The 71,657-nt window shown below is 44.2% G+C and overlaps 1 protein-coding gene and 1 pseudogene across 1 annotated transcript; both read left to right on the top strand.

Annotated features, from left to right (window-relative positions):
* The first annotated feature begins 10,498 nt into the window (after window positions 1–10,498).
* On the top strand, window positions 10,499–10,929 carry LOC130857436 (phosphatidylinositol N-acetylglucosaminyltransferase subunit P-like; annotated as a pseudogene).
* Window positions 10,930–31,682: 20,753 nt separating this feature from the next.
* Window positions 31,683–61,062, top strand: B3GNT2 (UDP-GlcNAc:betaGal beta-1,3-N-acetylglucosaminyltransferase 2). Its single transcript, XM_057742668.1, has 2 exons — window positions 31,683–31,951; window positions 58,547–61,062. Exon 2 carries the CDS (start codon window positions 58,556–58,558, stop codon window positions 59,747–59,749), a length of 1,194 nt encoding a protein of 397 aa, XP_057598651.1. The 5' UTR covers window positions 31,683–31,951; window positions 58,547–58,555; the 3' UTR covers window positions 59,750–61,062.
* The last annotated feature ends 10,595 nt before the right edge of the window (window positions 61,063–71,657 follow it).

The raw sequence follows: 71,657 nt of genomic DNA, 5'->3' as shown, positions 1-71,657 counted from the left end.
GAATCAGCTGTATTTATACACATATCCCCATATCCTCTCCCTCCCGCGACTCCCCCCCAACCCTCCCTGTCCTGGCCCTCTAAGGCATCACGCATCATCGAGTTGATCTCCCTTTGTTATACAGCAACTTCCCACTGGCTATCTATTTTACAGTTGGTAGTATATATATGTCTTTGCTACTCTCTCACTTCATCCCAGCTTCCCCTTCGCCCCCCCACCCCCTCAACCCCGTGTCCTCCAGTCCATTCTCTGCATCTGCATCCTTATTCTTGTCCTGTCACTGGGTTCATCAGTACCTTTTTTTTTTCTCTTTTAGATTTCGTATATATGAGTTAGCATACAATATTTGTTTTTCTCTTTCTGGCTTACTTCACTCTGTATGACACACTCTAGGTCGATCCACCTCATTACATATAGCTCCATTTCATTCATTTTTATGGCTGAGTAATATTCCATTGTATATATGTGCCACATCTTCTTTATCCATTCATCTGTTGATGGGCATTTACATTGCTTCCATGTCCTGGCTATTGTAAATAGTGCTGCAGTGAACATTATGGTACATGTTTCTTTTTGGATTATGGTTTTCTCTGGGTATATGCCCAGTAGTGGGATTACTGGATCATATGGTAATTCTATTTGTAGTTTTTTAAGGAACCTCCAAACTGTTTTCCATAGTGGCTGTACCAACTTACATTCCCACCAACAGTGCAGCAGAGTTCCCTTTTCTCCACACCCTCTCCAACATTTATTGTTTCTAGATGTTTTGATGATGGCCATTCTGATCAGTGTGAGGTGATACCTCATTGTGGCTTTGACTTGTATTTCTCTGATGATTAGTGATGTCGAGCATCTTTTCATGTGTTTGTTGGCCATCTGTATGTCTTCTTTGGAAATGTCTATTTAGGTCTTCTGCCCATTTGTGGATTGGGTTATTTGCTTTTTTGGTATTAAGCTGTATGAGCTGCTTGTATATTTTGGAGATTAATCCTTTGTCTGTTGTTTCATTGGCAAGTATTTTCTCCCATTTTGAGGGTTGTCTTCTTGCCTTGTTTATGGTTTCTTTCGCTGTGCAAAAACTTTTAAGTTTCATGAGGTCCCATTTGTTTATTCTTAATTTTATTTCCATGATTCTAGGAGGTGGGTCAAAAAGGATCTTGCTTTGATGTATGTCATAGAGTGTTCTGCCTATGTTTTCCTCTAGGAGTTTTATCATGTCTGGCCTTCCATTTAGGTCTCTAATCCATTTTGAGTTTATTTTTGTGTATGGTGTTAGGAAGTGTTCTAATTTCATTCTTTTACATGTAGCTGTCCAATTTTCCCAGCACCACGTATTGAAGCGGCTGTCTTTTTTCCATTGTATATTCTTGCCTCCTTTGTCAAAGATAAGGTGCCCATATGTGCGTGGGTTTACCTGAGTTCTCTATTCTGTTCCATTGATCTTCCTTTCTATTTTTGTGCCAGTAGCATACTGTCTTGATCAGTGTGGCCTTGTAGTATACTGTGTTTGCTCTTCTTTCTCTAGTTTCTTTAGGTGTAAGGTTAGATTGTTTATTTGGGATTTTTCTTGTTTCTTGAGGTAGGATTGTATTGCTATAAACTTCCCTCTTAGAACTGCCTTTGCTGCATCCCATAGGTTTTGGATCATTGTGTTTTCATTGTCATTTGTCTCTAGATATTTTTTGATTTCCTCTTTGTTTTCTTCATTGATCTGTTGGTTATTTAGTAGCGTATTGTTTAGCCTCCATGTGTTTGTGTTTTTTACACTTTTTTTTCCTGTAATTGATTTCTAATCTCATAGCGTTGTGGTCAGAAAAGATGCTTGGTACGATTTCAATTTTCTTGAATTTACCAAGGCTTGATTTATGACCCAAAATGTGATCTATCCTGGAGAATATCCCATGTGCACTTGAGAGAATGTGTAATCTGCTGTTTTTGGATGTAATGTCCTATAGATATCTATTAAATCATGCTGATTTATTGTGTCATTTAAAGCTTGTGTTTCCTTATTAATTTTCTGTGTGGATGATCTGTCCATTGGTGTAAGTAGGATGTTAAAGTCCCCCACTATGATTGTGTTACTGTCGATTTCCTCTTTCATAGTTGTTAGCATTTGCCTTATGTATTGAGGTGCTCCTATATTGGGTGCATATATATTTATAATTGTTATCTCTTCTTCTTGGATTGATCCCTTGATCTTTATGTAGTGTCCTTTCTTGTCTCTTGTAACATTTTTTATTTTAAAGTCTATTTTATCTGATATGAGTATCGCTACTCCAGCTTTCTTTTGATTTCCATTTGCAAGGAATATCTTTTTCCATGCCCTCACTTTCCATATGTATGTGTCCCTAGGTCTGAAGTGGGTCTCTTGTAGATAGCATGTATATGGGTCTTGTTTGTGTATCCATTCAGCCAGTCTGTGTCTTCTGGTTGGTTCATTTAGTCCATTTACATTCAAGGTAATTATCGATATGCATGTTCCCATTACCATTTTCTTAACTGTTTTGTTTTTGTTTCCGGAGGTCCTTTTCTTCTCTTATGTTTCCTGCTTAGAGAAGTTCCTTTAGCATTTGTTGTAGGGCTGGTTTGGTGGTGCTGAATTCTCTTAGCTGTTGCTTGTCTGGAAAGCTTTTGATTTCTCCGTCAAATCTGAATGAGATCCTTGCTGGGTGGAGTATTCTTGGTTGTAGGTTCTTCCCTGTCATCACTTTAAATATATCGTGCCACTCCCTTCTGCTGAGAAATCAGCTGTTAACCTTATGGGAGTTCCCTTGTATGTTATTTGTTGTTTTTCCCTTGTTGCTTTTAATAACTTTTCTCTGTCTTTAATTTTGGTCAATTTGACTACTCTATGTCTTGGCATGTTTCTCCTTGGGTTTATCCTGCCTGGGGCTCTCTGCACTTCCTGGACTTGGGTAGCTATTTCCTTTCCCATGTTAGGGAAGTTTTCGACTATAATCTCTTCCAATATTTTCTCGGGTCCTTTCTCTCTCTCATCTCCTTCTGGGACGCCTATAATGTCAATGTTGGTGTGTTTAAGGTTGTCCCAGAGGTCTGTTAGGCTGTCTTCAGTTCTTTTCATTCTTTTTTCTTTATTCTTTTCTGCATCAGTGATTATCACCATTCTGTCTTCCAGGTCACTTATTCGCCCTTCTGCCTCAGTTAATCTGCTATTGGTTCCTTCTAGTGTATTTTTCATTTCACTTATTGTGTTGCATATCTCTGTTTGTTTGGTCTTTAATTCTTCTAGGTCTTTGGTAAACTTTTCTTGCAACTTTTCGATCTTTGCATCCAGTCTTTTTTCAAAGTCCTGGATCATCTTCACCATCATTATTCTGAATTCTTTTTCTGGAAGAGTGCCCGTCTCCTCTTCATTTAGTTGTTTTTCTGGTGTTTTATCTTGTCCCTTCATCTGGTACAAAGTCTTTTTCCTTTTCATTTTCTCTGTCTTTTTGTGGCTGTGATTTTCAGTTCCACAAGATGAAATAGTGCTGATACTGCTTGATTCTGCTGTCTGCCCTTTTGTGGAGGAAGCTATCTAGGAGGCTCCTGGGTGCTTCCTGATGGGAGGGACTGACGGTGGATTGGGCTGGGTGGGTGGAGCTCAGTAAAACTTTAATCCGATTTGGTGGGTGGAGCTCAGTGACACTTTAATCTTCTTGTCTGCCAATGGGTGGGGCTGTGTTCCCACCCTGCTGGTCGTGTGGCCTGAGGCGACCCAGCACTGGAGCTTAGGGGCTCTTTGGTGGAGATAATGGACTCTGGAAGGGCTCATGCCAGTGAGCACTTCTCAGAACCCCTGCTGCCAGTGCCCCTGTCTCCTCAGTGAGCCACAGCTGCCCCCACCTTGACAGGCAACCCTCCAACACCAGCAGGTAGGTCTGGTTCAGTCTCCTATGGGGTCACGGCTCCTTCCCCCTGGGTCCTGGTGAGCACACTTTTTTGTGTGCCCTCCAAGAGTGGAGTCTGTTTCCCCCAGTCCTGTGGAGGTCCTGCAGTCAAATCCCGCTGGCTTTCAAAGTGTGATTCTCTGGGGATTCCTCCTCCCGTTGCTGGACCCCCAGGTTAGGAAGCCTGAAGTGGGGCTCAGAACCCTCAGGACTTCTGCGGTATAACTGTTCTCCAGCTTGTGAGTTACCCACCCAGCATTAATGGGATTTGATTGTAACGTGATTGCGCCCCTCCTACCATCTCATTGCGGCTTCTCCTTTGTCTCTCTGTAGTATAGTTTGAAGTCAGGAAGCCTAATTCCACCAACTCCATCTTTCCTTCTCAAGATTGCTTTCGCTATTCGGGGTCTTTTGCGTTTCCTTGCAAATTGTAAGATTTCTTGTTCTAGTTCTGTGAAAAATGCCGTTGGTAATTTCATAGGGACTGCGTTAAGAGCATTCTTTAAAGTGAAACATAATCATTGTGGGTGATAAATACTAATTTGGCCACATCTATTTTTCTTTTTAACTAATTTTAGTTCTGTTTTCCTTTTTGTTATTCTGTTTTACATAAAATATCTTAATTTTAAAATTTCTTCAAAGCTTTTTTGGTGTAGGGTGGGGTATAAATAAATACTTTTTTGAAAAATGAGGCCAGAATGTGGACAATAGATGTCCTCTGGGATGAAGGTCAGGAAAGGGGGGGTGGAGACAGGTATGCCAGGAAGGACGGAAAGTCCCCTGATATCAGTATGCCTCTATGAGGTCCTGAGCACAGTGTTCTGTGTTGTTCCAGACAAAACTGACCTTTGTCTAAAGAGTTATTTTTTTAAAGCCAAATTTTTGGGTACATCAAGGTCCTCTATTCCTTAGATAACTGAGATCCAGTAACTGTACGGTAACATGGCCTTAACCAAGTTCGCAAACTTGATACAATGCCTAGAAGTTGAGGAAAGTGAGAGACTTGAACTTGGATGATAACCTGGGAATCTTCCTTAACAGAATCCACTAGAAAAGGATAGAGTACTCTCTCTGGTTGAAAATCAGTCCCATTTTGTCACAGGTGGGACTTTGTTATCTTTGTCCTATTTCTTTGCAGAGCAGAGGCAGAATCTGAACCCCTTTTTGGAGATCCAGAGAGTAAATGCCATTTCTTTTACCTGGAGTTTCAAATGGCCAGCTTTGAGCCTCTGCTGGATCCAGACAGTGATTTCCTTCTTTAACCCTTCCACAGAGTTATGGAGTTGTTTTTCCCTCTGAGCACCACAGAGTTTTCCCTAACACAGGTTCCTGTGTTCACACGTAATTACTGGTGAGCCCATTACTTGAGGCTCTTAGGGATGACTTTGAAGGAATTGGCTTCCTCTCATGCTCTGAGTTTGCCTCTACAGTTCCTCATATGCAGGAGCTGAGTCTCCTCCACACTCAAAGCCTAACTTGGAGCCAGGCATACAGACATGGCGAGTTAGTATTGGCTCAATTGTTTTAAGATGTTTATGGCTCTCCAGAAGAAAGTATGTACACTTCTATTAGAATGGCTTAAAGCAAAATTAGAGATAACACCAAATGCTAGCAAGGATGCAGAAAAACTGAATCACTCATACATTGCTGATAAGAATGTTAAATGGTACAGCCACTCTGGAAAACAGTTTGACAGTATCTTATAAACCTAACATACACTTACCATGTGACCCAGCAATTTCATTCCTTGGATATTTATCCTAGAGTAATAAAATCCTATGCGCACACAAAAACCAATTCACAAATGTTTATAGCAGTTTTATTCATAATAGCCCCAAAGCAGAAATAACCTAGACATCCTTCAACAGCAGGTGAATGTTTAAACAAACTGTGGTACTTCTATTTATTTACTTACTTATTTGTTTATTTATCGACTGCACCTTGCAGCATGAAGGATCTTAGTTCCTAGACTGGGGATGGAACCCATGCCCCCTGCAGTGGAAGCCCGGAGTCCTGACCACTGGACCACTAGGGAATTCTCCAAACTTTGGTACTTATATACCATAGAATACTATATAGCAATAAAAAGGAATGAACTATTGATTTTTTTAAAAGCCCATCCCAAAAGATACACATTGTATGATTCCATTTATAGAACATTCATAAAATAAAATTTTAGAAATGGAGAACAAATTAGTGGTTGCCTGGGATTGGGGTTGTAGGGAGAAGGAGCAGGATGAAGATGGGTGTGGTTATAAAAGACAACAAAAGAGATCCTGTGGTTATGTAATTGTTCTGTATTCTGACTGGGGTAGTGGATATACAAATCTAATCATGTGATTAAATTGTATAAACACATACATGAGTACAAGTTAAATTAAAGAAATCTAAATAAGATTGGTGGATTATACTAATGCCAATATTCTGGTTGTAATAGTGTTTTGAGAGCTATTAGCATTGGGGGCAAACTGGATAAATGGTACACAGATCTCTCTGTATTCTTTCTTAAAACTGCATGTGAATCCACACTTAATAGAATTTCAACAGCCATTCATGAAAAAAAAAAAAAACTCAGCAAACTAGGAATAGAGGGGAACTTCCTCAGTGTGACAAAGAGCACCCACAAAAATCCTTGTCCTTCCCAGCAGTCGGTATTTAGTTTTGGGGTTTGTTTTTTTTTCAAGCCATTCTCATAGGTATGTAGGGGTATCACGTTGTAATTTGCAGTTCCCTAAAGACAAATGATACAGAACATCTTTTCATATGCTTAATGACCATTTGTAGATCTTCTTTGGTGAGGTATTTGTTCAGATCTTCTGTTCATTTTTTAATTGGGTTGTTTATTATCTTATTGTTGAGTTCTAAGAGTTTTTGTAATTTATATACAAGTCCTGTATCAGATATGTGTTTTGCAAATATTTTCTCCAGGTCTTTGGCTTGTCTTTTCATTATTTTAATGGTGTCTTTTGCAAAGAAGTTTAATTTTAATAAGGTCAAACTTATTAACGTTTCTTTCCTAGATCATGCTATTTATTGGTGTTCCATTTAAAAGCGCGTTATCAGACCCAAGGTCATGCAGATTTCCTCCTATGTTTTCTTCAAGAAGTTTTGTAGTTTTGCATTTTACATTTAGGTTAGGGTCCATTTTGAGTTACTTTTTATCAGTATATAAGGTCTGTGTCTAGGTTCATTTTTTTGCATATGGACATCTATCACCATTTGTTCAATCACCAGTTATTGGCAAGACTACCCTTTCTCCACTGAGTCACCTCTGCCCCTTTGCCAAAGATCAGTTAGTTATACTTGTGTGGGTCTATTTTTGGACTCTCTCTTCTGCTTCATTGATCTACATGTCTGTTCCTTCACAAGTATCATGTTGTCTTGATTACTGAAGACATACTGTAGTAAGTCTTGAAATTAGGTAGTGTGTGTCTTGCAGCTTTGTTATTTTTCTTCAGTATTGTGTTGGCTATTCTAGGTCCTTTGCCTTTACATATAAACTTTAGAATCAGTTTGTCATTGTCTACAAAATAGCTTGCTGAAATTTTCATCTTGACTATATTGAATATACAGATTAAGTTGGGAAGAATTGACATCTTAACAATATTGAGTGTTCTAATCCATGAAGATTAAATATTTTTATTTATTTAAATCTTCTTTGAATCAATGTTTTCTAATTTTCCCCATATAGTCCTACATATATTTTATTAACCTTATTCCTAAGTTTTTCATTTATTGAGTGCTATTTTAAGTGGAATCACTTTTTTAAAATTTCAAATTCTGATAGTTCGTTGCTGTTATATAGGAGAGTAATTGACTTTTGTGTATTTACATTGTATCCTGAGATTTTGCTGTACTCACTTTTTAGTTCCAGGAGGGTTGTTTGTCAGTTCTTTGGGATTTTCATGTCATCTGCGAATAGAGTTGTGTTTCTTCCTTTTTAATCTATATAGCTTTTATTTCCTCTTCTTGCCTTAAAGCACTAGCTAGGAATTCCAGTACAATGTTGAATAAGAGTGGTATAAAAGGAGATCGTTGCCCTGTTCCTAATAATAGGGGAAAACATCCAGTATCTCACAACTAAGTATGATGTTAGATCTGAACAGATACCTCACCAAAGAAGATCTATAAATAAATAATAATAAGCATATGAAAAGATGCTCAGTATCCTTTGTCATTAGGGAATTGCAGATTACAACAATGTGATGATACATACTATATACCTGTGAGAATGGCCTTAAAAAAAAAAAAGCTAAACTAAACTAAATACTGACTGCTGGGGAGGACAAAGAGCAGCAAGAACTCTCATTCATTGCTGTTGGAAATCCAAAGTGGTAGAGTTCCAAACTACTAAACTGTTTGGAAACAGTTTAGTAGTTTCTTGCAAAACTAAACATATTCTTAGCATATGATCCAGCAGTTTTCCGATTTGAAAACTGATGTCCCAGCTGGCCACACAAAAACCTGCATGTGAATGTGTATAACAGCTTGATTCATAATCTCCATCAATAGGTGAATGACTAAACAAACTATACATCCATACAGTGGGATGTTATACGCAATAAAAAGAAACAAGCTGTTCAAGACATGGATGAATCTTAAATGCATACCGCTAAGTGAAAAAAGCCAGTCTGGAAAACAAACAAACAAACCATATGTATGAGTCCAATTACATGACATTCTGGAAAAGGCAAAACTATAGAGATGGTAAGCAGATCAGTGACTGCCAGGGGTTCAGGGTTGGAGAGGTTTGAAAAGATGAAACAAGGGATTTTTTTAGGGCAATGAGACTCTTCTGTGTGATACTGTAACGGTGCATACAGCATTAAGCATTTTTCATGTATGCAAATTAAAAAAAAAAATCTTAAAGGTCAGAGATCCCATGATGGAATGCAGGATGTGACTAAAGAATATAAATATATTCCAAATGTGTGAAACAACCTCACTGAAATAGGTAGGGAAATAACTTGCTGACCTAAGTACTCTGGAAATGAGAGGAGTCTATATGACTAAAAGCAAGAGGAATTGTGTATAAGTACCATTTTCCGTGGGGGTGTGGGTTAGGAATTCTGAAACTACTACACATGTATATTGGAATTGAAGAATTAAATAAATAAATGGTGGGTGATGGGAGCAAGGTTGTTAGAGTTATAGATAAGCAAATGGAAGAAGCTAGAATAATCCATGTCCTAATGGATTAGAGTTAGAAATATCAGTACAAACTCATGTTTAGCTTAACATAGGTACAAATGGTTACAAACAGAAATATTTAAGATATTTGCATATATATGGGTTATGTACACAACTATGTTTATTTGTTCTGTCAACTGAGATCACCTAAAAGATATGACACCCGGTAGCAATGAATATGCCTAGAGCCCAGATCTTGGTTTCTAATACCATTCTCCAACATCAGGAACCAGGGTTCCTTGGAGAAAAGGCTAACTCTAGGAATGGAGCAGGAAAGCCACAATTTGAGCCTAAAACATTTTGTAGTGCCAGAAAGTAAAAAAAAAAAGCTCACAAAAACAAAAATCAAAAACCCCCCACAGTGATGGTCATTTGTCAAAGGGATATCAGAGCCAAAGGAATAGAGCTCTTAATGGCCACAGCTGGAACAATTTGAGCAACAAAATTAATAAAGTAGTATTATATTATAACTCTAAGAATAAAATAAGTATTCATGATTCCATACTGGTATAAATAAGTAAGTAAATGGGGAGACTAGATATATCTCTCATGCAAATAATTGATGTAGATATTCTGCCCCCTTAAGAGGATGGAACATAATTTTCCACTCCTTAAATGTAAGTTGTATGTGGTGACTTTTTTCCAGCGAGTACAGTATGGAAAGAGAGAGAGAAAAAAAGTAACTGTACAGTAGAGAAACCTGACAAACACTATCTCGGCCAGGTGATCAGAGGTAACGTCAGCAATGATGTCATATTATTAGCATGTTCCCTTGATATGATGTGATGAGGCTGGCACTATATATCTGTGGTCTTCCTCCCCAAAACACATTACCCCAGTCTAACCATGAGGAAGACATCAGATAAATCACAACTGACAGATATTCTACAAAATGTTAGACCAGGACCCCTCAAAACTCTTAAGGGTCATCAAAAAACAAACAAACAAACAAACAAAAAACCACCAAGAAAAGTCCAAGAAACAGCCACAGCCAAGAGGAGCCTAAGGAGATATAACTGCGAATGCAGTATTGTATCCTGGGTAGGATCTTGATACAGAAAAAGGACATTAAGGGAAAACTAAGGAAACCTCCAGTATGAACTTTAGTTAATAAGAATGTATCAAGATTGGCCCATTACTTGTGAAATGCTAATGACAGGGGAAACAGGATGTGGAGTACATGAGATCTCTCTGTGCTATTGTTACAACAATTACGTAAATCTAAAATTGTTCTAAAAATAAAACTTTATTTTGAAATAAAAGGAGTAGGCGTGGTCCCTGTGCCACCTGGAGAGGGCCCCAGTGTACCTGTGCCCGGGTTGGGGGCACCACCACGCCTTGGTCTTTCCTTCAATTTTTCCCTTCTACCCCTCTCCCTCTGCAATACTTGTGCAGAGGACTCAGTTCTGAGATTATCTAAAGCCCCTGGGAAAATGGTGGAAAATTCACCATCATCGTTGCCAGAAAAAGCAATTTATGGTTTTGTTCTTAAGCTCCCAGTTTGGCTTCACACTCTATCTCTTGTGGGCTTTTATTCCTGAATCTTGGCTAAACTCCTCAGGCATAAGCTTGTGGCCTCAAAAATATTGGACAGTTGCATTATCTGTCCACCTCCTATTTCTTTTCTTTTCTTTTTTTTTTTCTGTCCATCTCCTACTTCTACAGTAAGTGGCTACAATAACCAGCTATGCACTCTTATGTGGAGCTCATACGTCACAGATAACTATGCTAAAAATCAACAACAGAAGAAATATTTAAAGAAGTCGTCCCAGCATTAAGAGATGTTCCTCTTAGTGAAGTAAACCAAGTGTTCTTTCTTGCAGCCAAAGAACTTTATACCCCTAACTGAGTTATATGTAGACATACTAACACCAAGCATTTGTTTTTGAAATAGTAATTTTGACCACAATTATTTTCACTCTCTCTTATTAATACCCACTATTGAGAGGTTAAAAAAAAAAGTAAGTTGAACTTCTCTTAGATTAAGTTCTATTAATATTGTAAATATTCTTAAATATTAGTTATTATGAACAGAATAACTAAAATGCTACATTACCAGAAAATTTAAAAATGAGTGAAAGGAATGAACTATCAATACACACAACAACTTGGATGGATCTCAAATTATGTTGAGTGAAAAAAGTCAAACTCAAAAAATCAATATTACATTTTTGTAACATTTGGTAGCTTTGAGTTAGTTTCAGTAGCCTTTGTCTTTCCAGGAATTTGTCTATTTCATCTATGTTATCTAATTTGTTGGCATACAATTATTCATAGTTTTCCCTTATAATCCTTTTTATTTTTGTAAGGGTGATTGTCATGTTCTCTCTTTGACTGCTGATTTTAGTCATTTGAGTCTTCTCTCCTTTTATCTTTTTCAGTCTAGCTAAAAGTTTGTCAGTTTTGTTGATCTTTTCATAGAACCAACTTTTGGTTTTATTAATTTTCTCTACTGTTTTTCTAGTCTATATTTTATTTTTTTTCTAATCTTTTTTTCTCCATTCTTTCACTTGCTTTGGATCTAGTTTGCTCTTCTTTTTCTAGTTACTTCAGGTGAAAAGTTAGGTTATTGATTTAAGATTTTCTTTCTTTTTAGATATAGGCATTTATAACTTTGTATGTTCTTTTGCAACTTCATGTGAATCTATAATTATTTCAAGTTTTTATTTTAAATAAAACATAAAAAAAAAGTATGTCCTTATGCTATGCAAGGGGAGCTGTGTGTGGTGATGGCTCAGTCATTGCATGTACCCTCAAGGACCTTAGTCCAGTAGAGGAAGAAACATATAGAGTGATTTGAAAGATGAGGAGATGGCTGCAGAGCTGAAAAAACACTGAAGGATGTCCAGGGAACCATGAAGGCACAATTGAGGGCTTATATGAATTGAAGAGTGATACTTTCATCATGGGAGTTCCATACTCAGAGAGACCAGTCCCTAAGGAGGCTGTCACTTATTTCTCCTCAGATCTTTAGAGACACAGCTAAAGCCATTTGGGACAGGGATGGAACTACACTCTGATTAAGGCTAATGTTCCTAGCTGAGGTCTTTTCTCTTCAGCTCAAAATGCGCAAAGATATCCTCATCTCCTACCAAGTCACTTCACTCAAAATGTTCAACATGTGCAGACTGACTGCCTTTAAAGGATAGCAAGAATGGTGTTTAAACAGGAAGGAGAGGCTAGAAAATTTGTTGGGGTTGCTAATATTTTTTTAATTTCTTTTAAATTTAATTTTGAAATAATTCCAGACTCACCGAAAAAGTTGCAAAAATAGTACAAAGAACTCCAAATACCCTTCACCCAGCTTTCCCAACTCTCCCAAACGTTAGCAACTTGCATTGGATTGCTAACACTTTTTAATATTTATTAAAAAAAAATTTTTTTGGACTAGGTAACACATTCTTTTAGTTTATAAAGCAAAACAATATAAAGAGGTACACAGGTGAAAAATCTTGTTTTCGCCTCTGCCCTTCTACCCCACCATTCTCAGCCCTCACAAACACTCGTAATAATCTGTACTTTTTTTTTTTTTTTTATCTGCACCACACAGCTTGTGGGATCTTAGTTCCCCGACCAGGGATTGAACCCAGGCCCCTGGCAGTGAAAGTGTGGATTTCTAACCACTGGACCACCAGGAAATTCCCATGCACATTTTTCTTTATGCAAAAATAATCAAAATATTTTCATACCTCCCTTCCTCTCTTTCCCACCCAAAAAACAGTATCCTATGCATACTGTTCTGGACCTTATATTTATCATTTAACAATATAGCTTAGAAAGATTTCCAAATCACAACGTAGTAAGGCTTTTTTTTTTTTAATTTAAAAAAGACTTCAGTATTTATCCCATTAGTATTTACCCCATCTCTGCCCCACTGTCCTCCAGCATTGCTTTACACATAGCTCATGCTTTCTCAGTCTCTTTCCTGTCTAACCTCTGTTGTTTAAATCCCAAATTCCCCAAGCATAGTTCATTCTTTGTGCTGACAAGCTCAGGGCTTTTACAGACCCCAGCCAGTATGACTGGAGCAAAGCCACCAACCCCCTGTGCCATCAGGACCACAGGGACACATTCAGAAGGGACAGCAACAGGATGATGACTGCCTTAGCATGAACGTCGCCCAAAGAGATCACTCTGGGCCAAGAAGAAGAGATGATCTGGAACAAGGCCTTGTTGCCAAGCAACCCCAGAGGGGATGAAATTAACGCAGTCTGTTTTTCATGTAACTGCATCTCAGATGAAAGCTGAGGCGAGTTGATCCTATGCAAAATTAATAATTACCGCGTGATTCTTTCTTTTAAATGGCTGCTGCCAAAAGACTGAGAACCGAAGAAACCAGTATATCCTTTTTTAAAAGGTTTTTTAAAAGGGGTGAGAGGGAGGGGAAAAAAAACAGAACAAGTAAATTTAGATGCTGTGTTTTTCCATTTGAGTCTTAGTAGGAAATCAGGCATTTCTATCTTAGACTGCTGTTGAATCTGCCTGGTGGGAAACCTGCTTTAATAGTAGATTCCAAGTAGACAAGATAATATGCACCAGAGAGCTGTGGAAAGATATGTTTTTAGAGGTGAAAGAAAGCTTCAGATCACTTGAGACCCTTTTAATCTCCTTTTTAGAAAATTTAAAATGCACTTTTACCTTTTAGTATGTTCAGAGAGGGTAAATTATCATAAAAATATAATATCCCTACTGTTTCCACCCACACTCCCTAACTCTACACTAAAGGCTGAAAGAGGAGCACAGCTTGATATGCTCAGGAACCCTTGCTTTTTGAGAGCTTATCAATATTAAAAAGGCATAAATGACATAGAAAAGAAGATTCCACCCCCACTCAGCTTCTGCTGCATTAATTCGGGTAAATTAAATAATGTGTGGTTAGAGCAGAGCAATGGCCTTCTCACCAAAAGAACCTTCTTGATTATTATTTTGTGGTTGTACAATAAAATATAACTCAAAACAAAGCACTTATAGCCAAAGAAACATTTTATCAGAGAAGGAAAACTTTTTCCTGAATGGAACGTCTGACCCTAACTTCATGCTGGGAAGGTAGGAACCAAGTTAGGTGTCTTCCTCACTAAGTGTTTATGCAGTATATTTAGTGTTGAGGCAGGACACTCTGGTGCTTCCCTTCTGCCACCCAACCCCTCACCTCATACTGGGCCGGTTTGAGCAAGTACCCTCCCAACCAGCTTGCCTCTGTGGAGCAATGAGTGTTTGCTGATAGAGCTGAGCAGAATGTACTAGAACGTAGAGAAAATCAGAGAGCAAAAAGCGTACACTTGATTTTTGGAACCTCTATCATTTGCAGTCTCAGCAGGAAACAGATGCTACATTCAAACTGGGTGCTTTGAGGAGCATTCAATAAAGGTGTTATTTACAAGGGTTGGTGGGGAAATCATAAAGGATCGGTGTTTTCTTGGGCTGGTAACATTGGATTGGGAGTCATTATATGTCTAAGGCCTGAAGAAGCGAGATAATTGGGAGGCAGAGGGGTGGCATGGAGGGGGCTTCTTTATAAGAATGTAGCCTTGGGCTTCCTAAGTGATGCAGTGGTTAAGAATCCGCTTGCCAATGCAGGGGACATGGGTTCGAACCCTGGTCCTGGAAGATCTCACATGCATCAGAGCAACTAAGCCCATGTGCCACAGCTATTAAGCCCATGTGCTGCAACTACTGAAGCCCATGCACCTAGAGCCCATGCTCCGCAACAAGAAAAGCCACAGCAGTGGGGAGCCCACGCATATAACAAAGAGGAGCCCCCGCTCACCTCAACTAGAGAAAGCCCATGTGCAGCAATGAAGATTAAAAAAAAGAAATTATTAAAAATGAATAAATTAAAAAAAAAAAAGATTGTAGACTTCATGGGGGCATGTATACCCTGGTATCACTTGCCTCCTGTCTCCGATCTCTGGTTAGGGTTCCCCATTTGGCTGAACCCCACCAGAAGTCAGGGGATGAGGAAGCTTTTGAATGTAGTCAGTATAGGTGAGCCTCGCAGGCATGGGACGTTGGAGAGAGAGACTATGACACAGGAAAGACAGCCAATGCTAAACCTCAGTTAATCTCTCTGGTTCCCGGTCTATTCAATCATTCATTCAGCCAGCATTACTGATCACCAACTATGTGCAGGCACTGAGTCAGGAGATACAGCAGAAAACAAGGCAGCCCTTACAATCCCTGTGGCTATGTCAGGCCTGGGCAAGCCTCAAACTACATCTCGACTAAAGGCTTAAGATCACACAAACCCTCCGACTCCTACCATGGTGATCACATGACTTGTCTTACTCCTCCTTCCCCTCGGTCAGGAATAGAAATTCTCTTGTTACTATAAGTAGTAGTGGTAATGGGGGTGTATGTGTAGGTGTGTGTGCTAAGGTGTGGGTATTGAAAGATACATATACAGAGGAGCTTAGAAACAGGATAACAGTTGGGCATCAGGAAAGGCAGGAACCATGGTAAAGACAGGTCAAAGGCCCTTTACTCCAGGGCGTGGCCTTTGAGGACGCAGCTTCTACCTGTGCATATGTGCTCTGCTTCCTCCACGTACACCCATCTCCCATAGGTTTTGCAATCTTTCTGTGCCAGTCCATTCCAGGCCAATGCCTGGCCTATCAGGGGTGGCCTTTGGGCTAGGCCCCTGGTCCTGGACAATCAGTGGCCATTCCTGGACATAGAACAGCTTGGTGCTATTTCTCTGAGCACGGGGCTCTGGCTAGGGGAGGCTCCCCCTCTGTAGGAGACATTGGGTGTGGCAGAGCCCACAGCTGACTTGCTCAAGGCCCCTTACTACTATATGATAAGCTCCTAGATATCAGAGGTCAGGTACCTGGGTCTTACATTGGTTTTCCAGTAGCACAAGGCATTGTTTCTTTTAAGTCAGCCACTTAGTCAATATTTACTGAAACAGAGTGGGCAAATAACCCCTAAGTTACAATTGGATACGTCAACCACATCCATTCTTGGGGATCTTTTTTTTTTTTCATTTGCTTTTTTTTTTCCCCCAGAGATACAGTTAACATACAATAAACTGCATATATTTAGAGCGTACAATTTGGTATCCCAATCTCCCAATTCATTCCCCGCCCCCCCATCCTCCCCGCTTCCCCTACTTGGTGTCCATATGTTTGTTCTCTACATCTGGGTCTCTATTTCCGCCTTGCAAACCAGTTGATCTGTACCATTTTTCTATAATCCACATATATGTGTTAATATACAATATTTGTTTTTCTCTTTCTGACTCACTTCACTCTGTATGACAGTCTCTACGTCCATCCATGTCTCTAAAAATGTCCCAGTTTCATTGCTTTTTTACAGCTGAGTAATATTCCATTGTATATATGTACCACATCTTTTTTATCCATTCATCTGTTGATGGACATTTAGGTTGCTTCCATGTCCTGGCTATTGTAAATAGTGCTGCCATGAACATTGGGGTGCATGTGTCTTTTTGAATTATGGTGTTCTCTGGGTATACGCCCAGCAGTGGGATTTCTGGGTCATATGGTAACTCTATTTTTAGTTTTGCAAGGAACCTCCATACTGTTCTCCATAGTGGCTGCATTAATTTACAGTCCCCCCAGCAGTGCAAAAGCGCTCTCTTGGGGATCTTTTAACACACAAAGACATTTGACATTTGTTGAGAAGGACTTTGTTGATCCACAGGCAGCAAAGCTGGCCTGTGTTGGGCTGATGAAGAAGCACGCTGGCAAAGTGTACATCCTGCTGGGGACAATGGCTCCCTTTTCCCTGAAACGCCTCCCAGCTGTGTGTGCCTCAGCCAGGCTAGGCTCAGCTCCTTGCACTAAGGAGTGTCTCCTAGTAGCAAGAGACCAAGTGAGGCACTGCCTTCCTGCTATGGTGACCCTCTTATTTCATTTCAGTGAGACAACTTATTGACGTTGTGCAGAGAGACTGACACCATTAACTCTTCCCAGAGCCAAGCTGGCCTTTCTGATGATGAGCATGGGACTCAGTGCTATGCACCATGGACACATTTTCTACCTGGGTGGATTTGAGGGGTAGAGTTCCTTTGGCTGAAAAATGGGGCTATGAACCATAGGAAAAACTGCTAGCAGATATGTCTTTGGGCTCTCCTTTCATTTCTGGCCTTGAACCTCTAAGGCAGAAAACAACTGTTTTCCCTGCAGGAACAGCTGGTACTTTCTCCAGGACACAGCTTTCCAGACCAATTTCTCAAGTCCTTGGGAGACTTGCTCTTCCGGAGACTAAGCTAGACAACAACTTGAAGGTTATCCACAAACAGCAGGATTTGACCCTTGGGGCAGAGGAAGGTTTTAATTAACTTCATCTGAGAAGTTTCCAAGGACTTTCCAGATGTTTTGGAATGTTGTGTTCCAGGCTTTAGAGGTTAAAACTTCCCTTTTCTGGCATCCAAAAGTGACTTTTGGAAGCAAAATAAGAACAGTTTTTGGACCCCAATATCACAGCACATCAGCCAGCCTGGATCTTACGACTAAATGGGGAGAAACTGTCTCTGTGGTCTCCTTAGGGCCAGAATGGCATGTTTGACCTTAGACATGAAGACTTGGCAGTTTTGGAGCAGACTCTGCTAGAGTCTGGGTCTTTTCCCAACGTCTGCAACTCTGAGGGGCAGCTGGCAAAATTAATAGCCAGCTAGGAGTGTTGAATTCCAAGAGAGGGGAAGTGTTGGCCCTTTGGTACCCTGAGGCCCGGTTTTCCTAACATCTTGAAGTAGAGGGTACCTACCTGTTGGGACTAGTGAATCCAAAAAAATCAAGGAAGAGGGTATAGGATTTTTTTTTTCCACCTAAAAGGATGTCCTGCATCTTTTCATGAGTGGACATCTGATTCTTTCATTCAGGGGAGGTTAATTGAACCTCTTTTGCCCATCAGGTACCATCAGTGCTAGCGATTGAAGGATAGAACAGCAAACAGTCACACGTTTTAAGGGCAAAGACCATGTTTCATCCTCCTCGGTCTTGCTTATAACAGACATTCACGTAATATTTCACTGAAATGGTTCCCCCAAAGTCACAGTTTCTCCCATCCTCCAGTGTCCATTTTATTTCCCTTTCCCTGCTTTAACTGATCTCCTGTCTTGCCAAGTCAAGAAAATATATTCAAGTTTTCCCTACGCAAGTTGCTGACTTGCACAGTAGTTCACCTATAAAGCAAACCAAAAGAGAATAAGAGGGAAGGGAAATTAGAATTGGTTTCCTTTGAGCCCTGCCTGGTTTTCATCTGGCACAACCTGATTCTAAGAGGCTGCTGGTCACGCTGGCAAAAAGCCTGTTTCACCTTAACTGTTTCAACCCCAACTGCCTACTGAGGTTTTTTTTTATTGAGTGTTTTCTGATTATGAAAATAATAAATACCATTTGGAAAAGAGAATAAACCCTTCTCCACATCCAGCACATTTAAAAAATGATTTTCCAGGGTGAATTGCTGAAGCCATGCTTGACTTTCCTTCCCAGGGTTTTCCGTAAGAGGCAGATGAGTAAATCCCTCCATCTCTGACCCCTGAATCCATCACTGTACCTGTTGCCCATTGAAAGTGCTTTAGCCCCAGTGCCTGGGATTTTATGCAGATGATCATAGCTGCCCAGATGTTCATTTAAACCAGATTTTACAAATAGAAGTGTGAGGAGACAAGCAGGAAATGGAGAGAGGGGCCCGAGGTGAGATTTTACGTTTATGGTAGAAATAGCACTGGACTGGGGCTGAGCCCTCAGTTTGTGTCCAGGCTTTGCCGGTAACTAGCTATTTCCTTAAGAGAGTCTCTCAGCCTCTCTGAGTGTTTATCTTATCATTTGTGAAATAATAGTTGATTTGGTTATCTCTAAGGTTCTATAAATTCCCCTGACCCACAGTTTAAGAATAAATGTTTATTTGGTTAATCTACTTTCTCTCTCCACCATGGTTCTTACTCTTTTCATTTCAAAGACCTACCAATTTTACTCTTTCTTGTCGCTCAGCCCTACCACTCTTCCATGTAATAAGGAGTGAAATGTTCTCCTTTCCAACGCTTCATGCCAGTGGGCAAGCTCATCTCACTTCTTAGTCATTTCCATGCTTTTCCTCTATACTCTTTCTGTTGTGTTCCCAGCCTTTTATCCCAAATGAGACCTCACAAAAGCACATTTGCCCCTCTGATCAGTGGCTTTAATTGACATATTCAATTAAATAACAAGTCTTTAATGTGCACCTACAATGAATAAAGCAGAGTTCAGCGCTGTTCAAAACATAAAATAGGTTTATGATGTGTTCTCAGCCTTCTAGGAGACAAGACCTCTGAGGCTGCAGATCCCTTTGCTGCCTTTTCGTCCACCACTGACTTCCATGCAGCCAACACTGAAAACCACCTGTCATGCTGAAACCTTCTCTTCCTGGGCTGCTGCATCTCCACACCCTGTTTTCTCTGCCTTCTGTTACTGAACTCACGTTCGGCTGCCGGCTGCTGGAAAGTCAATACTCAAGAGTGTTGGTTGGAAAGGGAAAGGTTGTTTATTCAGGAGGCTGGCAACCTAAGGAGAAGGTGGACTCACAACCTAGAACCAACTCTGAAGATTCTGCTTGGCCAAGGAAGTTTGTAAGGGGGCAAAAGGGAAGCTGGTCTCAGCTAATCATTTGAGGAGGGGGTTGCTGTCTTCGTCCTCTTTCACTGTGTGCAGTCTGGCTGACTCTTTGTGATTTTTCTACAGATGCTATCTTGCTCACACAATCTGCTCATGGGATTACTGAAGGGGAAGCTGGGGAAAAGATCTAGTCGTCCGTTAATTACTTATTCTTCATTTCTACTTCTTTAATTTAAGAAAAGAATCTATATGTTAGAAAAGGCATCGTGTGAACAAGGACTTGGAAAAGCTATCTGATTAGTGAAGCGGCACACGCTACAGAGGTTAGGTTAAATATTGCCTGGTAACCTCATATCTAAGGTTTTAAAGTTTGAGGGAAACAGAAATGGATAGAAAAGGGGCAAAAGAGCTGCTTCCACTTCCTCTCTCATTTCTTTCTGGCTTCCTGATCCTCCCTCAGGCCCATTCACTAAATTTGGTCCTTGGCCCTCTTCTCTGCTCCGCCTATTTTCATTCCCTGGACCATTTCAACCATTCCCATGACTTCAGATACCATCTATATGCTGATAATTCCCTGAAATATATATCTTCATTCAGATATATTGACATGCCTGAAGCAGCATCTGTGATCAAACACCTTAACATATTTGGAGTGAAATACGGGATAAATGAAAACGATAAATCACCACCCCCATAAATTCCAGTCAGGTTTTACTGCCAAACCAACCAAGTTAGTCATAGTGCCGCTATGAAAAAAATCTTCGTTTTCCAGAGCTTTATGGACTTCAGAATTGCAGAGAAGATTATGCACCTGTATGAAGAGGGGTGGCCTTTGTTAGTCCAGAGGGGGAAGGAGGGTAAAGAAAACGGCTCTGCAGGTCCCTTTCCGCAAAACAATGAGTATCCACAAGACTTGAGGTCTCTCCTTCTGGAATGAGAGTGACCAGATACTTATAAACAGTTCTTCTTGTGAAAAGTAGTAATAGGATAATAAAGTTCTATCCTATCTGGCTCCCGGCTACAATAGTGGCATTATCAGATTCAAGTCCCTCACTCTACCTAGAATTTCTCACTCAGCTGAAATGTTTGGGGTTTCTGTAACACAGTCTCAGTACTTCCTAAATATGCATACAAACACTCCTGTGTATGGCTTTAATTCTTGGGCATTTAACTAGATACATAACAATTAACAAGGTGAATTCCCCAGCTCCTTTCAATGACAACTATTTTCATACCCTAGCTTAACATTCTCTGTGACTTGGCCCTACGGCCAGATCAGTAAGGGACCTAGCGAATGTTCAAGATGCTAGGAGTTGGGGGTGGGGGGTTAGAGCAGCATGGAGAGCCTGGATAAAATGTTATTTTAGCATTTTCAGTGAGACAGAGAAAAAAATTCATGCAAGTATCTTTACTCCCACCCCACACCCCTTTATGTTTTATAAACCCTTTGTTTGTCCAAATCTCAATTTTTGGATTAGACCCTTGTTGACTATGTCTGCTTAAGTCCTAGATAAAGGCTTATTTGTTTGACCTGTCGTATCTGTAATTGGTCTAACTGCTCGTTTTGATTTTCCCATTGTGTAGACTGTGCTAGGAAGCTTGGCAGGAAGCACAGTATGGAAATGTGGAACTGAACAGCTTAATGTGTGTAATTTGGGAAGTTCAGCAGATGCCAGGGCTTAGCAGGCTCCCAGTTTGTTCAAGACTGTTCCCATGGATTTTCATTCTTGTGGGCATCACGCTCCTTAAGTCTGAGGGCCTGGGTCCCACCCAAACTCAGTCCACATAGCCATCTCCTAGCTGTCCCACTTTTAAAAGCCAGGATGGTAGCTGACAGTTGGAGGCTCTCCTGTCACTTCCTCCTAAGGAAGTGGAAGGGTAACGAGGTAATTGGGTTCCAGAGACGGTTCTGGTAAAAGCAGACACACAACGCTTTCTCTACACATGAGTGTGGACTTCTAGTTGGTTTCTAGGAAACCTGAGGAGTTGCCCATGCAACGTCCATCACTCCTATAGTGGATGACATGTTTAGCCACCCAGATCCCTCTCCAAGACTGAAGCACTCATTTCCCTATCTCCTGGGAGGGTTGACAGTAGCAATTATCAGCTGAGTCCCTCTCTGAGATTTTTTCTTGGCTGAAAAGAGTCACCATGCCCAAGGTAATGCTCCCTTCCCAGGGGCAGCCCACATAGAATGTCTGATTGATGAGGGAATAAAAAGACCTAGCTTTCTCACCTCAGTGTGGGACAACTCTCAGCCATCCCAGCACCAGAGCTCCCTGAAAGATCAACTGAGGTTTTTTTTTTGTTTCTTGTTTTTTTTTTTTAAATTTATGGCTGTTTTGGGTCTTCAATGCTGCACACAGGCTTTCTCTAGTTGCAGCAAGTGGGGACTGCTCTTCCTTGTGGTACGCAGCCTCCTCATTGAAGTGGCTTCTCTTGTTGCGGAGCACGGTCTCTAGGTGTGAGGGCTTCAGTAGTTGCAGCACACAGGCTCGATAGTTGGGGCGCTATTGGTTTAGTTGCTCTGTGACATGTGGGATCTTCCTGGAGCAGAGCTCGGACCGGTGTCCCCTGCATTGGCAGGCGATTCTTAACCACTGTGCCACCTAGGAAGTCCTCAACTAAGGTTTTTATTGTGATTTCACTGCAGCTCAACTTCTCCCTTTGTCCATTCCTGCTTACTTCACTTCTTTCAGATGTAACACCCCCTGAAACACCCCCTTTGTCGTGGTTGGTAGCACTGACTGTGTTTTGGGGTCCATATTCTTCATGTGAAGATTCAGGAGTAAACCATAATTAGTCTAAACTAGTCAAGGTGGTTCCATTCACTTAGCCAGTGATTGGCTTAGGAAGGGTCAGGTGACTCCATCCCAGCAAATGAGTTGGAAAGGGGAATCTCATAGGAAAGTGTCCTGAATCATAAAAAGAGACAAGGGGAAGAAGAGACCCCTTTCTGTCTGCCTGTGATGCTTGTGGAAAGGAACAGAGCTGGGAAGAAGGTGGAGCCAAGAGAATAACAGAGAACTCAAACTGAAGCAGAGGCCACCCTGCTTATGATCTTTTTGTCATCTGTGATAAATCCTCTTTGACAGCACAGGAGGGATTTGTCACACAAGGACTTAATGATGGAGTTGGCTTTACAATGTGTGATTTTTGTTCCAATTCCAGTTGCCCATTCCATTTTCCCACCCTTTGGGGGCCTCTGCTTTTTGAAATGTTTTGTTTGTTAGAATTCTCTCTTGGAAGTTTCTTAATGATCCAAACTCTCTTTCTTCTGACTTCTGATGATCATTAACTTGACTTTGGTTGTTCAATTAAACTCTGCTTCCTTTTCCTATGGCATTATGGGCACGGAGTTTATAGAGTTAATGTTATGTAATAATGTGTATGTGCAGCTTGGGGTGGAGGGAGGGTGACTTCTAAAGGAGGCTGAGTCTAGACAGCCATGTCCTGGGATGGCTTTAGATGAGAAAAGAAGGAAATGGTGCTGGAAACGTTTTCAAATTGTAGAGGATCAAGGGCTTGAACATAATGTTTGGCCCAGAATAGGGTATTCATTTTTAGAAAAGTGCATCCTCTCCTATCTGTAGTTCATAGCTGCCCCAGAGTTTAGTGCTGGAGAAACTGCCCAGAACGGTAGTGGGACGGATGGTGGGGAGCCCCCTTCTTTCTCCCACCTGCTGTACTCCCCTCTGCCTAAACACTGCTACCTCCTTTTTTTGTTTGGTTTGGCTAGTTGAGGTCTAATCAAACCAATAAAATGCACAAATGCAAAGTGTTCAGTGTGATGAGCTTTTGTTTTTGTTTTTTAAACGCTGCCACATGCAGCGCCTCATTTAGATGTGTCTTGAGTCTTGGAAGCTTGACTACCCTATGTTCTCCTACAAATGGACCTTGAGAGCTTGTCTGGAGGTTCTAGCAGGGGAGCGCAGCTACCTGTATACCCTTGACTGAAGAACAGTCTGGTCCTCGTCTATCGGGGAAGGTTGTCCTCTTCCACCGAGCATGCAGCTTTGGGAGGGATGCACATGGAGAAGTGAGGGAGGAAGGGGACACCCGCCTAGCCAACCAGATGAGCCGAATCACCCCTGGCGATCAATAGGGTGATAGATGTCGCAGACAGATTGCTCTCACATCCCAATGTGATGAGTTTTGACAATGGTGTGCTCCCACGTAATCATCCTTCCAGTCAACAGATGGAACATTTCTTTCATCTCAGAAAGTTCCTTCAAGCCTCTTTCCAGTTAATTCTCTCCTTATCCCCAAGGCAACTAGTGTTTTGATTTCTATCACCCTAGATTAGTTTTCACATCTTCTTGAACGTCATATATATTCTTTGGTGTATGACTCCCTTCATCAACATGAAAGATGTGGTTTTGAGATTTACCCACATTGTTACATGTATGCTGCTTCCCTTTTGATACTATCCATGGGGTTCATTGCTCTCAGGGTTCTCTGTCATGTTTAAGGAGGAGGCCTTGCCCCTCCTGCTGGTGGTTTTACTGTGAGACAATTTGCCAGGTGAGTTTCATAAGTCACTGATTCCTAAAGCCTAAGCAGGTAGCTCCTTCCAGGGACAGCCAACTGATCTTCCCATTCTACATGGTGATAATGACTGATGATGTCTGAACTCTCTGGAGTGAGGACAGACAGCAATTCCTCCTGTGGGCTCCCAAGACAAAGACTGATAATTCCCAGGATTCTATGCCAAGATACTACCTGAACTTTGTCGTGGTGAGGACTTGGTCCCACTGCCAAGGGCAAGGGAGAAACAAACATTTATTAAGCACCTAGTGTCTACAGGCACTTGATCATAAGTGACCTTAATTTCCCTTCCTGGTAACTCTTTGAGATAGGTGTTACTAGACCCATGAGGACACATAGGGCTTGATCTGAAAGTAGGATTTGAACCTGGATTTGCAGGCTTCCATACCATGATTTTTCACCAGCAGCAGCCAAAACGGAAGTTGTGTCCATTTAAGATGGCACATGCATACCTCCAGGTGACAGGTACACCCAGGACTGGACTGCTGCAGGGCTGGACGGGACTCAGGGTTAGATGTGCTTTCTTTCTCGATAATGTCCACGAGAGTTGGCAGGTGAGTTTTCATTTTCAGAAATGTTCTCTGCTCTTCTTAGCCAGGCAACTTTGACCTTTGGTAAAGGCCAGCAGATCTTTGTTATGCCCCTTGGAAATCACTGTTGTATAACAGTTGTGTTTACAACTGAGATGGTTTCCAGACCCGGGGAAGCTTTACAAAGGATGATGCCAGCAAAGAGGCATTAAGTTCTCTAATAGGCTTAGGCCCTGATAATCGTATTAATGGCACTGTCTCTTGCTTGATATTGCAATTATGGGCCTCTCTTCTTGAATGTAATTTTGGAATTTGATAATAACTGAGAATATGATTTTGCAGCTCTCTTTAACAAGAGTTCCATTCCCTAAACAACATGATGACCTTAATAGAGATGACTGTGCACCTTCAAATTGCTGACCTTATACATCACCATGTCATGAACAAGCTAGACTCTACTCACCTGGGAATTCTGAGTTCTTCCTGCATCAGGACTCTGTGGGCTACAGAACCAGTCCCCTGGGAATCATGATACTGGTTTCTAGCATCTGCATCTGACAGTGAGGTTTTATGTTTTTCTGCGGTTGCAAAGTCAAAGTAACCTTGGGAGAAAAGGTCTGCTTCAGGAGTCAGGTGATTTTTAACATGTGACTTAATTGTCAAGATTTAAGATATTATCTCTAGTATCAGGTGTTTGGCCTCCAGAAAACTACTTTTGGGGCCTTAATTTTCTCAGTTGTAAGTTCCAAGGGATTTGGACTAGAATTCTAAGAATTTCATCCTTTCCATCAGAAATTAATATTTTAGCTATTTACAGAAGGTAGCTATTGTTTTCACGGCCCCACCAGGAACTGATTAACAGACTACTAAATCACTGCTGTCCTTCAGGAGAAACCTTCATCCACAGCACGTATGAGATTTGGGGATTTCTGCTTCTGATGCTACCCATGTGTACTTGGCTCTGTGGCATGCTGGGATCTTTTCCAGGCCTGTGGTAAAGGAGGAGGGAGGTCCAGGACAGAGGCACCAACCAGGCCATGGGGGCTAGCCACTGAGGAGGAAGGCCCTCATTCAGAACAGTGTCAGAGGGCTGAAGGAGTCGGTAGGTGGAAGCCAGCTCTGGGGTTGCAGGTCTTGGGCTCTTGAGGGGCAGCTCCATGGGGCCTATATCTGAATGGCAGGTTGCTGGGTCTTCTGGACAATGAGACACAGGCAGTAAAAAGCAAAGGATGCAGGTGTGGGAACTGGCTCAGGGCTTTTGTTCTATGGACATGCAGGTGCTCTAGGCTGACCAGGTGCCATGAGGCAGATGGCAGAAGGAGGGGCATCTGGGACTCCTTGCTCAAAAGCCTGCAGCCTGGCTGGACAAAAGTACCAGGTGTTTGCTGGCACCAAAGAGGGCACAGGAAACTTGTTGAAGGTCAACCTCTGTTTCTTCACCAGGAAATGGGCGACATGAGAAACCCAAACATGAAAGGCCCAGGGCAAAACACACAGGCTTCACTATGTAGCCCAGGCTGCCTAACCTGGGGGAGCACAGGGCTGACTGAGACGGGGGCTACAGGGGTGACAACAGGAGCAGGGGCCCAAGACAGAACTCTTGATCTGGAAACTTTTTGTAGACCCATGTCAGACTGACAACTTTGCAGCCACAAAGGAATGGGCATATTTGCAAATATTCTCCTCAGGATAAGTGAGCAGTCTGGACCCCTTCAACCCCACTTTCTCCAGGAAGCCTCCCAGACTTTCCCAACTCTGGCTAATTGTTCCCTTGTCTGAGCTCAGAGCTCTCATTGTCTGCACCTTACAATTTTGCACTTAATCAGACACAGCTGTGCATTCCTCTCTAATTGTTTTGGGTGTGTTTGTCTTGTCTCCGGGGCAAGATTACAGCTTCCTCTGGAGCAGGGACTCACAATCTTTTGGGGAGGGCTCCTGGGAGCGATGCGGGTGTATGTGAGGGGCTTCTGAGCAAGGGAGATCACTCACATTCCTACAGCGCTTTACAGTTCAGAAAGTGTTTTTACTTATTTTCTCTATTCCCTACAATTGCCCTGAGAGGGGTGTGTGTTTTAGCATCCTCATTTTACAGACAATGAAGCTGAGACAGAAGAGGTCAAACAACCTGTCTGAGGAAGAGAGAAGGTAAGGAGCAGAGGTGAGATAAGCCTGGGATTCCTGATTGACAGCCAGGGCCTCATAGGGGTTCGTTTGGTGAACAAAAAAGCCCCCAGTGCAGAAGAGGGGGAGGAGGAAGGGAGGCCTCCACATGCCTTTTGGGGAGGAGAAGTTAGGGGATGTGGCCCTGGCTTGCAGAGCTCCTGCGTCAGGCTTCACAAAGACAAGTAGGGCAAAACTCACTGGGCCGCTCGTTTCTGCTTTCAGTGTTATTCCCTCACTCATCCTCTATCCTGCCATCAGCCCACAGTGCCCTCCCCTTCCTGGGGGTTCTCATTTTTTGAACGCCTGGTCACTCCCTCTTCCTCACTCTCTTAAGACTTTAGCTCCTGGCTCCAAGGCCTTCACACCATGACTTGACCCCAATTCTTGCCCACACCCTCCTGGATGGCTTCACTATCCACACAGACAGCCCACCCAATACCCTGCCTCTCAATCTCTTGACCCTATATTCTCCAGTGACTTTCTCCTCTACTCCCCCCCATCACATTCTGGCTTTGTCATCGTCCTAAACTTCTCCACCTCCTGAACCACAAACTTAAGTATCCAAATCTCTGACTCAGCCCCCTCTCCTTCCAGCATGACTGAGCCTTGGCCCCTTTGACCCTTCCAACCCATTGACTTCTGTCCTTTCTCTCTGATCATGAATCATGTCAATCCCACTTTTGCCAAAGTTCTCAATTCCTTGGCAAAAGGAATTTGCTCCTCTGCCCTAGCAATTCCTTCATCTGAGCCTGCAGCAGAGCAGACAGCTGAGCTCTGCTGGAGGAAATCACAAAGGAGGGCCAAAGGGCACCTTACAAGTTCAAGCCACCAACCTCAGGAGGGTTGCCATGCTGTCTGGCCACTCTGCCACATCTCTGGTCATCTCAACCTCCCACCTCCTGTAATGACTGTGTCAAACATTCTCCACTCTCTTCAAATCTCTCATCTCTCCTTGTCCTACTCCTAGTCTCCTCCCCAGAGTAAGAGGGAGGTATCAGGTGGAAGGATTCAACACCCTATACCAAACTTGCCTGGTTCAGCTGACCTCCAACTACCCCCCTGCTATTATAACAGAGGAGGTGGCCTCCTGCATGAGGCCAGCCTTTCTCCCCAGACTCTGGTTCCATTCTCTCCCATGATCACCACTTTTATTTGTCCATTGTCCTTTCTCTGCTGTACCTTCATCTTCTTCTTCTCTATAAGGTCTTCCCCATCGGCATTTAAACACATCCAATTTATTCCACCCTAAAATAAATAAATATAAACTAAGATAAACCCACTGCTGACATAACATTCTTCTCCAGCTATTTCTATCTTTGACCCTTCACAGTCAAACCTTTCAAGATTTGCCTGTAGTCAGTACCTTTCTTCATTTCTTCACCTCTCACTCACTTTTCAGTCCTCTCCAGTTTATCTCTTATCCCTTCACTCCACCAGTAACTGCTCTGTAAAGTCCCAATGACACTGAGGTCACCCAATCGGGTGGATGTATTCAGGCCTCATTTCCCTTGGGTCTCTCAGCCATTTTGAGTGCTGTTGGCTACTGCCTCTTTCAACACGTTCTTTCCCTGGCTCCATGACCCCACTTCCCAAACTCCTGGTTTTTGGGTTTTTTTCCTGCCTCTCTGGCTGCTCCTCTACCTCTGCCAGATAGTTTGCCTCTGGCCAGCCTTTAGATCAGGGTTCCTTGGGCTCAGTGCTAGGTCCTCTTCTGGTAGAACTCTATACTCTCCTAGCACATCATTTCACTCTCAGGACTTCATGGCCATCTCTACACCAGCTACTCCATTCCCAGCCTCTCCACAGAGAACCAGACCCTACAGCCAACCACCTACACAACATCTCCACTTGGACATCCTACAGGCACCTCAAACTCATCTTGACCAAATGTGAACCTTGGGAAGGTTTTCTCAATCCTCTTTCCCTGAAGGTCCCCCAACTCAGAAAATGGCTCCACCTGGTTGAAGAAGCAAAGACCTGGGACTTCTCCTTGATTCTTCCCTAGCTAAGCAATCACCAGGTCTTATTGGTATCTACTTCTCTCCATTTGCTCTACTGCTTAGACAAACAGCCCTTTCCTTTATATTACAGCAGCAGCCTCCTAACTGTCCCTCCACTCGACTCCTCCCCCTCCCGTACTCCTTCTTCAGGTTGCAATCAGAGTGATCTTACTGAAAATGGTATAGTACACCCTGGATGATCTAGTCTCTGCCTACTTCTCTAACCACCTCCTCAACCACACCCCACTTTGTAGCCTGAACCTGCCAGGAACTCTTTTCCACTCTCCTCTCCTCTTTGCCTGGGGAAATCCTGCTCATCCTTCAGAGCTCAACTTAAATGTCACCTCCTCTTGGACTCCCCAGGCGATGGTTCTCTACTTTGCACTCCCTTTGGCCAATATCACAATTGTAATTATACAATTGATAGTGCATTTAATTGCTAAGTTCCTTTCTCTCTAGCTAGACTGTGAGCTCCAAGAGGGAAGAGTGTGTCTGCTACATTCACCACTGCAGTGCCTAGCCCTGTGCCATGCACCTAGTAGGTGGTCAACACATATTTGTTAAATAAATGAATAATACATCTTTATCTACTCATGATGGACTCAAGCCCCAACGCAAGAGCAGAGACTGCAGCCAAATGAGCATTTAGTGTTGAGTAATTTAGTGGAATAGTGGAATTCAGCATTGAGTAATTCCCCCAAAGACAGTGTAACAGTTACAGATACACTCCCAGCTGCATTAATTAATGGCACTATGAAGAGAATGCTCTTATTTTTTTAATTTCAGGGCCTGGGCAGCTTTTGGCAGCTGCAGAGGAGACAGCTTAATTTCCTCCTTGGTTGCCAGCTAACACTGTAGCAGTTCCTTTACTAAAACCCTTTGGCTGGCAGTCCCTGAAAGTATGTCTGCAGCTAGTGGGAGTGCATTTAAAGGGAAGGCATATGTGTAAAAACTGATCTGATGGCAGAAAAAAATCTTCAGATGTCAGTCTTGTCCCATCACAGCGTTTAAAGATCAGAAGAGCAGCCTAGAGATACTTTTATTTAAGCCAAGGAACATGGACTCAGGATTAATTATTTTGATACAGAATGAAAGATTCAGGCTTCATTTGTTTTATTAATTTATAAACTCTGTAGAGTACTTAAAGAATTTCTAATATCTTTATTTCTTTAAAAATGTTTTATAAAAATTATCTCCCCTTCTTCTGAAACCCCAATTCCGCATCTGGGGTAATGGTGGTTAAGGGGCTGTCTGTATCCTTCCAGATGTTTTTCCATGAATATACAAAAATCCGACTGTTTGGACTTTCTGTCCCAGTCTTAGGAGGGTCTTGTGACCAACATAAAAGCAAAAAGGACTGAAGGTTGCAAATCAAAACGTTCCCAGATCTGACTCAGAATTCCTGTTTCTAGAGGACCGCACCCACGTGGTTCAGTGCATCCAGCAGCAACCTGCTCTTCTTTCCCTCTGAGTTTGGATTAAGAGTAAAGGCCCATAGTTGAGTAGGCTGAGCTCAAATGTGCCTGAAATTACTACTTTCGCAATTCCTTCTCTTTCAGCTAATTCTGCCTCAGAAAGCCTTCTGAAAAATGCAACTAATTGAGGGTGTGGTGTTCTCAATCCCTTAGTCTGATTATCCAAAGGGAATTTCTTTCTTCCTGGAGACAGAAATATCAAGAGGAGGGGCGCTTTCAGGTGCGCCTCGGGCCAGGGTGACCTCCCGGCGGAGCGCAAGTGGGACAAGCTGACTGCACTGGGCCTTTCAAACCAGGGCAACCTCTCCGTCCTGTCGCGCTGGGCTTACCTGGGGCCCTCAACGTTGTGTCAGCAGCAACTTGGACTCACCTAAGAATGCAGTGCTCTGGCAAGCCGGCGGGGGCGCTGGGATAGGAGGGTGCGTCAGTGGTCCCCGGAATTCCAGCGGGCGGCTGTGGTTAGCGCCAAGTCCCCATTCTGCAGGAGGGATGTATGTCACAGTTCAGCCATTAAGGCTGCACCTAGGTATCCGCCCCGTCTCTTCGGCCGCGGCGCGGGTTCGAGCTCCGCATCTGGGCACTTTGCGTTCTGGCTTCCTAATACTCGCCTGGAACCTCGAGGAAACCCTCTGCAGGGCACCATGGAGAAAACTAAAAGTCCTCTCTCCCCATGTCCTGGGCGGCCTCTTGAAACCAAAGATCGGGGGGCAGTGCCAAGTAGAAGTCATTTGGGCACCTCAGAGGTGGCGGCAGGCACTGGATGGGCAGAGAGCCTAGTGGTCAAGTCCCATTTGGCTCTGGTTTCCCCCTACGTACCCCCATCTTCCATAGTGGAACCCTGGGTTTTGCGGGGGCACCCTCTGCCCAATCACTTGGGTGGCCGGGGTACGGTCTAGGACCCGTCACAAACTGACTCCGGCCAGAAGACGCCACTGGAGTCCTCACCAGGCCATGAGCTTAGTTTCCCAACATCAGATGTACGAGAAGAGGGACAACAAGAGTGATTGAGGTTAGACTGGAGTTGGAAAATAGTTCTTTCGAACTTCGAGCTGCCCTTTTACCCCGAGGGTCTAGTTCTTGGGATCCCCTTCCCCCAGTTTAAGCCTTTGCTTTCCAAGTGAGGGCTCGAGGGCCCCCGGAAGCCAGGAGCAACGCGAGCTTGGGCGGGTCCCGGGCGCCCACTGGCAGACAAACTGGAGCTGCGCCTTCCCCAAACTTGGGGCGCCGGGCGGTGGACCGGGCGGGGCAGCGACGCGAGGGGCGGTGCCGGGCCTGATTGGCCCGCCGGGCGGGGGCGGGACCGGGCGGGGGAGCCCCGAGGCGGCGACGGCGCCGGGAGCCGGGGCCGGAGCCGGGAGTGAGGCGCGGCGGCCGTGGCGGCAACAAGTGCTGGAGCTGAGCCGAGTCGGAGCCGAGCCGCGGCCAAGCCGAGGCGGCGCAGTCCGGCCGCCGACACCGCCGGGCCGCCCAGCGCGGGCGCAACGCATGGAGCGAGAGCGGCCGCGGTCGCCGGGCTGAGCCGCGCGGAGCGGCCGGGACGTGGATGCAGCCGCGACCTCCCGCCCCCGCCCCGCTGAGCAGGAGCTGCTCCCGGACAAGGTAGGGCCGGGCGCGTGTGCGCCGCCGCCTCCTCCCTCCTGCCCACCTCAGCAGACCGGCTCTGCGCCCTCCTAGCTCTCTGGTCCCCGGCTCCCCCTCCACTGGCCCATCCTCTCCTCCTCCACAATCCTGCTCCTCGCGGGTTCCGGCTTCGTACCGGCGCTCCAGCGGAGGAAACAGTCTCTCGGTGGCTCCTGCCGCATTTAGGCGTCCTGGTCCTCCCCCTCGGCCCCCCGCCACCTTCCCTACTGTAGAGGAAGAGGATAACGCAACCCCGCGCCTGCGTATCTTTTGAGCCTCTTGCCCTTTTCCACCCCACCCCCACCCCCCCCGGGACCCGGGAACATCTCCCCCTCCCCGCTGCACCCCAACTTCCGGGGGAGCCCGCGCCAGGGTGATGCAGGCGTTGGGAAGGGGCGCCTGAGGCCCGGCGTCCCCATCTGGGTTACACAGGCGCTTTGGCGAGGGGGGCCTGCTTGATTTCGCGCTGCACCCCCGCACCCCACCCTCGCACTGCGCTGCCTCGCGTGCCGCATGGGGAGATCAGGTGTTTGGTGAGCTCAAGCGCCGCCAGCAGTCGCTCCCCACCCCCATCTGCCTGCCACTGCCACCTCTGGGTCCCTAAAGGCTGGTTTCTGTGAAACTTAGGGAGAACCTTTTGCTTTGACCTCTACAAAAATATTCCACGCCGCTCGCGTTGAATGATTAACTCGGCTACTTGACCGAAACCTGAGGAGGGGGAAGGGTGGGTGCTGCGGGAGCGTGTGGAGCCAGCCTCTGCAAAACACCTGGCGTGGAGGGTGGGCGTGGGGGCGCTCCGTGCGGACTCCTCGAGGGCTGCGGGCGCAGGTCCTGACGGCTGCCCCGGGACGGCAGGCGGACCCTTCTGGAGACAATAAAACCGAGTCATCTTAATTTCTAGGCCACAGCATTTTCCACTCAGGGCTGGGGAGCCCCAGAACCCACTGTCTCCCCATCAAGTGGGGAGGAGCAGTCGCGATACTCCCCACAAGTGTCACAGCGTGAAAGCTCATCTCTGAAAATAATATACATTTTAAATCTGGGTTGGCGAGGAGGCTCCCTCTCCTTCTTAAAATGTAGGGTCGGTACGTTTGTCTCCCCCCCCCCCCCGCCCCCGCCCCATGGCCTCCTGAACCTCCCCAACTTCGTAGAACGGTAGTTTGGAACAATTATACCATATTCTTCAGCCGCTCCCTTGTTGGAGCCTTGCTGTAGATTTCAGATTGCAAAGCCAGTTGGTGAATATGGGCTTCTACTTGTTATAACAAATCCTTCCAGTGTAATTTTGCCCCGGGAGGTAATGGGATAGTTAAAGAGGTGGCCGACAGGGCCAGGACTGGGGCTAGGAAGTCGGGAACCCAGCCCAGCCCAAGTCCTAGGGCTCTTAACCCAAGCCATCTCGTGGTCTCCCGCATGTGAATCTGACAGCTGACCCCAAGGGAGGAGAGGGCTGGGCGGTCACTTCTTCCCACTGTCCTAGTTCCCTATGTTTCTTTTGAATAGAGGTTATTAAACCTGGTGGAATTTGGGAGAGTGTTACACAGAGTCCCTATGCTCTTAAACCATATTAGATTTTAGGACAGGGAAGTTCCGGAGCCGTATAGCACTCTACTTGAGTAAACCTTTCCCTGCTGCCCAGCCTTTACAAGTGTCTGTATCTTTAGATCTGCTGTTTGGCAGTACTTTTTCAGTTTGGAATACTGCTTTTTCCCTTGGGAATCTCCCTGCAGCTGGGGCTCACCGCTCTTCATTTAGTTTTTGTGCAGATGGCATGTGTATGATGAAAGGCCCAGTTCTCCATAAGAGTTCTGAGTTTCCACCTTCACTGCCACATACTGTTCTGTGACCTTGGACGAGTTGTTTATCATCCCTGCCTCATTTTCCATGTCTGGTTTTGGGATGGTAGTGTCTGCTCTACAGGATTGTTTTTGAGGACAAATAGGATAATGTTTGCCAGACTCCTAGCTCTGCATCATGGGGGTTAAGGAGTGCTTAATAAGAGATGGTCATTGTGTAATCAGTATAGAAGTTCCTCCAGACACCAACTTCCCCTACCAAAAAAGTAACAGTTTAGATTTGTCTGAGACTGAAATCAGCCAAATTTGGCAGATGGCAGATAGTTTTTAAAATCCAGGGAATGAGGTAATCTTTTGAGGAAAATAAACATAATATGCTTGTAAAGATTATGAATCGTTTTTTTTTTCTGGGTTTCTGATGGAGAGCTGAGTATGTATAGGTGGCTTGTAATTTTGATTTCCTTGTTTTAAAAAACCCCCCACAATTTACATTTCTCTAATTCTAAGATACTAAAGGTTTGCTAAAAATAGGGAAGTGGAACTGATAATTCATGGTTGATTTTTCACTGTACGGTTTGTTCAGATGCGTGGCTTTTTTAGGAAAAAAGTTACATTAGGAAATGGATGAGAATCCAAAAAAGTTAATCACTTTGCTTTACCTGATGCATTGTTGATACAAAGCTAAGATGTTTTGGATAGAAATGTGTGGGGCTTTTTTAGCTGATGCAGGGATAAGAGAAAAAGTGAATCCTTCATTTCTCAAGCTTTGAAACTGTAGGAGAGGAAAACTTTTCTCTTTTTCCCTTGTAAGTTCTTTGGCTGACCTAATAATTAAATTGACATAAGACAGATTAATCAGAGAAAACCAAATTTCATATGTACAAGGATAAACATATGTGACTCAAAGAAGTGACCAAAGCAGTCAGTTTTCATACCTTTTAGACAAGGAAACAAATTTGTGGAGAATTGACAAAACAAAGGGGTTTGAAATGGTTTAGTGTAACTAATTAGTGAAGAAGTAACAAGGTTTGTTTGTGCAGCCTCCTCAGCCCTGCATTCCCTATCTCTGGTGATAAGGATGCCTTCTACCCTCCTGGTGCAGGGAAGGGCACCTCCTGTAGAAGATTCATCTCCTGATTTCAGGGGGACGGGGGTGGGGGGGTGGTCAGAGTGTCCTTACACTGGCTGTTTTCTCAAGTTTAATTCAAAATAATAATTGTGTCAAAGTGACATTTTGGGGTGGCATATTCTGTTCCCCTTCAAAATTTTCAAGCTTTAATAGTCTCTGACAGTGCTGTTTGTTTTGTTTGTTTGTTTTGTTTTGTTTTCCTCCAACCATAATTTAGGAATGCTGAACCAGGGCTATGAATGGACTTCAGAATGTACACTGTTTTTAACATACTGGGTCAGTGCTTTTCATTCATTCTAGCTTGCTTAATAGCTGCAATATTTGACTCTACTTAGGGTTTTCTTTTTTGACAGTTTTATTGGGCAATATAGTAAAGACTTTAAAAAGTAACAAATGCAAATGGTTACTTTTATAAACATTGAAATTCTTGCATCTGGGATAATATTTGGTAATGTAATCTTGCATATGCCCAATAGTGGTGCATAGGTTACCAATACTGAAAAATTCTCATAAAGGCCTTTTGGCCTTATATGCAAATACTCAAGAGAAACTAAAATCATTTCAATCAATTGCCTGGCATTTTTGGTGTGTACAGAATGTTAAAGCATGAATTACACTGGGCTCTGAATTTGAAGGTTGGGTTTCCTGGCTCCCATAATCAAAAGCATAATAAAGACCATACACCCAACAGGTGTGGATCCAGCAGTCCCTCCCCACTTCCCCGAAGGTGGTAAAACCGTAACTAGGTGCTTGCCAAATATGTTTCCAAATTGTGGATGAGAGAATTCCTCTCTCAGGAGAGGCAATTACAGCTTGACTAAGAGGTATATGTATGTGTGGGGTAAGGCTTTGAGCGAATTGATGTAATGATTTCATCATCACCAGCTGATGATGAGGCTTTGCTAGTCTGAACAAAGTTTTGTTGGGAAGAACTTGCTACTTGATGGAGAATTTGTTGTTAGGGCATATGTGGCACAATTACTTTACTGCTGGGAAAAGTTATTTGAGTTTTATGTTACAACTGCATTGAGACTTTACACTCACTGTGTGTTGCCCTGACTGTGAGTTTTATGTACTTTGCCCATCAACTTTGTCTTCTTGCGTTGTCTTAATTTTTGAAACAAAATTCAAACTTCTTTTGAGGGTCAGCGTTGTTGATAAAGTTATATGTCCTGAAATATTTTGTGTAGTTTTATTTAGGTACTTACATAGATAACTTGTTTTTTCATTTATTTATTTATTGTTCGTTTGTTTTTTCATTTATTTTTATTCACAGATAACTATTAAGAATTTTGTTACAAATTATTTTCTGTGCATCTTTGAACATTCCTTTAGAGCAAGACTTAAAATTATTTTTATTCTGATGTGGCTACAGAGGAGAAATTCCCAGTAGCGAGGAAATTGATACTTTCTACTTTTCATTCTGTGGCATTTAAAAATAGGTTTGTTGTTCTGATGCCTTCACTCTGATGTGATTAGGATGTACTTCGCTGACCAGAATGTTTTAAAAAACTGATTATCCAAGGGAATCAATTCTAGAGTGTGGTCAGGTGCTGTCAAATGGTTGTATGATGGTTTAGTGGTTAAAGAGCATGAACTTGGAGTCAATCAAATGAGGGTTTTTTTTTTTAACTTGAGGTGTAGCATACAATAAAGTGTGTAAAGTGCAGTAATATTAAGTATACAGCTCATGAATGTGTGTCCACCGCCAGATCAAGAAGAAAAACGTTTTCAGTACCCCTAGAAGGTCCCTGTGCCCCATTCCAGTCAGTCTCCAGCCCCTAGAGGGAACTGTTATATTCTGACTGATATCATCTTAGATGTGATGTATATTGTCGTAGATTGGTTTTACCTGTTCTTGAACTTCATCTAAGTGGCATTTCCAGAATCATAGAGTTTGTAGTCTTTTCTGAAACACACCTGGGTTTCAGTTCAATTTTTGCCACTTACTGTGTGACTGTGGCTCCTGTGTGGTAAATTACTCTAAGCCTCAGTTTCCTATTTAGTGAAATAGGGGAGATAATCTATCTCAGTTTTGCTAAGAAAATTAATCTGATGATACACCTAAAATACTTAGCACTGTGCCTGACATAGTTTCCTTTGTCCCCCTTTTATTTCTTTAAAAAGATAACTAAAGCAACTGTATTTTCTCTGTTTTAATATGCTATTTCACCATAAAAGTTGTGTAGGTCTTTTATTGAAAGTTAGAAGCCAAATTTTTGTTGACTCCACACTTTGTTAATGTAGCATTCAGCTTAAGTAAGACATTGTTTGTTGACAGGTGATCCCCTATTATTTTTAATTAACATTTCCTCAGTAAGTCATAAAGCGAGAGTTATTGAAATGTCCCATTTAGAGCTGATTAGTCACTAGTGTGATGTGAGCTCAGGTGCAGTGATGACAGCTAGTTTACACGTTTATGAAGCCCTTGGAAGAGTTTAATTTAGATAGGAGGCATCAGTACGTGCCCAGGATGCCCAGGACAACATCTTACTGCTTTATGTTTTGTAAAATAATTATTTCAGAAGTGAAAGCACAGGGCCAGTTGTTAATTGCATCCTTCAGACAACCCATTTAAAACGTTTTCCATTTTTACAGTCTTCCTCGATAAGTTGTGTTGTATATTCGGTGGTCTCATGTCTCCAGTGTTTGTGGGGTTTGTGTTATTGTTTTAATATTTTTTATTTGTGGAGCCATTTTTTAAATGTAACTTGATGGCACTATGGCATTCTTTCTAAAACCCTTTTTTATGTTTATTTAGGGAAAAAAGTCAAGATAAAGTAAAAGAAAATAAAATTAATTCCATCTCTTGATACTGTACTGTTAACTGGGTTGAGATCTTTCTAGGTGCTTTTCTCTACATCTGTTTACTTCTAGAATGAGACTAGGAAAAACATGTTGCCAATGCTTTAGGCAAATGTAAAGCAAATTGTATGGACCTTCCTAGAGATACCCGGCTGAGAGGACAGAAGACTTTGAAAGGCTGGGTTCAGGTCCATCCCCTCTCTCGCCCCTACTTGTGGCTGTACCATACAGTTCCCAGAGGGCTCCATCAGAGGGAGGCATCCAGATTACAGCAGCCAAGGGGTAAACCTGTCCTTGGACAACCCCCCCCCCCCCCCCCCCCGCAAACCTCTAGAGGATGTATAACAAAAGGGTCAATGTGTTCATTTAGCCAGCATGCACTGATTGAGCACTTAGTGGATGCCTTGTGCTGTGCACGGCCCCTTGTGTATTCCCAGATGGGTCAGGCACAGTTCTTGCTGTCAAGGACTTACCAATATGCTGGGAACTCTAACCAGGAACTGATGCAAGAGCACTCTGGTAGAGGTGCAAGAAAAGTGCAGTGTTGGGGGCAGCCAAGAAAGTCTCCTCTGAAAGCTGTGTTTGGGCTTTGCCTTGATGGGTGAGTAAGTAACTTTTAGGGACAGAGAAAGGAAGGCAGAGGCAGCTGGGGATTGCAGGCTTGTAGCAGTGTGTCAGGGAAACAGCAGGGGATCCTGTGGGTTTGGAGGGCAGGGTGCTTAGGGCGGGGTCGTAGGACACAGTGTAGCTTTGATGACCTTGTGAAGAAGTGGCACTTGATAATTTGGAGGTCCTGGGGAGCCACGGAAAGTTCTTGTGGAGAGGATGTGGTGACATGTCATGGTCAGGCTCGCGTTTAGGAGGATGAGCTTGAGCCAGAGAGGTAGCTGTGAAGTGGGTGTGATCATGGGCCTCGTCATTTTACAGCCCCCAATGGGGCTCCCTGCTTTCCATTTGCCCCGCAACAGTCTCTTCTCAGAAGCAAGCTGGAGGGATCTTTAAAAACTGAAATTGCTTTACATACTTCTCTACTCAGAAATCCCCCAGTGGCCCCTCATCTTCTGCAGAGTAAAGCCAAAGTTCTCTGTCACCTCTCCGGCCCCTGGCTCAGTTCACTGCCTCTCCTATCTTTCCCCCAGCTCAGGTCTCTGCAGCCACGCTGGCCTTTGAGCTATCCAGTCTCTTGGCTTAACACTGGCTGTTCCTTCTTCCTGGAGTTGTCCCGCCCCCTTTCTCCCCATATTCTCTGTGAGAAGAGGGGCTGTCTCTGACCCTCCCCATCCTTATCCCATGTACTGTGCTTTGTATTTCGTCTAAGCGCTGATCAACCTTATGATAATCGACCACGTAACTTCATTCTTCGTGGTCTGTTTGAAACATTGCTTGGTTTAAGTAGGTGCTTGATATTTGTTGAATTAGGTCACTTCATTAGTCTTGCTGGGGGAAAATTGAGGGCCCAAACCGCGTCAGGTTTGGTACAGGATTAAAGTGTGTGTGTCTGTGTGGGTGGTTTGTTTGAAAGGGAGTGAGAGAGAAAAAGACTCATAGTGGATGGGATGAGATTTGGAAGCCAGTTCAGGGGGGTGTGAAGGAAGTGAGCTACAGATATGGGTACATTGGGACCTTTCTTAATATCGGGACATCGGGGCTGCGGTGGTGTGGAGGAGCGTCCAAAGGACAGGAGTGTAGGGTGAAGGAAGACCCTGCGTAGGCTTTAGCCCAGAACTCTGGAAGGTGCCCATTTTGGGGGATGGGGCCAGTAGCAAAGGCTGCCAAGATGCAAGAGAACCAGTAGAGAATTGGGGTTAGGGGATGGTCTTGAACTTGGGGTGCGGGTAGGGGTGGTGGCCAGCAGTGTTAGGTGCTCTGGGAGGTCAGGAGAGGCTGAGGACTGTGAAGATTCTAGAGGGTGAAGGGGTTGGGAACGTCCAGGCACAGCAGAGGGGCGTGACAAGGCATGGAAGCTTTTCAGGAAGTCGGCGGAGAAGGGAAAGGGCAGCCTGTGCCTGGAGCTGCTGGAGAGGGAGAGTTTTGAAGTGGAGGATGAAGTGGAGATTGCCATTGATACAGGACCGGACCCCAGGGGAGCAGCAAGGGCTGTCACAGGGGACAGTAATCTTGTGGGAGCTGGGGAGTGACTTACTGAAAAGGGAGACTGGTCCATGTGGAGAACTTGAAGTAGATTTTGGTCCCTGAGCTGACATTAAATATCTTTGTAACCATGGCAACCCACTTTGTTTGCTCCTCATCCCCACCTCCTGCATAATAGGAAAAAGCCTGCATGGCCAAGCTTATATATTGATTGTTTGGATCCAATGCAGTCATGAATATGAAAGTGTTAACACTCCAGTAAGGTTATTTCTATGGACCATAAACTTTCTAAGGCTTACAATTTGTGCTTTAGAATACTGTTGTTATTTTCCTTGAAAAGCACATCTAAATGCTTCTTAAAATACTTCTTTTTTTTTTCTTTTTTTTTTTTTTTTTCGAGTCCTGATCAAGGAGTAACACAGTTGTTTAAAAAAAAAAAAAACCCAAACCAACTTCAAGTCTGGGTCTAGATTGTTCAGTGAAAAGCCTGGTGACGTTTTCAGAATCAAATCTATTTGTCTAACAAAGAAAGGGTCAAAGTGGGTTTGTTACAAATACCATCTAAATATTTAACATTTGAAACTAATGACATGTATTTTGCATTTATTATTTTATGGCTAAATTTGATGCTTGTTTATAAGGAACTTATGTAGCTTTTGTTCTTTAAGTAAATGAGATGCAGCACTTTTATTTTTCTTCTCCCTTCACCACGTCAGGAATTATTTTCTTCAAATGAACTTAAAATATCTCTCATGAATACTCCTATTTTTTAACTTGACTGTTTCTCTCTTTTGAATTTTTTTCCTCAAGATTCTGATGGATCCTCTTTAGGAAGAAAAAAAAGCACATCTTTATAATGGAAATTTTTAAACAAGTGCAGATATAGAGAGAGTGATATAATGAAGCCTCAGGTAGCCATCACTGGTCTCAGCATGATGGCCTTTCTTTTTTTTTGTCCCTGCCCCACATGAGACTAAGATGCTGTGTGGGGACAGAGTGGGAGGGCAAGCTCATGCTGGACCTCCAGATGTGGGTGTGGGAGTCATCATTGTAGAGGTGGTAGAAGTTCTGGGAGTGACTGGACCACCAGAGGGAGGAAGGAGTGGGCAGAGGGTGCAAACAACAGTGAAAGACAGGGATTGCTGTGGTCCACAGTGTTTCCAAGGAGGTGATAATCTATGGTATATGAAGGCGACATTCACAGAGACACTTAAAATTAGGCGATTTAAGAAAACAGACAATGGTTACCAGGGGGTAAGGGGGAGGAGGGATAAATTGGGAGATCGGGATTGACACACACATTACTATATATAAAAGAGATAACTAGTGAGGACTTACTATATAGCACAGGGAACTCTACTCAGTACTCTGTAATGGCCTATATGGGAAAAGAATCTTAAGAAAGAGTGGATATATGTATATGTATAACTGATTCTCTTTGCTGTATACCTGAAACTGACACAACATTGTAAATCAACTATATGCCAATAAAAATTAAAAAAAAATAAATAAAATTAGGTGTTTTAAACTGCTTGGTAAAAGAAGCCCAATTTCTAAGCTGCTCAGCAGTGTGCTCATATATTGAGCAAACAACATGTTCTCTTTTATTTTGGCAACATAAATTTTTCTTGGCAGGTGGCCAGAGAAAGCGATGTTACTATTTCATCCCTTTAAATATGTAGACATAAGTCTTGGTTGAACAGCTTCCCCTTTAATAGAACATTTGGACAAAAAGCCAAACAAAATTTCACTGTTTTGAGGATGAATGTATATTTTAAATCCATATGATTAATTTTGATATTTAAAAAAAATCTAAAAACAATCTTCAAGCACCTGTCAGTAACCTGTTGAAATTTAACAACATTTGGAAAAGGGAGAAGAGGCAGGAAAGGAACCTGGGAGATGAAGGCTGGGACAGAGGGGAGCCACTCTGCTTGTTTGGTACCCTGTCCTGAAGTTGCCACCCCAGGGTCACTTGTTGCTAGAAAGGTTGTCTTCTGGGAGAAGAATGGCCCCTGACTCTGGAGAGGAGATGGTATCCCAAGGCGCACGCATTTTAATTGGGTTCTCTATGTGTGAGAAGCAGAGCCTGGTGCCCAGCGGTTGGGGTGCTTTCACCTCACAGTTACGGCCTGTGGGTTGAGGAGCCTCTTGGTCCTGCCTCTCTCAGTGTTGAGGAGAGTGAATCTCAGCTCACCTGGAACCATTTGGGCTGGGAGGCATTGCTGGGGGTGGGGTGGTTCTGGGTAACTAGCTCTTGGTACTGCTTTTGAGGGGCTTCAGTTTTGGGGAATCCCAAGTGCTAGGAGGAGAGAATTAAATACAGTGCACTGGGAGAACTGAGGGTGTCCTTATGGAGGAGGCAGTGGGATTTGAACCTGTACCTTTAAGCATGGGGGCAGGGTTGAGAAGCAAGAGAATGGATGTTTCAGGCTGGGAGAAGCCAGCCTGAGCAGTGGTGTGGGTGAGGACAGCAGTTGTTTTTAAGGGGTGCTGGGTTCCAGGAGGGGTTTCAAGAGTGGCATACTTGGATCTAGGGTGGGGTGTTTGTGAGAGCACTTAAGGAGGACAGCCTGGCTGTGCCTGAACCATGCAGGTCTCTGCCTGTCTTCAGCTTTGGCAGCAGCTGAGATGGAGGTGCAGGCTGGGAGCTGCCCATTTGGGTTCCCAGTTCCTGCCCCCTCCCTCCACTTTCCATCTTGGGAACCTCAGACAAGTTTCTGGAAGCAGGTCACGTACCTGTAAAATGAGGATACCTCAGTAACCACTGTGTATCCCTTTGGGCCTTTGGCACACTTCCTGGCACATGGACAAATGTTACTGAGTCCAGGCTTCTATAGCTCAGTGCATGACAGGCCACTAAATCGAGAGATGAGTTATTGCGACAAGGAGTAGTAACTATATTTGGAAAGCCTACAGACCAAGAAGATGGTGGACTGGTGTCCCAAAGAACCATCTAACTGGAGTTAGAATTCAGGTTTCTTTTATACTAAAAGGGGGGGGGAGGCGTGGTTGGTTGTTGCAAATTTCTTGGTGTCAGAATCCTTTGTTCTTGCAGCTGTCCACATAGGTGTCTAAAGGTCATGAAGCTCCTGTAAACCTCCCAACAAGACAAATGTTATTCTCTGTTCTGCAACTTTTTATCTTTATATGAATGGGAAAGTGTTACACCTTTACAGGTCAGAGCCTTGAGAATGGGCTATCCTGTATATTTCAGGCTATAGGCAACATTCTTAATGTGTAGCAAAAGCAATAGAACAGAAAGGTTAAAGCAAAAGAAACATTCAATATGAAGTCAGATTTGTTTTTCCCTATTACAAAAGCCCTTGGTGAATGGGTGGGACCTGGTGTGCAGTTGTTAATTTTTCTTGTTGTAAGCAATGTCCCTGCCTATTTCTTCACTTCATGTCTTTTTACCCCCCTCAAGATGTCAGACCTGTTGATTCCTTTTATTTTAATACAACCTTATTGACATCTCTGCACATGCCAATTCTGTACAACTCTGTGATTTTCATGCATGTTTTTAAAAGAGTGAGTCAGGCAGTTATCTCAAAGCTGCTTCTCTAAGAGACTCCAAATGGCTAAGCAGGGAGTCCTGGAGCCTGAGGCATGGTCCTTTATGCTTCTTAGTGTCCCCTTTGTTGTACCCAAGGCCAAATGCTCTTTAAGGAAAAATTTCATCACCGGAAACCTTCATCCAAATAACCAAGGAAATTGAGACTTCCCAAGGCAATTTATTAAGTTACGATAAACACAGTGAATGTCACTGGTATTAATGCAGTCCCAACTTGCAGCATGCTCAAACAATGTTTTTCTTGGGAAATTATATTTTTATTTTGTAAATAAGTGTAAACAAACGTAAACTTTTATTTTGCAAGAGTTGATGGAGGTGCCCTCAAACCCTACATTTCATGGGGAGAAGAATTACCAAGTTTAGTAGGATTGGGAAGGACAGTGGTGATTTAAGAGTTTGTAGAGTACCTTTTGTGAGGGACAGAGGTGAATCTCTATGCCGGGGAAAATGGCAGATTGAATTTGGCTGTCCAAGTACTTAACATCAAAGTGGTTGTCTTAAAATCTAAAAATTTTATCTCTCTTTATTGCCACTTATTACAACCCATGGAATTAAGTGGTGAGGAATGCTGTGATTTTGAAAGTCCATCCTAAAACTTTGAGGAGAGTCAACTTTTTGATTTTGTTAAATTAAATTAGTCTTTGAGTTTTTCATGCATTTTACTGTGTAAAATGACAATCTCTTTTCCAGTACTTATGTGAAAATACTGTTTCTTAATTGATTTCACCAGCTTTTCTCTATATGTGACTATAGACAGAAGTAGCCCACATAGCAAACACCAAATTACCTCCTCCCCTCCCCATCTCTGTCCACGAAGATTGCCAAGCCATGGCTGACAGGCTGCTTGTTTCCAGAAGCATTTATACAAGGTCAGTTTGCTAACTTAGTTTATATAGTATAGTTTATATTATATAATGATAACTTAGTTTCTAGTCCAGTACTGTAATTTATGCTTGAGCATTTTTTTATTCATTTTTTTAAGCTCTTTATTGGAATATAATTGCTTTACACTCTTGTACCAGCTTATGGGGTACACCAAAGTGAATCAGCTGTATTTATGCATATATCCCCATATCCCCTCCCTCTCGGGACTCCCTCCCACTCTCCCTGTCCTGGCCCTCTAAGGCATCACCCATCATCGAGTTGATCTCCCTTTGTTATACAGCAACTTCCCACTAGCTATCTGTTTTACAGTTGGTAGTGTATATATGTCTATGCTATTGAGCATTTTCATTAATTTTTAATTGCCTTCTTCCTCCTATCCCTTGGGCCTAGGTTTGTTTACAGATTTGTTTATCTATATGAGACTGTTTCCTGGGGTTTTTTTAGGCCATGTCCTGCATTTGAGATGACACCCGGTGATGCTTTCCTGACGGGTGAGGGTGAGGCATGGAGGCGAAAGCACAGGAGCTGGAAAAGGCTTGTGACAGTTGTGAAGAGGAGTGGCCTGGCCTGACACGTAGACAGCCAAGGGCCAGGGAGGGTCTCTGGGGGCCTGGAAATGTAGGGCCTGTGTGTGAAATTATTCAACAATGATTTGTGTGGAGCGAAAAGATCAAAGAATTAAAATTTTCCTTTGTTTAGTCCTCCTTCCTTTACTGCCCCTCCCGGTTTGTGTCCTCCTTGTCCTCACATTAATGACTGAGTGTCAGTATGTTGTCTGAGTGGCAGATGCTAGAGGGACTGAAATGAAATGGCCCGGCCCCTCCTCTTGGTGCCCACGTGCCCTGTGGGGTGTGTCAGACTTGTTACTGAAGGTGTGATAAGTCAGATAAATGTGTGTGAAGTGTTAAGGCAGTAAAAAGGAAGTAATAAAACCACAGTAGTGGTGGTGGTGGGGGCAGCCGGTTCAGGGAAGGCGCCACAGGAGCTGGTGCTGGGGCAGTCGGCCTTGCTGGCCTTGTTGCTATGTTGGTGGCCCAGAATCGAAGCTGTCAACTGTGCGAAGAGGACTTTGTCACTGATGGTGATTCTCACAGCTGGACTCGCTGTGCTGACCCTGGGCGAGGCTCTGTGCCTTAGTTTCCTCTTCTGTACAGAAGGTGGTTGGAATAGATGAGCTGTAAGGCCCTGGAAAAGAAATTCTGGTAGCTTCTTTCTGGTAACGAACTCGAGAGATGGTCTGTGTGTGGAACGTGTGTGCAGGTTCCAGAGAAGACACGTAAAGGGGTGAGAGGGTACGGTCTGTGGCCAGCACTTGCTCTTCCATCACCTTTTCGGACACGGCCGGTGTCCCTTCCTCTCAGAGCCTGGAGAGCTGGGCAGCAGGCCTGCCCTGAGCTAACCCCTAGCAGGTGGGTGGACCGTGGCGGGTATCCCTGCAGCCTCAGGCTGTGGTGCCAGAGGGGAGAGGAGAGGCAGCTGCGCTCTCTCTGTGTAAAAGCTCTTGACAAAAGGATTTGCCCGACAGGTTTGTTAGATGAGGCTGGCTGAAGCTGCCAGTCTCGTTCCTCGGTGGAGGAACACCTACCACACAGCTGCGGGGGCTCCACCCGCCTTAGCAGACCAGGAGCTCTGGGCACCTTAACCACTGCCTGTTTCCTGGCTGGAGATGTTGTCTGCATTATTCCTTTCTTGTGCTGCTTAAAAACAAAACGCGACCCCTTGGCTTTCTTTGAAACGGCATACATCTTCCGGGTATCCAGAAATGCAGTGATTTCACTCCTGAGTTATTTTTTTCAAGTTCAACTTTGAGGATTCTTGAAATCCTCTTTGAGCAACAGGTTATGTGGTAGAAAAAGTAGGAGTTTAGACTTGGAGTCAGGGTCCAGGGTCCAAGCGCTGGCTCCACCTGGATTAGCTTTGTGACCTCAGAATAATTGCTTCACGTTTTTGAGCTTGTAAAGATTAAATGAGATGAGAATATCCTGCTGTAGAAAATGGGCAAAGGGCGTGAGGAGTGGGAAGACAGGAAGGAAGCACGTGAATGGTGATGGGTCAGTTAAAACAAACAGAGGTCTTTTTCTTGTGACGATTAAAAAGGACAATGTCCACAGTTGTTGTGGGGAGCTCTGCTCTTGGGTGTGTACAGTGAAAGGATAAATCAGCCTGCCTTTTGTTTTTGGCGGGGGATGGGTGGGGACGGGAGGGGAATAATTTTAAATGACTTTAAAAATGTATGTTCTCTTTGTAATTTCTCCAAAGGAGATAATACAATGGACAGAGACACACATATGAAGTTGTTCATCGGTTTTTTTTTTTCAGTCATAGGGAAAATCAGAAACAACTCATGGGTTTTTTGTTGTTGTTTTTTACTGTAAATATTTATTTATTTAGGCTGTGCCAGCTCTTCTTTACAGCACACAGACTTCTTAGTTGTGGCATGCATGCGGGATCTAGTTCCCCAACCAGGGGTCAAACCTGGGCCCCCTGCATTGGGAGCTCGGAGTCTTACCCACTGGACCACCAGGGAGATCCCCAGTTTGTGGGTTAGTGATTGGTAAGCCAGGCCAAACACCTGTACTCTGTCAGAGGTGCATTAGCAATCTGATGATAGAAGCTGAACCACTCAGATCATGCTGTCTTCCCCTTGTGAACCAAATCTCATTTACAGAAGTTACATCTCTGAACACAATAGCCAACTGTATTTTTAATCAACATGGACATCCAATTTGGGGTTCTTCATTTTTCCCGATGTCATATTCCTGTGTGATTTAGTTTTTTGTTTTTGTTTTTTTAAATAAAGGGGCTGTGAAAGAACACACGTTCCTACAATCTCTCTGGCAGGAGCATTTGTCATGTGAGATGAAGGCATGGACCTCCCCCATCCTGTGGAGAGCCCCTAAGCTCAGTGGCGCTTCTCCACTCTCTCCAGTGGCCTCAGAACCTGTCTGCCCACACACGGGTTGTGTGGGTCTCTGCATGCGTACACACTGTACCTCTACCTCACCTCTTGCTTGCCCTGCTTCTCCTCACATCTCTGAAATCTACCCTGTTTGAAGCCCCACTCAGGCCCCTGCCTTGTCCTCTGCTGTCAACAAATGGACTGTCTCATATTTATTGCTTCTCTATCGATTCACTGTATAGGACCCCCTGTTTTATACACTTTTCCCCTGACTCCAGACTCAGATAATGATGTTCATGGTTGGAAGTGACTTCAGGTTGGTGATATAGAGATCTCTAACTTGTATCAGTTTTTAACTGTTGCCTGCCAGCTCCAAATTTACCCTTTTTTGCCTGATCTGTGAAAATGGTTCAGAGCCTTCAAATGTTTTTCCTTTGCCTCCTCTAAGTTGAAGGCTCTGAAGAGGATGTTGCAGGAGAAAGATTTTCCTTCCTGGTTCCCAGAGTTTAGAATGAGGAAGGAAAGGCTCCTATAGAGCCTGCTGTTGTCCCTGCGGGCCTGCAGGCCACAGCTGTCTCCAGCCTGTGGCGTCTGTGTCCTGTCTCCGGCTCTGGTAGCTGTGGTGGAGTGGGGAGCGTGCGCCTAGCCCAGGTCGCTGCTTCTCTTCAGCCCCCACGTGTATACACACTGGGAGCCCCATGGTCCTGGCCATCTAGTGAGCTGGCCACCTGGTCTTTATCCTGAGCAGTGCCCCTGAGCTGTTCCTGTCCAAGCCCTGCATTTGTATGCTAAGCTCCTGCAAAGGGAGGCCTCTCCAGTTCCTGGTTCCAGTGGCAGCTGGACTCCCTGTGTGTGCTTGACTTCCTCTGTACCCTCGTTCTCTCTGCACGCCCTCCCAGCAGTCTGCAAGGTTCATTTCCTGAAACCCTCCTGATGGGGCTCTTGTGTGTTCCAGCCTTTGTGTCTGCACCACAGAGGGTTGTTCTTGCTTTCCTGGTGACTGGACCATCTCTGGCCTGGGCACACAGGAACTGCCTATACCTTCTTCACCAAGCTCCAAACCTTTCTTCCACACTTGTCCTTTCTTGGGTACTTTTCGTCTGGTGCAGGGCACCCTTTAGAGTTCTATTCCATTTTTATAATTACTCAATTATCATATTTCTAAACTTCCCCTGCTTGAATTACTGTGTGGTTTCTGCCTCCTGGTTGGACCCAAACTGAAATACATCCCATGTAACCCAACTAAGCAAACAGAAGGATGAATCAGAGAGAAATCTTCTAGGGATTTCTCTGAGGATTTGTTGAGAGCCTTCCAGACTATACTGGCTTGTACATAGGTTCTGAAGCTTGGAGTGGAAACACCAAGCCGTAGACATGTATAGACTCTTAACAAGGGCTTCCAAAGCACGTTAAGCTCCCCAGGAAGTGACTGCCTGCATTGTGGCATTTCTTTTCCAAAATGATTTCCCACCTAGGCAGATAGATGCCCGCAAGCTTCCACTCTATACCAGGGGCCTTCCTTTCTTTATGCACATTCACCCTGTCCCTCTGCTATCATGGCCTTGATGGGGGTGACAGTTGGAGGTCTTCCCCTCACCAGGAAGGAGTGTGGAGGCTCCTCTCTTTGGGGGTGGGGTGTGCTGCTGGAGGAGGGATGGAACCCTCACCCAGAAGTACTGCTGAATCCCATGCTCCTGCATTCCTGCACTGGAGGGCCTGGGGCTGCCTGTGGGAAATGAGGGGCTGGGCTTTTCACCAAATCTCACCCCCACTCTCCCAGGTCTAATATGGACTCACTACCTCTGATATTCTTATCTCCTCTAACTCTAAAAAATCTTTTGATTTTTTTCTGCTCTACTTTAGTATTTTAAAAAGTGAGACAGGTTTCTGTAAATACATATGTGTTGTTGACCAGCACACATTTTTCAGTGTCATCTTTTTGGAGAAAGGGCATGTATATTTAATTAACCTAATTTCTACTGAACATCTGTATTCAGTGAACTTGACCAGATGGCCAAAATACCTATTTGTTCAGCAAATGTGGATTGACTCTCAGATGCCACATGCGGGGGTAATGACCTTGATCACAGAAGATGCCCTAACTCCTGGGAGGTGGGTGCTTCAGGAGTGACGCTTGACCTAATTTAGGAGTAGAAGCTCTTCAGGAAGGCATGGCGGACAGAGAGCACTCTGCAGATGGCAGAGAGAAGCTGCGATTTTTCTGGAAGAGAAATGTGTTTGCCTTGGTTAGAGGTTAAAGTGTGTATGGTGCGGAGATGGGGGATGTTGGCAGGAGGTGGTGCGAAGGGAAGCACAGATCATCATAAAGGGACCAGAAGAGCATGTGAGTGAGAAGATTGCAGGAATGGGGCTGGTATTTAGGCTGGGGCACATCCTGGGGCAGGAGATCTCGTAGAGGAGGGGAAGGGGCCATGAGGCCCTGAGCTCCAGGAATGGAGAAGAGAGGAGTTTTAGAAGACAGCACAGTTACAGTTAGGCTGTGAGGGAGTGGTGCCATGTTGGTGGTGGTGACCAAACCAGGGAACAGCAGAAGCAGGGAGTGTGTGTGCAGGCGCTGAAGACTGGGTAGTTGGGGGACAGGGCATAGCTGGGAGTTGTGGTAAGTAAGGCATTGGGCTCCTACAGTGGCCAGTGGCAGAGCCTGAATGGGGTAGAGCAGAGGTGAGGAGGAGGTACAAGTGCTGTTACAGAGGTGGGAACACAGATGTGCTGGATGTGGAGAGCAGGGGGAGGAAGCAGTTCAAGGTCATGCTGGGGAGTGCACATGGGAAGTTGATCCATCGCAAATTGGGGACCCAGGAAGAGACTCCACATGCATTTACTGTCTGGAGTTAGCTGGGTCAACTTGTGATACTCCTTCTGCAGGTAATGTTTAAGGCAACGGATAGATGGGTTTCTAGAGAGAGAATATTTGTAAAAGAGGCAATGAATGACAAAACTTGAGAAATGTGCTTAGCGTTTGATGGAAGAATCAGAACCCATGAAGGAAAACTATTGAAAGCCCATTGCAGGACTTCCCTGGTGGTGCAATGGTTGAGAAATCCACCTGCTAATGCAGGGGACACGGGTTCCATCCCTGGTCCGGGAAGATCCCACATGCTGCGGAGCAGCTACGCCTGTGTGCCGCAACTACTGAGCCTGCACTCTGGAGCCCGCAAGCCACAAATACTGAACCCATGTGCCCCAACTACTGAAGCCCGCGTGCCTAGACCCCGTGCTCTGCAACAAGAGAAGCCACCGCAATGAGAAGCCCGTGCGCCACAACGAAGAGTAGCCCCTGCTCACTGCAACTAGAGAAAGCCTGCGTGCATGTAGCAATGAAGACCCAATACAGTCAAAAAGATAAAAAAATTAAAAACAAAAAATAAAAAAAGAAAGCCCATTGCACAGTAGACAACACCCTGGTATGGTAGGTTATAGCATCTTCATTTTACAAATGAGGAAATTGAGGCTCAGAGAAGTCAAGTAACTTGCATAAGGTCACACAGCTAGTAGCAGGTAGCATAACCAGAATTTAACTCTGCGCTGACTCCAGGTACCAGACTAACTTCCCAAAGTGAAAGTGGATCTGGAACATTTCCATCCTCAAACATCTACTATCTTTGTTTTATAATGACAATCTCATATGCTGCAGATCTAAAACCTTACCAGTTTTACTAAAGGCGGGGGCAAGATGGCCTCTGGGAGGGTTAATCCCCTCTCCCTGATTACTAAATTTTCTTCTCTTTCCTTTTCTGAAAATTCTATATGTGTTTATTGGAAAAATTAACTTAGAGATTGATTTTATCTTAAATGATAAATACCATTGAAAGAATCAACCACATTGGGTTTTAGGGGGGCTGTAGTCGATGGGGACCAGAGCGTGCCCTGCAGACACTTTGATGTATAGTGTCACCTGTGGGGGGACATACAGGTGAAGAGATTCATCATATGTATTTTTCCCTTTAAATTTTGAACATGAAGGGTACAGCTAATGACTACGAAATAAATTCCTTGAATTTAGCTGATAGTTGTTCTAGGACTTACAGGCCAGAAGGCAGTCAGACACACATTCTCAATTCATGCCAGCTTCCAGGTGAGATTGTGGGGGAAATCCTGGAGCTCCCTGGCACTGGCCCAGGCAAGAACCTAGTCCAGGCTTCTTGCTTCCATTAAGGAACAAGCTCTAGGGGTAGCCCAGCTCTTCTGGTCCCACGGAGCTGCTGCACTCACACACTTATCGCCCCACCAGCTGCCCTGATCGCTGGGAGGTGTTCTTTCTCCCCCAGAACCACTTAGTCGCAAGCTGTCTCTGCCTCTTTATCTGAGCAGAATCTAGAAAGGTCTGGCAAGGACTGGGCAACAGATGTTAGCAGCCTGGGAGGTAAAGATTTAGGAAAGCCACCCTCGCCAGGCTTCTGGAGTGAGGGCAGGGGAGGTTGGGCAGGCAGAATGACATACACGTCCCCCGCCCCCGTGGTACGGCAGTGGGCTTGGGCTCTGTATCTCTTGGAGGATTTGTGTCCCCTTTGCGCAGGAGAGTGAGCAGAAGCAGGACCACCCTAGACACAGAGGCTGCTAGCTTAGACTCCTGTGACCGAATCAGGAACCTAGATTTCCAGCCTCCAAGCCTCAGCCTGACTGCTTGGGGTGGCTGGTCATTTCATTTCATGATTATAAGAAGGTCCTGCCTTTCTTTTATCCTTAACTTTGGTATTGGGGGTTGGGGGAGCAAAGGCAGTCTTGGGCACAGGTTTTAGATTGGGTCTCCGTGTGGTTGCTGGCTCTGTCCCTGACCAGATACTGGTGGCTGTCTGCCTAACATGCCTGAGCCTCTTGGGATGGGGGAGTCAGTCTCTGGCGCAGAGTTCTGTGAGAGCGAGTCCTCGTGGCTGTTGATTGCCACATTGAAATGTCTTCTGGCCAGCGCTTTGCTTTCAGAACTGGAGGGAACCTTGTACAATCATCTTCTTTAGTGGTTCCTAGTCTAGTGTCCAGGAATGAAACATTGGAATTGTTTAGACGACATACTGGAAAATGAAATGACTATAGAATAATCATTCAGTAAAGGTTACTTATGATCCCACCCTACCGCTCATATCTGACTTTGACTGATGGTAGCTTTGACAGTTCAAAAGTATAAATATAAAGCTTTAAAAATGTTTAATGAAATAATTAAAAAACAATTTTAAGAAGATGAACCATCAAAAATCAGACCATCATCCTTTTAGTTTCTTTCGTCATAAACTGCAGTGTTCACTTGCATCATGGTTTAAAACACAGATGCTGGAGCTGAACTGCTTAGGTTTGAATCTTGGCTCTGCCATCTGCCAGCTGTGTGACCTTAGACAAGTTAAATCACCTCTCTGAGTATCTGCCTCATACCATCACTGGTGCCTGGCACATAGCCAGTGGTACCTAAGTATTTATTAAAGCAGATATGTTCATATTTACGATTACTTTTAGGAGTCCTCTCTAATAGATGGCTTCAGGCAGAGGGCACGGGCCTGCAGAAAGCTGAGCAATGATCTATGGATGGATGTTGTGACAGAGCCTGTGCTGAACACTGCAGGGTCCAGTACAGGGTTGGAGTGTCTGGGACTGTGGGGCCATGGCCAAGGCTAGTGATGTGGACTGTAGAAATGGGGACCTCACATTAGGGGGTGTGTGTGACATGCTCCCCAGCCCAATCCCAGGCAGTCTAGATGTGTGCAGGAGAGGCTCTTGAAGGGGAGGGATGGTGTGGCAGCATTAAAGAATATTAGAATAACCTATGACCCTACCACGCTGATTAAACTGGTTTTGTTTTTGTGTGGTATTTTATCTGGATTTTCACATAGTTTAAGCATGGCATCTGTAGTATTTTGTAATCCATTTTCAGCTAACACAATTTTTTGTGTGTGTGTCTCTACCTTTCTAAATATTTTTAATTGCAAAATAAAGAAGTCGTTGTTAAATAAAATTAACTGAAGTGTTTTAGAAATTCTAAGACTTCAGTCTTTGTTGGGGAGAATTTACTCTCAAGTACAAGGTGAAAGCTAAGGTGGTTCTTTGTTTGCAAGGTGGTTCTTTGTTTGCATATGGGATTTTCTGTTTCTGTTATTCACAGTAAAAATTCTGTGTTTCACAGTGAGTGTTGTATGACATCTTCCCTAGCTTCAGGGTAGGTTTTCTTACTCAAATTCTTTTTGAGCAATGTAACTTCCTGCTCAAAAAAGGACACGAAATTGGCTTTATGTCTGTAATGGGAATATTTAGTCAGATATTCAGAGAGCTTTTTCCCACAGATATTTTTATGGAGGTCACTGATTTATCCTCCTTTCCATGAACTTTGGTTTAAGAGTCTAGTTCTCATGTGAGGGACTGTTGCCTCGATCACAAATGAAAGATGACATTTAAACTTGATGGAAATGTATAATTGAGAATCTCGGTGGTTTTCCCATCCTTCCTTCTCAGGTTGGTTTGGAAGAAATGCCCTTTAGAAACAGTGGTAAGAGTTAGCCCCAGCTGCACTTTTGGGAATTAAGAAAAGGAAGGCTGGCCCCTTGCCAGAAGTGGGGCTGAGCTAAGCTCCCATTTCACTTTCTTTGGAAAGTTTTGGTAACAAACAAATGTTCCATGACCCAGTGCCTTGGTTCTTTTCAGTCTTGAGCCAGCCCTTGAGACTTCACTGTTGACCTGTACCAGGTTACAATAATGTAGAAAACAGGAGGAGATCCAAAGAGCCATGGATTGGGAGGCAGAAGACTGTGTCATCTCAGCCTTATCTCTTAACTCTTTGGTAACATTTAGGCAGCCCAGTGAACCTTCTCTGAGCCTCTTTTTTTCCCCCTGAGAAAGTGGTATCCTCTCAGCTTCCCTTAGGGGGCACAAATGAGAAATGGACAGGAAAATGTTCTGGAATCCTTTGAAACTGGAATCCTTGAAACAAGGGGAAGATCATCTTCCTTGGAGAGCCACAAAGCCCTATCTTGGCCGAGGGGATGGGAAGTCCTGGCTGAATCTTGATCGCAGAAATAAAAGCCTGAATTGCCATGATGAAACTGGAAACCTTGGCCAGGGTCAGCAAGCTTAATGCACTCTTCAGAGTATTCCCGAAGGAAGGATTGGTGCTTTTCGTGATAAGAAACTTCACATCATCACTTCCGATGGTTCTGGCTGGATTGCGGGTATCCGTAGGTCTGGATGCATAACTGGCTCCTTTAGCTGGGATCGTGTTATTTACCCTAAATTTTTTCCTAGGAAAATTAACTTAGAGGTTCATGACCTGCTATGTAAAAGTACTGTGCTTCTCTTTTTTCTTCCTTAAGCTGTCCTCTTTCACTCTAGAAATTTCAGGAATAGTCTACTGATATCCATATTCCTTTTCTGAGTTGAAAATTTCTGCCTAGTTAGCTGTTCATAGTGTGTGCTGTGTTTCCTTCCAGATCTTCTTTCTCACAGTAATCTTTCTCTGTTCACCCTCATACTTTTCCTCGTCCTCCTTTCAGCCTGTTCACATGAAGGGCAAGGCCAGGGATTTTGGGTCAAGTGCTATTTCAGCTTTAGGAAAGCTGTTCTAATTTAGAGAGAATGGTTTGTCCTTGGAAATTGTTTCGTCTCGAATCTGGAGGCCAAAAAACAAACAAGCAAAACCCCTACACCAACTTAAAACTATCCATGATTTATTTGCTAATAAGATAACTGTACCAGATACCCACACAAATACATTCTAAGTGTCCATTTGAGCTCTCCTGTCCTGGAAAGTTAGGCCCATATCGGAGGAATTGGTAGAGGTAGGCAGGAAACCGAAGCTTATAATGCAGGAAGCAATGTTTATTGTACCGGTACAGGCCCAGTGGATTCACATCCAAAGACTGAGCCCTGGACCAAAGGAGAGCTCCTCCGTTTATAGACCAGTTCCTGCGCTTTTGGGAGCCTATAGCTATGTTTATCTATGCAGAAGCAATGTACAGAAGCCAGAGTGCATACGTTAGTTTTTCCTTATTCTCGTTGACCTAGATGTTTGCGCTGCCCCGGCAGGGTCTTGTGAAAGAGGCCCTAAGTTATTTATTCCCTGGGGCTTGCATTTTCCTATGTTTGCCTTGTCCTTCCCAGTTTTTGTTATTAACCTGCCTCACCTGTAGTAAAGAGGTTTAGGTTGCTGAAGTTGTCCTGGACTCAAACCCTCAATTTGCGCAAAAGGTGTACTCAGAGGCTCATTTGAAAGGAGCTGACCTAAGGAGGGTGTGCACCATAGACTTATGAATTGTTCAGGTTGTATGTGACTTGGGGCCCTTTAAAACTATAATTAAGGAGGAGGAAATATCTTGTGGGTTTTTCTTTACCACCTTCTTTGGAGGAAGTTTAAGAAGGCTCTTTCTTGGTAGCTCAGTAGTGGGATTCTTGAGGGGTGGAGGGTGGGTGGTGGTTGAGAAGTGAGGGGAGAAAGGGGTGGTTATTGAAGGCTGTTTACCTGAGTGAGCTGAGAGCACCCAGGTAGCTTTATCATCTGCCATATTCTCTAGCTATGTAGAGGCCTTGGGGGAGTGGAAAGTATGGTGCAGGGACTGGTTTTATAAGAACAGCTTTTATTCATATGTCCGTAACCAAAACTATTTAGCAGTGGTCAATGCAAGCAAATGGATTAGGATCTACTAGACAGATTTTAAGAGACACAGAACAGTTTGTGAATTCCCATTAATCTAATCTGGGCTGCTCAACATAGTGATAACATCACAGCATTCTCAACATGACACATATTTCTACCTTGGGACTATTTGTTAGAACCCAGTGAATTTTTAAATCTTATAGTAAAAAAAAAAAAAAAGTAAACATTACCCTTGATTAAAATACAGAATAAAAAAGTTACAAGGATGTAATGGTTAGCACAGGGAACATAGTCAATATTTTCTCATAACTTTGTATGGAGTATAATTTACAAGAAGAGCAAATCACTGTGTGGTATACCTGAAACTGATCTAATGTTGTAAGTCAACGAGGCTTCAATTTAAAAAAAAACGAAAACAAACAAAATCCTGTGCTCCTCCAGTAATACCAAACTTTCCTTTACACCGTTCTTTTTGAACTTTCACATTTCATAGTGAAATTTTAGAAGAATCAATGTTTATTAAGTGTAACCCCCCCCCCCCAAAAAAAACCACCCACTTTGTTCTAGAGGTTAGAGGAGAGTGGCTACCATTTGACATGGTGGTCTTGGAACCCCCTCACCTTGGCTAGGATTCCAGCTCTGCCCTTAACACAGTTACTTCTTTAAATCTGTTTCCTCAGGTAGAAAATGGGAATAAAAGTAACCATACCTACTTTAGAGGCTCAGTGTATCAAGATAATGCACTGGTGCCTGAAAAGCAATACTTTTTTGGAATTCTTTTCTAAGGATGAATTCTTAGCTTTAGAATTAAGATAAGAAAATTCTTTACCAAGCATTGCCATTCCACTTTTTGGGGTTGTCTTTTAATGCCGAGCTTATTAACTGGTTGTTCTTGGGTAGGTCATCCATCTCAGTAGTGTTAGAGCGAACCATCACATTACTCTTTCTTTGTTCTGTTGCCCACAACCTGAAATCTATTCTTGGCCTTTGATATTTCACTAAAATGTCATTTTCAGTTCTCTTTTCCTTCTTACTATAAACAACAGCGATCTTAAGAAGACAGTTTGATTTTTGAGAAATGTATACACCCAGGAAACCCTCCTCCAGATCAAGTCATACATAGTATATTTCTGTACCCCAGAAGGCTCCTCCTGACCCTCTCCATTCAAAACCCCTACCCCTATCACGTTCAGATTTCTAGGGCCTGGATTAATTTTGCCTTCTTGAACCTAACATAAATGGAGTTTGAGATCTCTCTCTCCCTCACTGCACTGTTGTTCATAGCCATAGTTTTCCTTTTTATTGCTGGGGGTTGTTCCAGTGTATGAAAATACCACAAGTTTCATCATCTGTTCTTCTGTTGATGACATTTGGATTGGTCGCAGTTGTGGGCCATTTGGATAAAGCTGGTGTGAGTCTTTTTGTTTTGTTTTATTTATTGGCTATGTTGGGTCTTCGTTACTGTGCGCAGGCTTTCTTTAGTTCTGGAGAGTGGGGGCTACTCTTTGTTGTGGTGCACGGGCTTCTCATTGTGGTGCACGGGCTCTAGGCGCGTGGGATTCAGTAGTCGTGGCACATGGGCTCTATAGTTGTGGCGCACGGGCTTAGTTGCTCTGTGGCTTGTGGGATCTTCCTGGAGCAGGGATCAAACCCATGTCCCCCTGCATTGGCAGGCGGATTCTTTTTTTCTTTTTTTTAATTAATTAATTAATTAATTTTATTGGCTGTGTTGGGTCTTTTTTTGTTGTGCGCGGGCTTTCTTTAAATGTGGTGAGTGGGGGCTACTCGTCGTTGTGGTGCACGGGCTCCTCATTGCCGTGGCTTCTCTTGTTGTGGAGCGCACGCTCTAGGCGCATGGGCTTCAGTAGTTGCAGCACATGGGCTCAATAGTTGTGGCTCGTGGGCTCTAGAGTGCGGGCTCAATAGTTGTGGCACACGAGCTTAGTTGCTCTGCAGCATGTGGGATCTTCCTGGAGCAGGGATCGAACCCATGTCCCCTGCATTGGCAGGTGGGTTCTTAACTCCTGCGCCACCTAAGAAGCCCAGTCTTTTGGTTTTATCTCTCTGAACACTCAGTGTGGTTAGTGCCTCCTCCACCCCCAGCCCTGCAGCCCTGGGCAAGTGTCTTAATCTTTCTGCCTTGGTTTCCTCATCTGTAAATTGGTTGGTTGGGAAGCAATTCAAGGTTATAGCCATCATTGGTTTTGTTTGGTTTTGTTTCTTTTTTAAATGAAATAGAATAAAATAGGGGATCAGAGTGAACGACATGGAACTGCACATGTTGCAGCCCACATAAATACAGTTATTTGTGTAGAGGTATGTACATAATAACATAAATTGTATTTGTTATTCTGAATTGTAAGCACAGCTGTTTGCAGCACACTAATTTGTATGTGTCCTTGTATAAGCAAAAGTTGAAGCACCTGTGAGTTATCCGGTTAATGGGTATCTCTGCCCTTGGGTGTCTAAACAGCCACAGTGTTAAGGGTCACTTAAGCACAGCTCACTATAGGCCAGCCGCTGTTTTAAAAGCTTACATATAAAGGCGTATAGTCCTCACAACCGTCCTATGAAGTGGGTTATTATCCCCATTTTATAGATGAAAAAGCTGAGACATGGGTTATACAACTTGCCTGAGGTCACAGAGCTTGAATCTAGGATGGTAGCACCATGATTTGAACCCAGGAAGTGCAAGTCTAGCATCTGTGCTCTAAACCGCTAGGGGGACTTAAAAGAGGCAAGTGACATGGGAGCAGATGCAATTAATAATAATCTAATCAATACAATGCTCCTCTTTTATTTCAGATATGAGAAATGAGTGTTGGACGTCGAAGAATAAAGTTGTTGGTAATCCTGATGATGGTAAATGTCTTCATTTATTTGATTGTGGAAGTCTCCAAAAGCAGTAGCCAAGAAAAAAATGAAAAAGGGGAAGTAATAATACCCAAAGAAAGGTTCTGGAAGACGTCTGACCCTCCCAAGGCATACTGGAACAGGGAACAAGAAAAGCTGAATAGGAGGTACAATCCCATTTTGAACATGTTAGCCAACCAGACAGGGGAAGCATATGGATTTTCCAACATAAGCCATCTGAATTACTGTGAACCTGACCTGAGGGTCCCGTCAGTAATTTCAGGTTTTGACAATTTGCCAGACAGATTTAAAGACTTCCTGTTGTATTTGAGATGTCGAAATTATTCACTGCTTATAGATCAACCGAATAAGTGTGCAAAGAAGCCCTTCTTACTGCTGGCGATTAAGTCCCTTACTTCACATTTTGATAGAAGGCAAGCAATTCGGGAATCTTGGGGCAAAGAAACCAATGTGGGGAACCAAACCGTGGTGCGAGTCTTCTTACTGGGCCAGACCCCCCCAGAGGACAACCATCCTGACCTCTCAGATATGCTGAAATTTGAGAGTGAGAAGCACCAAGACATTCTTATGTGGAACTACAGAGACACCTTCTTCAACTTGTCTCTGAAAGAAGTACTCTTTCTCAGGTGGGTGAGCACTTCCTGCCCAAATGCTGAGTTCGTGTTCAAGGGCGATGATGATGTTTTTGTGAACACCCATCACATCCTGAATTACTTGAATAGCTTATCCAAGAACAAAGCCAAAGATATGTTTATAGGTGATGTGATTCACAATGCTGGACCTCATCGGGATAAGAAACTGAAGTACTACATCCCGGAAGTTGTTTACACTGGCGTCTACCCGCCTTATGCAGGGGGAGGCGGATTCCTGTATTCCGGCCACCTGGCCCTGAGGCTGTACAATGTAACTGACCAGGTCCATCTCTACCCCATTGATGATGTTTATACTGGAATGTGCCTTCAGAAACTCGGCCTCGTTCCGGAGAAACACAAAGGCTTCAGGACATTTGATATTGAAGAGAAAAACAGGAATAACATTTGTTCCTATGTAGGTTTGATGTTGGTACATAGTAGAAAACCTCAAGAGATGATTGATATTTGGTCTCGGTTGCAAAGTGCTCATTTAAATTGCTAAATTATGTACAAACTAAATTTTGCATAGAAAGGTGTATCTCAAATAGTTCTTGTGTTCTCCCATTAGAAGTAATTTCTATGTTAAACCATCAAAATTGCCTATATAATTAGTATCCATTTGAGAGCCTCTAAACCCTTAAGTGTGGTACTTTCTGAAGAGGGAAAGCAGAAGATCCTAATTTTTTATGTAGGATATGACAGGATGAATGGTTCTGACCCTTCTTGCTGTCTAGTGGTCATTATTTTCTAACTCATCCCCTTAGTCATCTGAAATCATGTTTCTGGAATTTCACAATGTTGTTTTTGTTTTGCCCCTGTATGATGATAATCCTATTTCCCATTATAATGAGTGAATTATTTGCAGTGTAGGTATTCATAAACCTGTTGGCTACAAAGACATTGTTATATATGACTCGGTGGTTTTTGTGAAATGGAATTACATTTATTTTCATGAAATTTGGATGCATTTTTTAAATTGTCTAGAAAAATTGATTTCTGTCGAAATTTCCTGCCGCCCCAACAGTATTTCCTTGTGTTAATCTAATCAATCAATTTTGCAAAAATGGGAATCACTGTGTGACGTTTCTCCAGTTTATCTTGTTTTATGGTCTTACAGTCATAATAAGGAGAAAGCTTAAATACCTTGTATTTGGTTTTCTGGCTGGTGTCGTGATAGTTCTCTCTTTTTTAGTATTTGAAAATAATGAGTATGATTCCATAATCTTCAAACTGAAGATTGAATTCACCCTGGCCACCATATCGTGTTTATGACTTTTCATTGTGGACCAGGAAAGCATATGTAATTTTTGAGCTTTGTGTGAAAAGATTGAAGTTACAGACCTGTTCATCAGTGGTTTGTCAGTTTAAAACTGCAGAATTCTATTCTTGCCATATGGTTACATGTTGTTTATACAAATTATCCTGAGTAGTGAGTGCTTTCCTGTCTCAGTGTAGAAGTGCCTGTGTTTTTATTTATTGTTCAGATCAAATACCAAAACATTTTCTTAAATATATTTTGTGTAATATTTTATTTGTATACAGTGTTGTTGTTGAATTATTTAACTAGAGCATAGTATTTTAAGTAGTAAGGTATAACATATGTTAAAGTTAATTGTTATTTTTGAATTTTAAAATTTGTGTTTTTTGGGGGGGGGGATATAAACTAGAATTCTGCCAAACTGTTACTTATATATACTATCCTGTAACATGCTTTCTTGAGATATTTTTGTGTTATAGTTGTGAAGATTCTTACCAAATGTGATACTGGGGACTGTAAGAAGATAAAAGATGGAAATAAAGTCACCATATTTTTAATTGTCATGTGTAATGTGTAATCTATAATCTCAGTTTGCCTGTATTTAATTACATTTTCCCCAAAGAGGCCATTTTTTTTCCCACAGAAACTATTACAGTAATATTGAACCATACCTTTTTCTGTGTCTCAGTGTGTCATCTGTCTTTGCATTTAAAATTGTTAAAAGTGCTTTCCCATGTAGAGTCTTTAGAGAGGAGTATGAATACTTATTTATGCTTCCACTTTCATTGAGTATAAAGAATTTAACTAGAAAATGGAGCAGCATCTTTTTTTTTTTTGCTGCATTGTGTCTTCGTTGCTGTGCGCAGGCTTTTCTCTAGTTGTGTGTGGCAAGCAGAGGCTGCTCTTCATTGCGATGGGCAGGCTGTTCTCAGTGCGATGCCTTCTCTTGTTGCGGACCATGGACTCTAGGCACACACCATGGGCTCAGTAGTTGTGACATGCAGACCCTAGAGTGCTTGGGCTTCAGTAGTTGTGGCTCATGGGATCTAGAGCGCAGGCTCAGTAGTTGTGGCACATGGGCTTAGTTGCTCTGTGGCATGTGGGATCTTCCTGGACCAGGGATTGAACCTGTGTCCTCTGCATTGGCAGGCGGATTCGTAACCACTGCGCCACGAGGGAAGTCCTGGAGCAGCATCTTAAAGATTGTATCATCCTAAGCCATGTCTGTTTTGGGGTTTGTATCCATAGTGATGAAATCGAGCAGTGACCACTCAAGTTTCTTTCCTAGACTTGTGTTGAGAAGAAACTTCTAATGTTCAATTAAAAACAAGCAGGCATTGGATGAAACTCAAAAAACAGAAGAATTAGTGTTATGAGAACATGTAGCACACTGTCCTAGTGAGAGTGTTGAGGCCATACATGTGAGCGAGTATGAGGCACAGATACTCGTTGTGGGGTTTGAAGATTTGTAAGCTTGGTCCCTCTAAAGGGTTCATGTGCCTGCATCTGACCTTTCTGCTCCAGTGGTTGTGAGTAGAGCGTAGTGGCCACATCACCACATCAGGTTTAGAGAAGAGTCATGAAGCTCTTGGAGCATTCATAGGCAATTTAGTTCACACATTGCTTGGGTCCATGTAACTTGACCATGTGATCTCAAGTAATAGATTTCTCCTCTGAGGAAGATTTAATTTTTTTCTTTTAGGGAGTCTCCTTTACTGAGATTTGAAGTCTCCAAGGAAAGAAGAGATGAGCAGATTTTGAAACATGCTTGGAGGGCCTTGTGAGCCTCCTCTTGACATGTGCCATTGTTCGAACATCCGTCTTTGGTGCTGACAGTGTTTGGTGGGTAAGATGGTCTTCTTTATTTGGCAAAAGTTCTCATGCAGTCATCATCGGAGCCCACAGCACTGGTCATCGACCTCACGGGATAACCCTTTTCAGTAAAGGGCTGCTAGATGTTGCAGCTGTCCACATGCTTGGGCTCAGGGTTGGTCCTGATTGGTCCCATGCAAGCGCGCTGGGTGCCCATGAGATGGACTCTCACCTGAGCTTCCATCTCTTGGATGTAAACATCGCAGTTTAATTCATTCTTAGAGAACTGTTCAATAACTGAGGCCTCAGTGGAAACTGGTACTTGGACCTTTTTCGTGGTTACTCCCTAGTCATGTTGATTTTTGAGTTTGAAGGTCAAAAAGGCTAAATGAGCATTGCCAGAGTTTGGACTTTGCATAAACCCAGTCAGGTCTTAAGAGGAAGAGGATGAAAGAGACCAGAATGGCTCATTTCCATCCCTGACCCTGGTTTCCTTGCTCGAGGTGGTTGAGGGAGAATGGAAAATAAGGGCAGGAAGTTTGGCTCACACTTGAAGTTGAATCCAGTATTAAAGGCACCCAAAGTGTGACCACCTCCTACTTTTCTACTCCTGATTGGTATGATCTGGAATGTCTGATGTTCTGCGTTATCTTGGTTTCCTCAGATGCAGAAAGGGAGAATGCATTTATGAGGGTAAAGGATGGCTTATTTTCACTTCCAGGAAAGCTGAAATGAAAGATGCCTTTACTTGGTCCAAAAGTTAACTTTTCTGTGATTTGCCTTAAGAAAAATGTCAGATGAAGTAAAAACTCTTGTTTAGAACAAGAAAATCAATACTTCATGTGCAGACTGTCTAGATTATAGGATAAATTAGTTTTTCCTTTATGTTAATTCTATGTTTTACTTTTTAAATGCTAGGGTCATCTGCCAAATGATTTTGAAACTGAACTTTACCTAATTAGAGTTAACAATAAATCTGAAAAATTAAAATATTTATCATGATTTATTCAGCTCTTAAAGTAATACACTTGAAAGTTTTATTGCCCTTGAAAGTTTTATTGCCCTTAATATCATCTTAAAAGGTAGAGGCCAAGAATGAGGCACTTTTGTATTTAAGGAGTCCCTAAAATCTTTTTTGTTCACATCACATATGAAATTCCATATTTATTAATTGTAGGATTCAGTACTTTTTTATACCACTGAAAAACCCAATATAATTTGTATCAATTGTACAATATATCTCAATTGCAGGAGTGTTAAAACGTGAAACATTACATCGTAGAATAACTGAAGTACTGCATTAGTGGATGTATGTGTGTGCCCTTAAATTGAAAGATGAAGCCTCATTTAGTTTTATTTGAGAGATGGAACCCCGTTTAGGTTTATTTCCTGCCTCTCTCACTTTGATCTGTGTTGAGGAATTTTTACCCAAGCAACCCGGTAGTGGCTTCTGAGCTTTGGCAGTTGTTTTCTTCCTGTCTGTTGTGCGTTGTGAAAGGGAGTGTATTGATTGCGCTGAAGCAGCAGAAGTAGAGTTTTTAATTTGATTGTAATCCAGGGGCTTATTTCGAAGTCAGGGGCCAGGCTAAACAATGGTGCTTGCAGCTTCCCGACACCTGTCCTGTATCAGAGAAATGCCCTTTCATCCTACACACGCAGTAAGCCAGCCACGTGAAGAACTTGCATCCTCAGTGTCAGCAGGGGCTCACTCATTGCCCTGGAATCCTACCACCCTTTATAGAGCCCATCCCTAGCCTGTCTTCAGCTCACACTCTCTTCCAGCTCATCATCCAAGCCCTTCCCCAAACTGGCTTCTCTAAACTATTCTATTGAAAGGGCATTAGTAACTGACCCTAGTACCAACTTCAACCACCTCTTCTTTTAAAATAATTTTATCAAAATGAAAAAATATTATCCTGCCCTTGGTTGGGGTTCTTCCAGAAACAGATCTTAAGAGGAGGATTCCAGCTTAAGTTAGTGTTTGGGGAAGTGCAGGTGCATGGTCCATGGTGAAGTGATGCTGGGAAGGCAGACGGCCAGTAGGAGCATGTGTTAAGCCAACTGGCACCGTGGAACTGGAGCTCAGTCCCTGGGGCATCTCTGAAGAACAGTCCAGAAAACTTGCCTCAGAAGGATCCCTCCTCCGGCCTGGGGGTGCTGGGCTACTTTTTGTAACAGTTCTATTGAGACATTCGAGTGTACAGTGATTTTGAGTAGATTAAGGTTGTGCTGTAACTGTCACTATAGTCCACGACAGTCCATGCAAGCAATTTGGTTTTCAGTCATAACTGTTCTATTACTTAGCCGTTTGTAGAAATTTTTTATTTTGCCTATGTTTTTTACTTTTTTTTTTTAATTTTCAAAATTTCTTGTTCTCCAATTTCTCCTCTTTTCATAGCTGCCTGTTCCTTATGGATGCAATGACTTCTTATAAGAAAATAGACTTTTATTTTGATAATTCGTGTATTTTCTCAGGGCTTGGTTATGAAGAGAATATTAAGTGATTATTTGCCATTTTTGTGAATGAAGGATTGAACTGACGTGTATAAGTTCCTGAGAAGGATTTCTTTTTCAGGGCTATTCACCCAAAAGGCCACTTCCCTGCATTTGGAGTGAGGGTTTGTAGGAGTGTGTGTCCTGCTTTAGGCCGAAGTCCTTTCAGGGATTGAGCAGGTGGGGAACAGGTAGATTTGACCCCAGATGCTAGAGCTGCCTTTCCTCTTTTTGCTCTGGGTTTGTTTGGGGTGTTCTGCTTCGCTTCTCCCAACCTGCACACTGCATCTCTGCTCAGTTTTAGGCAGCACTTCCTAGCATGTAAGCCTCTGAGCTCATGCTCACCCAACTTGTGTGCGTATATGTGTGTGTGTGTGTTTGGTGGGGGGTGGTGTTGGCCCAGATGTTGTGCAGCCAGGCCCTCAGTCAAATCACCCCCACTGCCTCCTCCAAGCTAGGAGCGTCTGTGGGGTCCTCATGGGAAGGCCGGCTGCATATCCCCTGCAGCCTTTTCTTGTTCATTTTCTGAACTGTGCTTTACTTCTGGTTTGTCCATTAAAACAATTCCATATGTTTTCCATCTTTCCAAGAAGAAATCTTTCTGCTGTTGGTACCATCTTCGTTGCCAGTGCTGCCTTGGGTTTCTACATCTCTGTCTCCCTTAATTGTCATTTCGAGGTGATTTTAGTAGTGGGAGGAGGCTGGCACTTCTGACTGCGCCCTAATCTGAACTGGGTTCTCCAGACTGTTCCCCCTAATCCCTGACCTCTGCAGCATTTCATGCCAGGTGCTCCCGCCTGCCCCGTGCGACAGGCACTCCTCACCCATCTGCGCCACCACGACACCCTCCCGCTCCTTACTCCTGTCAGGTCCCTGGTGCTGAGCGTCCCATGCTGCCCCACAGCCTCCTCCCGGGCCTCTACCTTAGGATTCTCCGGCTGTGCCCCTCTCCAGTATTTCTACCACTGAACCCCACTCTTCAGCCTACCTCCAGTGAAGAAACGAATGGGGAACCTTCCAAGTTCATTTCTGGCCACCCCTCCTCTGCCACCCTCCTCTCCGCCACTCAGTTCCTCCTCTGCAGAACCTGCCTGCTTGGTTTCTCCCTGTAGGGACTGATCTGCGTTGAAGCCCAGCACAGACTCTTGGGGTCATACTTGTCCACTGTATAGACTTAGGGTCACAGACCCCGCAGATCCCCCCCTGCCCCCACCCTCATCCTGGGGAAATAGCGCTCTGAGTTCCCAGGTCTGGGGAGGGCCTTATGAAATGGGAGGGGTTCCATTTTATGGTTTCGAAGGGGAATTTCCCCTGATGTAAAAGGACTGTCCTTTGGCCCCTGGTCTTTCGAAGGCTCTTACTCTGGGGCAGGTAGGGGTGGGGTGCAGACCTTCAGATCCCCTCTGAGTAGCTCTGGGTTGCCCAGGAATGTGGTGGGCCTGTGAATGCCCCTCAGATCAAGGAAGATTAGTATTCAAGGTCAGTTCCTTTGTTGTTGGGGTCCGAGCACTTGCTACCTTGCCTTATCCTGGTTGATATCTGCCCTGTGCTCCCCCCTCAAACCACCCTCGACCCTCTGACTACCTTGGCCCGAGGCCTCTCCCTTCCTCCCCTGCTGGGTGGTGACTTTATTATCCTGGTGGTGACGACTGGAACTGGCCCGAAAGACCTGGGACAGAGCTGTCTCGCCCTGCCCTGTGTTCCACGCTGTCCCCTGTGCTGGAGCAGCTGAGGGGTGGGGTGGCGGTGGGGCATGGCCCGCAGAAGGGGGGGCTCTGGGACTTGTTCCCAGACACCTGAACCTACCCAGGCAGCAGCGCTTCAGCTGCCAGAAATTCCTGAGTGGGTGAGAAGTGGCCAGGCCTTCCTCGCCTCAGTCTGGCCCTACCCAAGATCTCCCTGGACAAAGGCCTGGCACGCGCCTGCTTTGAATCCGTGGCCCTCTGGACTCTTCCTTCTCTTGCTCAAGGGTTCAAGGCACTGGGCTCAGAATGCCTTTTCCCACTTGTCCCACCTCATTGCAAAATGGGATACAGTCATGAGATGTTGACTAATCATTGGATGATTTATTTCCAGTCTGTGCGTAGAGAAGAGGATGGAAACAGAACGTTGCTGGCACATTGCAAAGTTAGCCAAGGGGCAGGCTTGGAGGGCCCTAGTGGGAAACCTCACTGTGCAGAGACCCAGGGTCAGATAACAGGTGCCACGGTCCAGAAGAGCAACAGGCTCAAGTCCTGCCAGTTCTGCTGGTTGAAACCTTGAGGCCCAATGCACCTGGAGTGGCAGGCAGTCAGAAGCCAGAGCCGCAGATGCTGTGTTCTCTGATCTGCCCTTATCCTCCTGGCTGGTGAGATGGGAGAATCCCAGAGAGGCACAAGGAGAGAAGAACCAAGAAAATGATCAAACCTGGGCAAATCCGAACCTCTTAAATAGCAGTAATCTCACATGTATTTTTCCTCTTGTGGGATGTAAGAAATGAGTATTGAGGGGTAAAGTGGTCGAGCTTAACGTTGGTGGGAAATGCCTTTATTTATTTGATTTCGAAAGCCTCCCAGAGTGAGTCACCATGGAAGGAATGAAGAAGGAGGGGTTGTGATGCGCGGTCAAAAAAGCTGGTTGAAGCTTCTCACTCACGGAGTCCTGCTGGATTGAAAAACAAGAGGAACAGAAGATGTGACACAACCTCATGGGGAGTGTGCTGGCCCGTGAGGTGGGGGAGGGGCGTTTCATGGCCTGTCTTTCTGGTCATACCTCCAGAAATCGCAGAGGTGCTTATTGGAATCAGCTGGCATGGTCCCTGCACCTGAGTACTTGCTCAACAAATAGGGGCTATTATGGCAACTTACAAAACCCAGCTGTGAGGGCTTCCTAGGTGGCGCAGTGGTTAAGAATCCGCCTGACAATGCAGAGGTCATGGGTTCGATCCCAGCTCCAGGAAGATCCCACATGCCACGGAGCAACTAAGCCCGTGTGCCAAAAAAAAAAAAAAAAAAAAACCCAGCTGTGGCAGATTTTTAATAATATGGGCAACAAAATATTTTCTGCTTTATTCAAAGTCTGGAAATTTTTCATTGCCGGTAGACCAACCCTGTAAGTTACTCTTCTGAGATGGGATCGGTTTGTTTGGAGAATCTTGCACTTCGAAAACTTGAAATTCAAAAATAATTTTAAAATTTTAATTTTGAATTAGTTTTATTTACAGAAAAGCTGTAGCAGAGAGTACCTGTATACCTCCACCCAACTTGCCCCAGTGTTAACGAACACCTTACATAACCACATCGCAGTGATCAAAATGAACCAGGAAGTCAACACTGCTCTAATTCTCTTACCTCACTACAGACCTTATGGGGGTTTTACCAATTTTCTCCCCTAACGTCCATTTGGCTCCTGTTCAAGGTCTCACATTACGTTTAGTTATTTTTCCTTGGCCTTCTCCAATCTACTAGTTTCTGAACCTTTCCTTGCCTTTCCTGACTTTAATCCTTTTGAAGAGTACTCGTTATTAGTGCGATGTCCTTCAACTTGGGCTTGTCTGATGTTTTCTCATGATTTGCATTAGGTTTTGTATTTTTGGCAAGAATACCAGAGTAGTGGTGTTTTGTCCTCAGTGCATCCTGTCGGGGGCTCCTGGTGTCAATATGTCCCATTCCTGGCAATTTTAACTGTTGTTCACTGGGTTTCTCCTCTGTAAGTTACTTTCCCTTTGTAGTTAAGAAATATCTTGGAGGGCATTTGTACAGTTAAGTTTGTACATTTTAAACTAACAAATAGGGACTTCCTAGGTGGCATAGTGGGTAAGAATCCGCCTGCCAATGCAGGGGACACGGGTTCGATCCCTGCCCCAGGAAGATACCACATGCCGCGGAGCAGCTAAGCCCATGCGCCACAACTATTGAGCCTGTGCTCTAGAGCCCGTGAGCCACAACTATTGAGCCCACGTGCTGCAACTACTGAAGCCCACATGCCTAGAGCCCGTGCTCTGCAGCAAGAGAGGCCACCGCAATGAGAAGCCTGCGCACCTCAAGAAGGAGTAGCCCCCGCTCAACTAGAGAAAGCCCGTGTGCAGCAACGAAGACCCAACACAGCCAATTAAGTAAATTCATGAATTAATTTTAAAAAAGAAAAACAAAACAATAAAACTAACAAATAACTGAGCTAATGCATCTAAAACACTTCAAGCCTGGCGTGTAGTAAGTGCTCAGTGAATACAGCTGTTGTTTTTCCATCGTCGCTATTATTGCTGCCTCTGTCTCAGTTCTGTCCCTGGTTTTGCTCTGGTGTCGGCCTCGTTTACTGTTCCCGTCATTATCTTCCGCACACCCTGCCCACCCAGCCCGCACCGGTCACTTCCTCATGCTGGGGTTGGCTCTCATTCGAAATATATGTGGCCTCAAGAAGGGCACAGAAGAGCTGGAGGCATCTCAGCACGAGGGGTCGGAGGCAAGAGTCTACTGTCACTCCAGGGCGAGGGGAAAGCCCTGCTAACAGGAGGAGGGCTCATCTCTTTGTGGGATGTGCTTGCTTTAGAGGTGGCCGTGGCTGGAGGGGCGCGGGGGGGCTGGGGGGGTGCCGAGCCTGGCTCATATCCCTCGTGGTAGAAGTCTGGACCAGAGCCCAAGGACCCACGGTCACCCTCCTCGTGGACTTGGAGGGACAGGAGGAAGGAGAGCCCACCTGGCTGAGAACTTGAAGCAGGAGTGAGCCAGAGGCGGACCTCCTTCTGCAGAAGGTGGTGGAGTTTTCTCCAGGGGGTGGTGGGTTGCTGCATTGAGCCACCTTCGGGGGTCACTCCAGAGGGAGAGGGTCAGCTCAGGGGTAGAGGGAGACCCAAGCCCTCCCTTCCTGCACTGGGCAAGGATGCCCACGTTAAAGCAACCCTGGCTCCCTCTGGGTGAGAGCAGGGGCTCCTTGGCTGAGGTCAGGAGATGCCAGTGCTTCAACGGTGCCTGCTACAAACTGCTTTCCAGGAGGTTCCTTGTCCTTCAAGCACACACAGCTTTATTTACAGAATGGCTTTTCTTGGCAGCCTTCTCTGCCTCCCAGACTTCCCCTATTTTAGAGCACTCAGGCTCTATTTTGACACAGAGATGAAGTTTCCCATGTTTGAAAATAGCTGCCATGCAGAGAACTGTTGCAGCTCGTGTTTTTGCCTGCAGCACGATTTCCTCCATCCTCCTCCCTCTGGAGGCAGACTGAGCCCCAGGTCTGGAGGGTTGGGCATGTGGCCAACCAGGACTCAAAGGAGTCCTCCCTGGTCTGGGAGAGGGGTGCTCTTCTTCATCGGGGCTGATGTTGTTGCCTGGCCAGCTCCCTGACTCTCTACAGGAAGCTTCGCATCAGCAGAGGAAACGAATAAGGACGACTCGTGTGGAAGCAGGAAGAGGGGATGGAGAGGGCAATGGTGACACATGGGAGTCTTTGAGCCCTGGGTCTGCGTCCACCCCTGGCCTTCCCGACCACGTGAGCCAATGCGTTCCCTTTCCTCTCAAGCTCGCTAGAGTTGGGTTTCTTGGCCCTGGCTGATACCATGAAGCCTAGTTCCTTCCCTGAGTTCTAGTTTGAGCCCAGCTGTGGATGCCTCCAGATTCCTACACCAAGTCACCCAATTTCAAGTCAATTGTTCCCAGGAGGTAGCTGGGGATGGGAGCTGATGTACTTGTCTTAGGCCAAAGAATCTGGGTGGAAAAATTTAGGAAGTGGGCAGTGGGGAGTAGGAAGTAATCTTTCCTTTCTCCCAGGGTATGTTCAGCGCTGGTCTGGAGCTCCCTGGATGAGAGAGTTTACAGCTTCTCTTTCAGGGTCAAGTGTATAGGCTCAGTTTATAAGTGACACGTGAAGAGCCAATAAAGAAAAGGAAGAGGTGTGTGCAAGCGTGTGTGTGTGTGTGTGTTTGCATATATAACATCCAGTTCCTTGGGAGAAGATGCTGGTGGGCTGGGAAAAGAATGGGGAAGGGGAGGTGCTTAGCTGCCTCTACAGCCTGTGTGTGGGGTGCGGGTGCCCCCGTGGGGTCTCACAGTCAGGGGAGGGAGACCCGGGCAACTCTGTGGTGGGATAATGAGCAGCCGCCAGGCCCAGGGATGAGGGGAAGGTGGGTGGACGCTCGTTAGACGATTCTCTGCTCCAAGCTGCAGGGCTGTCCCTGGCCCAAGCAAGCTGGGGGCCTAGAAGCAAACAGCTGCTGAGTTTGGAACAATCCCCTGCTTTCATAATCGACGTGACCATTCCTAAAAGCGTGCTTGGTGTTGGCGGACGTGGGGAAGCGAGACCCTCGGGCCTCGTTTGATGGAGCGTCAGGGGTCCAGCTGTGTGGGAAGCACTCTGGCTGCAGGGAGAGGAGTTCAGTGCGTCTGTGAGATGTGGTGCGTTGATCCAGTCCTGGTTTCCTCCTTCAGTTCACAGATGATGAAAGTGAGGCTTAAGAAATTATGTCAACTCAAGTTCACACAAGTTCCAGCAAGTTGGGGCCCAGAACTTATACTTGGGGTGTCTGACTCCAAAGTGTAAGGACTTTACCTTGCTATAGGACTGTCTCCCTAGGCCTTCCAGAGGAGGATGTGTAGGGCCATCACTGTCCCAAGAAGTGCCACCAGCTCTGTGGCATCTCTGCCCCGGTCTCCAGCCCTGAGCTTGTTGTATTTACTCTTTGGCCTTTGACCCTTTTGTCCAGAGATTTTTTTTTTCCCTCCATCTGCCACCTCACTCAGGTTGTGTCATCCGAGAGTCTGACCCCAGCCTGGTGTCCCACTGTGCAGAGCCTGGGGCTCTACTCACAGACTCATGGTGTTTGTTGGTGAAGGTGTGTGGCCGCCCAGGGAATGTGTTAGTCAGTGAGAAAATCGAGGCT

Source organism: Hippopotamus amphibius, chromosome 7 (genome assembly GCF_030028045.1).
Source record: "Hippopotamus amphibius kiboko isolate mHipAmp2 chromosome 7, mHipAmp2.hap2, whole genome shotgun sequence".
Classification (NCBI taxonomy): domain Eukaryota; kingdom Metazoa; phylum Chordata; class Mammalia; order Artiodactyla; family Hippopotamidae; genus Hippopotamus; species Hippopotamus amphibius.
The sequence above is the reverse complement of the archived record's forward strand: the minus strand, read 5'-3'. Positions and strand labels throughout refer to the sequence as shown.

Excerpts from the sequence above, each read along its gene's own strand:
- B3GNT2 (XM_057742668.1), top strand. The coding sequence starts at position 58,556 with ATGAGTGTTGGACGTCGAAGAATAAAGTTGTTGGTAATCCTGATGATG.